General features: G+C 47.1%; 2 protein-coding genes across 2 annotated transcripts; both read right to left on the bottom strand.

Annotated features, from left to right (window-relative positions):
- Window positions 1-9,264: 9,264 nt before the first annotated feature.
- LOC115081175 lies at window positions 9,265-22,982 on the bottom strand. The gene is made up of 5 exons (XM_029585692.1): window positions 22,837-22,982; window positions 17,059-17,259; window positions 16,352-16,513; window positions 11,314-11,441; window positions 9,265-11,215 (listed from the first exon to the last, which is right to left on the bottom strand). Exons 3-5 carry the CDS (start codon window positions 16,457-16,459, stop codon window positions 10,807-10,809), a joined length of 645 nt encoding a protein of 214 aa, XP_029441552.1. The 5' UTR covers window positions 16,460-16,513; window positions 17,059-17,259; window positions 22,837-22,982; the 3' UTR covers window positions 9,265-10,806.
- Window positions 22,983-23,628: 646 nt separating this feature from the next.
- On the bottom strand, window positions 23,629-51,172 carry NTF4 (neurotrophin 4). Its single transcript, XM_029585727.1, has 2 exons — window positions 50,762-51,172; window positions 23,629-25,623 (listed from the first exon to the last, which is right to left on the bottom strand). The coding sequence occupies exon 2, from the start codon at window positions 25,600-25,602 to the stop codon at window positions 24,907-24,909; it is 696 nt and encodes a 231-aa protein (XP_029441587.1). The 5' UTR covers window positions 25,603-25,623; window positions 50,762-51,172; the 3' UTR covers window positions 23,629-24,906.
- Between the last annotated feature and the right edge of the window lie 16,600 nt (window positions 51,173-67,772).

Here is a 67,772-nt window from a genome sequence, read left to right on the forward strand (position 1 = left end):
TGTATCTCCACCTCTTAAGTTCTCCTCATCAGCTTCCACTTCTAGCTGATGCATAAGCTCCTCCAGCTTCTTGGCTTTGCCCAGTTCATACTGTTGGATGATTGTGCACAGATGTTCAGTCAGCTGTTCATTCATCTCTGTCTTTCTGAACAGATCCATCCCAGCAAGGAAAGGGGAGCAATTGGGTTTTACCAAGGTGACAAGGCATGGCCGTGGGAGAAGTAGGATCTGAACCCAGGCTTCCCCTGGTTCTCAGCCCATTGCTCTAACCACTAGATCACTTTTGAAAACCCTGGTTTCCTAGGTGTAGCCAGATGGACTCAGGACCAATGGTATTGTGCTCTCCTGATAGCAGATGGGAGTGGCTTATTTATATCTGGGCTAAGTATATTCCTTGTCTGATTTTTGTAATATTTTGTGCCTTTGAGGGGGGCTTTATTTTACTTGTGAACAGAATTCCTAAAGTGTTTATTGAGGCTGAAAAAAAAAATAATAAAAAGGTTCCATAAGTTTTACCAGTGGGTCTAGAGGAAGGGGCTCTTTGTAGAAGTCATTGGTTTAGAGATCAGCATTTGGGAGCGGACATTAGCAATTGTTTGCAGTTCCTGTGAGAGGCAACTAAAAGGTATCTGAAAAAAACCAAACAATTTCCTGCAAGTAATCAACTATTTAGTTCCCTCCTCCTCTACCCACCCACCCCTGAGTTTACTTTTCTTATATAGTCTTCCCTGGCCTCCTAGATAATTAGCTTCACTTACTTCATCTCCCATTACATAGTAGTTCATTACAGCTTGGATAATAGTAGCAAACTGTCATATTGCTTGTAAAAATTGGTTTTCATATTCTACTTATTAATCTTTACTGGCTAACACCAGTACTTTTAGTTTTATTTCAAATACCTATTAAAAATCTTTGCTAGAGCCTACATTTTACCTTACCTTACCTATATGATGTTAAGGCATTAGTGATAATTTAGCAAAATGTCTTTTATTCAGTGCAACAATTGTGGTGCTTATGTCCCAAGGCCTATCATTTGGAGAAGCAAAGGTTGTCCCTTTTGCCGTCAGCTGTCTGCATTTAAAATGGAGCAGATTCATCTAAGGGAGGAATTGTCCAGGTTTCAATTAACCTCTCCTTCCTTGAACCATCCCGTATCTCCCACCCATCTCCCACAGAGGTTTCAAAAACCCAGGAAAAAATGGTTTACAGTGGGCTTTTCAATATATTTATAAAAGATCTGGAAAGGAATACGACGAGTGAGGTTATCAAATTTGCGGATGATACTAAATTATTCAGAGTAGTTAAATCACAAGCGGATTCTGATACATTACAGGAGGACCTTGCGAGACTGGAAGATTGGGCATCCAAATGGCAGATGAAGTTTAATGTCGACAAGTGCAAGGGGTTGCATATAGGGAAAAATAACCCTTGCTGTAGTCACACGATGTTAGGTTCCATATTAGGAGCTACCACCCAGGAAAAAGATCTAGGCATCATAGTGGATAATACTTTTGAAATTGTCGGTTCAGTGTGCTACAGCAGTCAAAAAAGCAAACAATGTTAGGAATTATTAGGAAGGGAATGTTTAATAAAATGGAAAATGTCATAAATGCCTCTGTATCGTTCCATGGTAAGACCGCACCTTGAATACTGTGTACAATTCTGGCCGTCGCATCTCAAAAACGATATAGTTGCGATAGAGAAGGTACAGAGAAGGGCGACCAAAATGATAAAGGGGATGGAGCAGCTCCCCTATGAGGAAAGGCTGAAGAGGTTAGGGCTGTTCAGCTTGGAGAAGAGACAGCTGAGGGGGGATATGATAGAGGTCTTTAAAATCATGAGAGGTCTTGAACGAGTAGATATGAATCGTTTATTTACACTTTCGGATAAGAGAAGGACTAGGGGGCACTCCATGAAGTTAGCAAGTAGCACAATTAAGACTAATCAGAGAAAATTCTTTTTCACTCAACGCACAATTAAGCTCTGGAATTTGTTGCCAAAGGATGTGGTTAGTGCAGTTAGTGTAGCTGGGTTTAAAAAAGGTTTGGATAAGTTCTTGGAGGAGAAGTCCATTAACTGCTATTAATCAAGTTGACTTGGGGAATAGCCTCTGCTATTACTGACATTAGTAGCATGGGATCTTCTTGGTGTTTGGGTTCTTGCCAGGTTCTTATGGCCTGGATTGGCTACTGTTGGAAACAGGATGCTGGGCTTGATGGACCCTTGGTCTGACCCAGCATGGCAATTTCTTATGTTCTTAGGAACCAATTTGGGAACACATTTTGATGGAGACACAACACTTAACTGCCTTCCAGGATCCTCAGCTAGTAGAAAAGCAAACCAGATAATCCAAGTCATTGAAGGAGAAAGTAGGAACTGTGAGATCAGTGTTATCATCTATCTGGAGATCAATGCCCTCAATAGAAATGGTATCCATGAAGTATGAGAAGATTTCCAAAATCTAGGAAGGATGATAAGACACACTGCAAAGACCATTGCCTTTTCAGAAGTATTACCTGTTCATGGAAAGGGAAATGAGAAGCTGTGCCATATAGATAATTGCAATTCCTGGCTCAGATCCTGATGTACAGAAAGTGTTTTGGATACATTGAAGGCTGGGGTCGTATATGGAGCAGTAAAAGGCTATCTGGTAAGGGTGGCCTACATTTGTCTGTAGCAGGAAGGAGGATGCTAAGTGAGAAATTCAGATCATATATTATCAGACATTTAAACTAACGAATGGAGGTGGCAGGAGATGGCCAATTAAATTGACATGTCACCCCCAAGCAATACAGGAAATGGGAGGAGAAAATAACAAAATCAATCAGCAGAAAAGGTGTCAAGGAAGTGCAATAAATCAAGGGAGAAAAATTGGAAAGCTATGACTACAAATGCTCGTAGTTTGGGCAATACAATCCCAGGCCTGCAGGCCCTAATGGTGGAAGCGGACTTGGACATTGTTGCAATTACAGAGACTTGGTTCACAGATTCTCCAGACTGGGATACGGCCATACCGGGCTCTAACTTGTTAAGGAAGGACAGAGAGGACAGAAGAGGGGGAGGAGTAGCTCTTTATGTCAGAAGCAATATCCAAGCAGCTGAACTGCAAGGGAAGTGGGATAGGGAAGAAGCATTATGGGCCATCCTAAAACAAGATGATGGGGCATCCATTTTTACCGGAGTGGTTTACAGGCCTCAGACTCAAACAGAAGAACTGGACAGAGATCTGGTCGAAAACATCCAGAGGGTGGGAAGGAAGGGAGAAGTGGTGATTGTTGGAGATTTTAATCTGCCGGACATATACTGGAGAATCCCTTCTGCGCAATCTAACAGAAGTAGAGAGATAGTGGATGCCCTGCCAGGGACTCTGTTCAAACAAATGGTAACGGAACCCAGGAGGGAGGGAGCTGTACTCAACCTAGTGCTCACTAACGGGGGGAATGTCTCTAGTGTCCGGGTGGGTGCCCACCTCAGCACCAGGGATCATCAGACGGTATGGTTTGATATCGCTAATAGGATACGGAGAAGTCACACGAAGACCCGAGTTTTGAATTTCAAAAATACGGACTTTGTAGAAATGGGGGCATATCCGGAGGTAGGACTAGAAGACTGGGAGAAAATGAGAGGTGGAACAACTGTGGGCCAAACTAAAAGGAGCAATTACAAAGGCAACAAATCCTGTGTTAGAAAAGTAAACAAAAGCAAGAGAAATAAGAAACCGATCTGGTTCTCAAAGGAGGTGGCTGATAAAATAAAGGCCAAAGGAACAGCGTTCAAGAAATATAAAGGATCCCAAAGGGAGGAGCACAAAGAAGAATATCTGGTGAAACTGAGGGAGACTAAGAAAGAAATCAGGAAAGTAAAAAGTCAGGTGGAAGGAAGGATTGCTAAAGAGGTAAAGAGAGGTGACAAACATTTTTCAGATACATCAGAGAAAGGAGAAAGCTCCGAAGTGGTTTAGTGAAACTGAAAGGTGACGAGGATCAATGTGTGGAGAGAGACGAAGAAATGGCCGAAATATTAAACAAATACTTCAGCTCGGGGTTCACTAAAGACGTCCCTGGAGAAGGACCGTCGCTGGTTAACAAGACCGTAGATGGGGATGAGGTAGACAAAACTCTGTTTACAGAAGAGAATGTATGGGAAGAGCTAGGAAAACTGAAAGTGGACAAGGCCATGGGGGCAGATGAGGTTCATCCCAGGATACTGAGGGAGCTCAGTTGTGCTGGCGGCGCCGCTGTGTGACCTGTTCAATAGATCCCTGGAAACGGGAGTGGTGCCGAGTGACTGGAGAAGAGCGGTGGTGGTCCCGCTTCACAAGAGTGGGAGCCGAGAAGAGGCGGGAAACTACAGGCCGGTTAGCCTCACCTCGGTGGTGGGAAAAGTATTGGAGTCGCTGCTGAAGGAAAGAATAGTGAACTATCTGCAATCCAGTGGGTTGCTAGACACGAGGCAGCATGGATTCATCAGGGGAAGGTCCTGTCAGACAAATCTGATTTTTTTTTTGATTGGGTGACTAGAGAATTGGATCAGGGAAGAGCGCTCGATGTGATTTACTTGGATTTTAGTAAAGCTTTTGATACGGTTCCACATAGGAGACTTGTGAACAAAATGAGAAGCTTGGTAGTGGGTGCCAAGGTAGTTGTGTGGCTTGCAAACTGGTTGACTGACAAGAGACAGCGAGTAATGGTAAATGGAACCTACTCTGAAGAAAGAACGGTGTTAAGTGGAGTGCCACAGGGACCGGTTCTGTTCAATATCTTTGTGAGCGACTGACAGAAGGTAAAGTTTGTCTATTTGCGGATGATACTAAGATCTGCAACAGAGTGGACACGCCTGAAGGAGTAGAGAGAATGAAAAGTGATTTAAGAAAACTTGAACAGTGGTCAAAGATTTGGCAGCTGGGATTCAATGCCAAGAAGGGCAGAGTCGTGCATTGGGGTGCTGTAATCCAAAAGGGCTGCATGTGATGGGGGGTGAAGGGCTGATGTGCACAGACCAAGAGAGGGACCTTGGGGAGATCTGAAGATGGCGAAGCAACGTGACAAGGTGATAGCTAAAGCCAGAAAGGAAAAGGAGGTGGTGATAATCCCCTTGTACAGGTCCTGGGTGAGGCCTCACCTGGAGTACTGTGTTCAGTACTGGAGCCCGTATCTCAAAAAGGATAGAAACAGGATGGAGGCGATCCAGAGAAGAGCGACCAAAAGGGTGTGGGGTCAGTATGAGAAGACTTATGAGGAGAGGTGAAGGATCTCAATATGTAGACCCTGGAGAAGAGGAGGTGCAGGGGAGATGTGATACAGACCTTCAGAAACCTGAAAGGTTTGAATGATGCACAATCGTCAAACCTTTTCTATTGGAAAGAAATCACTAGAACTAGGGGTCATGAAATGAAACTCCAGGGAGGACGACTCAGAACCAACGTCAGGAAATATTTCTTCACGGAGAGGGTGGCGGATGCCTGGAATGCCCTTCCGGAGGAGGTGGTGAAGACAAAAGCAGTGAAGGAATTCAAAGGGGCATGGGATGAACACTGTGGATCCATAAAGGCGAGAGGATGGAAATGAGGAAAAGAGTGCATGGGGGTAACGGGGAGTAACTTGCTGGTGTGGCAGTTGCTACCTTAACAAATAAGCCTTTGTACTGTTAATGCAACTCCATCAGTGCTCTCTGCTTCAATGGCAGTGAGAAAAGGCGAATTGGATTCAGACAGCAACCAACATGCGTGAGCATGTTATAAAATCGGGTGGCCGCATGCACAAGTGCACCGGACTTTACAATCCACGCACGCAAGGGGGAGTGAATTTTTGCCAATTACGCACGGCAACGAAATCAGGCCTTCCCCCATTCCCTCCCAGTCCGCTCCAATTAACAAGCGGACTGGGAGGGAACTTCCCTACCTAAACTTCCTTCCTCTTCCCCTCTCCTCCCCACCCTCTAAACTCTTCTTGTCTATCCTATTTTGCAACTTACTTCACTGCCGGAGCTGAATTAAGTTGGCCGCACCGGCCGGCTGACAGCGCCCAAATCATTGGGACAGCGTACAATGGCGCTGTCCCGGCCTGCCTCCCCCTGGAGAGGCCCGGCACTTGTGCGTGTACCGGGGTTTATGCGCGTGGCTGGGCGCAGGGCACGCAAGGCCCAGCCATGAGCGTAAACCCCCCCAGTTTTGTGTGTGTTGCAGGCCTTTTAAAATCCGCCCATAAGCCTTGATGCTTTTGGTGCAACTCCAAAATTGCTCTCTGCTTCCACGGCAAGAGTTAAAGGAAATTTAGAGAGCAATAGCATCCGAGGACCCCGTCTTTTACAGTCTGGTAAACTGAGAAGCCTGGGGGTAACCTGCACCGTGCAGCACATGCTGGCAGAAGCTTGCTGGGCAGACGGGATGGATCATTTGGTCCTTTTTTTTCTGCCGTCATTTCTATGTTTCAGAACGTAACGCAGAAGCCTGTCTTATCATCCGCCCTTCAAGGGGAGGGGGACTACAGGTCCCGGTATGCGTTAGGCGAGTCCAGTGTCGTATCACATCTAACACATTACTAGATGGACACAGTGCGTCCCTTCTTAGTACAGCTTACGGTCTAATTAAGACAAACCTACAGGGCAAAAGATTTTGGGGATTTCCTTTATATAGAAAGTGGTTTACAATTAAGTGGAAATGGTTTTTATGGGTCGGTGTAGTTGTTGGGGCTGGGGCTGGGGTGGTGGTGGTGGTAAGTTTTGGGAATCTTTGCCAGGGGGGACAAAGAAATCTTCCCCTTGGCCGATTGCTCTTATCGTAAGCACGAGGGCTGCCTGCATGAGATATACAGCGGTGAAAGGAAAACCACATTTGTAGTTCCCTCTTGCTGATTGCACTGCTTAAATGAGTCTGTGTTATCGGGCAGTTTTACACAGTTTATTTACCGCTTCATAAGAAAGTTTAAATCTAAAGTGAATAATGCTGTGAGTGATTTAAAATCAGCCGCAAACAAGGTGGGCTTTTAGGCAGGACTTGAAGGCAAGAGAAGGGCGCAGGAGGCCTCCGCTCAGGACGTCTGTTGGGCGGAGGAGAAAGGCACAGATGGGAGGGGAGGTGCACAGGGAGGGGTGTAGTGAGGAGCTGCAGAGTGAAGGCCCCTTGTAGGTGAGCAAGAGGAGCTTCAGTTCTGCATGGGAACAGATAGGGAGCCGATGCAGTGACTCTTATACCGGCATAGCGACTTGGGTGGAAGCTAAGGCATGCGGCTGAACTTAGGCTAGATTGTAGGGGAGACTCGAAGCGGGAGGTGATGAGAGAGTGGATACAATTGGTGTGCTCAGATAGGAAGGCTTGGATTTTGGTGGGGTTATAATAAGTAACAGAGAAAGAAAGGACAGATTTTAGCACTGTTTTAGATACGTAGAGAAGATGGTGACAGGCTGAAGGGACTTGCAAGCATGACGGGGTTCTCCACAGAAATAGAGAAAGCAGGAAGAGGGGGAGGTGGGCTTGAGGAGGCAGATAAGGAGCTCTCTCTCTTGGCCGCGCTGAGTTTAAAGTGGCAGCGAGACATCCAGGCAGCAGGTATTAAACAAGCAGGCCGAGATCTGAGACTGGATTCCTGATGAAATTTCCAGTGTAGAGAGGTAGATCTGGGATTCAGGATAAATACGTATTGAGAGACCGTCAGCGCACCAAGGGAACTGGTGTACAGAGAGGAGAGAAGAGGGCCCAGGACAGAACCCCGAGGCTCACCAGTTAATCGAGGGATGGCAGTAGAGGAGGATGCACCAGAGGAAACACTAAAAGTGTGACGGGAGAGGGAAGAAGAGAACCAAGACGGGACAGAGTCCAGAAATCCACGTGAGGAGAGAGGATCAAGGAGCAGGTGATGATCAACAGTGTCACAAGCCGCAGATAGGTCAAGGAAGATAAGGACTGAGTAAAGGCCTTTGGTTTTAGCCATAAACAGGTAATTTACGACTTTGGCCAGGTCTGTTTCTGTGAAACATAGAGGGCGAATACCAGTCTGGAGTGACAAGAAAGGATGTCAAGACAGCGGCGGTGAACAGCCCGTTCAGGTTGGTTGGATGATAGTTAACAGGGCAGACAGGGTCCAATGAGGGGTTTTGAGAAGCGATGTGGTCACAGCATATTTGAAGGGAGGAGGAACCGTAGTGGTGGAAGGTGATAAGACTGTGAATGAGACCGATGGAAGGGATGACTGCAGCCAGAGACATTCTGTCGAGCAGGCACAGGAACGTAGGAAGTGAATTCTGATGGCGAGCCAAGGCTGGGGTTTGGTGCGCCTTACAGGATGGGTAAGGGGAGGGCAAGTGTCTGAAACCGAGGAGAGTATAGTGCTATATGGGTGCAGCAGGCTGCCTCCTCCAGGCAGGAGTGCCATCCCTCTCCCTGGCAGAGGCCTGTGCTCTGCTTCCTGGAAACATGCAGGGGGCCCCACCCGTTACTCTCTTTGGACCTATGCAGGCTGTGAAGTGGGCCCAAGAAATCATACAGTTTAATCCTTTTTCTCGGCTGCTCTTCTCTTTAGTAGGCCCCAATCCAGCCGAAAACTTCAACCAGTGTTCAAGAAATAGACTTTCAGGGCGGAAGAGTTTTAAAGGACTGTGAAAATGCAAGGGTGAGTTGCCTCGGTCAGGTCTTCGGCACTCGTGGCAGGGACTTGCCTGCCAGGGACCTGATCAGGATGAATTTTAGGAAGGGGGGGGGGCGTGAGGGGCTACAGGTGAAGACTGGCCACAGGCCTGGCATGGAATACCTCATTGGCAGAAGTGCCCCAATTCCAGGCAGATGCAAGAAAAAGAAAGAAAAGCAGGCCCCCCCCCCCCCCCCCGAGACCCACGCACAATTTGGAAGCCCCTTTTACCTTTCCTCTCGTCCTCTTCGGTTTGCAGAGGCTGTTTTTGCGCATTTGAACTACATTTACTGTGCGGTTAAACCTTTCTTGTGGCTGCGTTGCATCACCTTTCCAGGCGTTAGGACGTCCGAACTCAAAAGCATGGAAAGAATTCATATCGGCTCATTTTGGGTTACTTGTAAAATAGTAGTTCCTGGGGGGGTCCCTTCTACCTTCCAAAACACAAATGATCCCAGCAGAATTGGACAGGGTGGCTGCGGCGGAAGCAAACATTCGTTCTCCCCTCCTTTGTGTGCTAGCCCGGGTAGTTGCAGAGAGCGCGCGCTCTTTTACGGCCTCTGTGTTTCGTCGGCAATCGTGGAAGGGAAACGACACCACCCCCACCCCTCCCCCTTTGACCATGGGTTAGGGGAAAGTCCGCGCACTGAAAGAGCCCCTGCACGCCGCGCCTGCCTCTTCTGCTGGGAAAAATGCGCCCGCTTTGCTTTGGGAAGAGGCCCGGACATGTGACCTGCACAGCGTCCCCCTCCCCAGAAATGTCTCTTTTTATTAAAGCAGCTCAAAGTAAGACTGAGTTGAGGGCACTTTACCTGGGGGAAATGGTTTTGAATGTTGACCTCTGGGTGTTTTTTCATTTGTGGTTGATTGGGGGAAAGCCCTAGCCAAACGAGCTTCTTTCTTTTCAGGGGTCTCTGGGGAGAGAGGGTGATTTGGGCAGGGAGGAGATGGTGGCAGGTGTGGGATAGCAGCACTAGACCCATCCTCCTCCCTCAATAAATACACGAGAGGCTTTCACCTTAGTCCTGCTGTAATGCAGTACAATTTTACATTTACCAGGGAAAGAAATTTAGAACGGGTGAAGGGGGCGCATGGAAAGCTGGCCATTCCGTAGCCTGTGCTGGAAGGTAATGATCTGTAGAAAGGTTTCATTTTACAGGCAAAAGAATGTATTTATTTCTGAACATGATCTTTTCTTTCCAAACAACTGATCAAAGAGGGGAAAAAGAACCCCAAAATGTCCTGCTTCCTCACTGGCTCGCTCTGTCAGCCACGGAAAGACTGCGCCAGCTGTTACCGTGTACAGAATTCCTTTTATTTCCTTCACATTGCGAGGTTTATTGACAGGGCGACCTGCAGGCAGCACAGCCGGGCTTTCAGCGATGCTTGGAACTTACACCGGGCTCGATGGCCTCCGGCATGAAATGGGAAAAGGGGCTTTAATATTTCTGCCCAGTCCTGGGTGGAGGTGCCAGACCTGTGGCGGGTGGAGAGGGGGGCGCTGAGGGCAAACGGGCTGTGCTTACCCACTCATTTTTGAGACTTTCAGCAGCGTCACTTTCTGTTACAAATGGTTTTCCTATCTCGGCCTCACACGAGGGAAGGAGGAGACCCCTAGCTGCAGAAAAAGCCCCCTCCGTGACAGGTATTCACAGCATTTCTCTGGATTATCTCTCTCTCTCTCTCTCTGAAGCAAGGGAGCAGATTCAACAAGGCCAAGGGTTGCTCAAAAGTGATACTTTAACTTTCAAAGGCTGTTGGGAGGTCTCTGCATGCTGGGACCTCTCCTGGATCAACCTTGGCAAAGCGAGTCCCTAGTGCATTCTGGGACTCGCGGTCCTGGTGTTGATGGTGCTATGAGGGCAGCAGAGGGGGCTAAAGAAAACCAGAAACAGATTAGTTTGTGGACCTGAGTCGGGAGGCAGCAGTACTAACACAGGTAAGGATAATCCCAGTGAAACAGCTGTTAAGATATCCCTTGAGCAATTACTGCTGCAGAAATGCATGCTCTTAATTAAGAGGACAGGATCTCTGCCCCTTTCTGCAGTGACTCATTACATGTTTCATAGGTAAGTCTAAAGTACTGGCACGATCCCCTATTTATTAAATAATTTCTGTAGCTCTGTGCCTTGCTCAGGCGTGGGGAAGGGACATTCTCCATCAGTACAGTGTCCATGTATCAGCATTAAATAGTGACCGGGCGATCACTTCCGTATGTCTGATACTCCGTCTCGTACATTTTAGGGACGGACATGATTTCAGGCAGGGGGCCACTGAGTGGCAGTGTCCAGGGGCAGTCAAGCGGGCAGTTGATGTCGTGCGACCTTTTGACATCCGAGGGCTGCTTGTAGGTCTCCTGCGCCAGTGTCTTCAGTCCGTGGTTGGGGACAAAGGCCGCCAGAGGGGGTGCACGTCGCACTTTAGTGGCAGTGGGAAACTGCATGGTGTCACGCATGGGTGGGGGCCGGCGAAGGATCGGCAGAGACTCTTTGGGGAGTGGGTTCTCCTTCAGCCCGTGGCCCCAGGCTTTTGAGTATTCTTCACCCTGCCAATAAGTCAGGATGTCCTTTCTGGGATAGCCCTCCAGCTCCTCCCTGAGAATCACCAAAAAGAAAGAGAGCAAAGTATGGCATTAGAGAATGGAGACCCCCAGGCATAGAGTCGCTGGAGTGCAGGCTCCCCCCCTACTTACTTTGTAAAAGCTCGAAAGTCACTGGCGGTGGTCGAGGCATAGATGTTGTTCCGACTAAGGACTCCCTGGTCACAGATGTAGTACAGAGCTTCATTCAAAGCCTTGTTCTCTGTGCTGGGAACCATATCCTGACAGTCAAAAAAAGTAAAAGAAAAAAAGTCAGTCCTTCAGCAGAAAAAGACATATTCTTGGGTTATACACACAGCCAGAGTCTCTTCACCCCAAGGCAGCTCCCCCCCCAGTAAGAGGCTTAATCCTTCTCCTCTGTTGTTACTTCATCATGTCCCTATTGAGGTTTGGGTGGCAGAGCTTTTTTTCTGTTAATAAGCAGGGCTGAACAAGACATGATCTGTCAGTGATGTCATTAGGCGGCACTGGACGGAACTGTCTCTCCAAGCTAGTATGAGCTCTACTGAGCATGTGCGGGAGTTCTCGCTAGAATCTCCTCAGTTGGTTTTGTCTGTGCTCTTGCACAGATGGCTAAAACAGTCTCTCCGGCTGTCTTCTCAGTTACAAAAAAAAAAACCAGCGGGTTTAAGTCCTGCCCTTGTGGATACCTCATGTCTTAAATAGATGGCCATGAACTCTGCTATCGCTGCCTAGGTCCAAACCATGACCAACCAAATTGTGCAGCTTGTGGCCGAATGACTCCTCAATCCCAAAGAGCAAGAGCGATGAATATAGTTTCCTTGAAGCCCTCTGATAAAAGTAGGTCTGCGTCGGGGAGTTGCCACTCCTCATCCAGAAGCATCGACTCAGGGCCAGGATTTTCAGGTAGAGAAGATCATAGTGAGTTGAATCGCAAACCGTGGTCATCAGACTTCAAAAAGTGTCATTTAAACATCGAGAACCCTTGATTTACTTGGTGCAAAAAAGCAGTGCCTTCAAAAAAGCAAAAGCAATCGATGCAACATTGAAAAATGACACAGAAGCATCAATGTCATCGAAGTGCACCAACAAACTGGCACCGAAAACTCACACATCCTCTGATGCATCCAAAAAGCACAGACTGGAAACAAAATCCCATGATGCATCTATACACCACTCGAAGCAAGAACTATTGAAATGTCTGACGCTCCGTGCATCGAACTTGACACGTGTCAATGCAAACATCACAGATACACCTGACAGTTTGCATTGACATCTTTGATGCACAAACCATTGGCGCATCCAGGCAAGCCTGCACTGGTGCAAATGATGCGTCCTTCCTCAACAAACTCGATGCTTGAGCCATCCCACACGATCATTAGCCGATGCATCAAAAGTAAAGCCATCCAGAACAGATCCATCGACTCATCCATCGATGCAAGTTATCACGGAATCCTTCATTCCCATGTAGGACCCTATCATAGAGGATGATCAACACCTATCTCCTAAGTCTGCACACTCCATTTCTTCTAAGAAACCAAGACAAAAGGAACACCATCTTCCACTCCTGAAAATTCATCCAAGGGAAACATACGCCCAGAAGATATTGAAAGCAGCACTACCAACACAGCTTTATACCGCTTATAGTGCTTCATTGACAGAGGCCCAGCTGAGACTGCCACCACCCATTACTGCTGCTCTCCTGGTTTCACAGCTGTTATCACAAGGACTTTAACTACAATCCCGAGAACTTCACTGCTGTATTATGCAGCTTCCTTCTAACTCACCTCCAATAACAGAGAAACCTATTCTAGTTTCAGAGGAGATGGACAACCTCTTGCACCAGCTCAACGATCACAACATGCCATAAAACAGATCACAGATCTTGTTAAGAATTTCTTTGATTCCTTCATCCCGGAACCAGAAGAAGCCATTTTCCTGCCTGCATATCTGATTCTTCCCACTTCACTAGAGAGTCATGCCGGGCACTCCTCCATTCACAGCCTCCTCCTCAAAGTACCATAAGAGATCAACTTCTAGTGACATTCCACCTGCCCACCCGAGACCTCCTATAGACTTGAGTCTACTTTAATCTCACCAGTCTTCTTGGTTTAGCCAACACTCCTCAGGGGAGTCCCTCGGTAACTCCACAGGCATTCTAGCAGACCCACCTCTGAGATCACCGGACCATACTTCTCCGCCTGAAGACTTAACATACTCCAAGTTTGTGGAAGAGGTGGGTTCAGTTCTCAACACTGTGATTAAGAAAGAACAAGACACTAGAGAAGAAATCATATGCATTGTAAAAATTTTAGAAATCCTGGCAGGAACATCAGCAGTGCCAACTTACCAAGTACTGGATGCAGTGCTGATGAAGATGTGGGAGTTTCCACAGTAGCCCAGTAAACTGGACTTAAAGTTCAGAATTAAGAAGTCAATAGGCTACAGTATAGTTCAGCTACCTCACAATTCAGTCGTGGTAGAAACTGCTATGAAGAAAGCAAAGAACACGAAACTTCACTCAAATACACCACCAGGAAAAGACCAATGAATCTTGGATGATTTCGGGAAAAAGGTCTTTCAAGGTACCATGCTGACTACAAGGATCTCACAGCACCAATTCTATATCATCCAATTCATTTACGAATGTATACAGAAATTAAAACAGTTCATAAAATCAGATCCAGACGAACAATACTCTCCACCCCCACTACGAACTAGAGGAGGCAGTCCACCATCTGCTCAGAACGGTATACGAGTCTTTTGACACAACGGCAAGGACTTCAGCCACCTTCATTGGGGCTAGACGTATGGCCTGGCTTAGGACGAGCTTAATATGAGAAGATGTGCATGAAAAACTGGCCAACCTTCCCTGTTTGGGAGATAACTCATTTGGTGAGAAGTTGAGAGAAATAGTTGCCCAGATAAAAGAGCAAAATGTTATGTTGCAGTCCTTACCCACCTCAGTAGACCCTCACCTTCCACCCAGAAAGTCTTACTTATCCTACAAGATGCTTTATTATCCAAGGAGATCTTACAGGCTTTACCAACAATACTGACTCCTTTCATTTCAACCGCAGAGACAACAACAGAATCTCAGCTGAATTTTCAGTCCACACAAATGGTCATTGCATCAGGACATGGCCAACCACCTTTTCCAGACATGGGGCTGGCCATGGATCTATCTATCTATTTGCAACCGAGCAAAATCAAAAACTAAACCATTTCTGCTCGTCCATCCCAGTCTTCTATGGGAAGTCCAGGATGCATTTCTGGTTCCCTGGAACACAGGCCTCGTGTGTGCTTTTCCTCTGATACCACTTATATCATGACCAAAACAAAAACTGATGAGGGCACAAGCCATGATGATTCTTGTCGCAGCAGTGTGACCGAGAAACCACTGTATGCACATTTTGTTCAACTATCCTCGACGACCCCCATTCCCTAGGGGACAACCCCTTCTTTCTTTCCCAAAATGGAGGTGCATTCTTGCACCCCATGTTACCTTCCCTACACCTGACAGCATGGATGTTGAACGCACAATTTGAAACAGATGGTCCCTTTCAGAACCTAAGAGGTCCTTCTCTCTGTGTGCAAGACATAGTTACTCCTTCAAATGGAAATGTTATTCCTCTTGGGGTCATTTTCATCACATAGACCCATTCAGTTGTGGCCCTAAACTTTTGTTGTCCTATCTCTTTTCCCTAGCACAACTTGGTCTTGCAGAAGCATCAATCCAAGTACATCTCAGTGCTATTGCAGCTTACTACACATCAGACAATAATAAACCAATCTCTCTGCATCCTCTTATATCCAGATTCATGAATGGTTTATTTAATATGCATTCTCCTGTGAAGAAACCACTGGTACCTTGGGATATTAACATAATCCTGAAATACCTAACATGGAAAAATCTATTCTTGGTAGCTATTACTTCCACTTGCAGAGTCGATGAACTGCAAGCCCTATTTCCCCTACTTGCAATGTTTTTTATAAAAGTAGTGTTTAGAATGCATTTGAAATTCCTACCAAAGGTCATTTCGGTGTTCCATTTAAACCAGTCAGTCATACTCCCTACTCTTTTTACCCAAAACCCCATGCATGTGAGAGAGAAAAGATACTTCACACGTTGCAAGAGAGTTGGCGTATTACAAATGCCGCGCTCGCCCTACCAGGAGAGTGTCCCAGCGCGCCATTTCATACAGTCACAACAAGCTTAAGAGTGAGCGTAACAAAGAGCACTCTTTCTGACTGGATTACAGACTGCATTCAGCATTGCTGCTATGCTACTGCAAAACTTGGATCTCACTAACCCAGTTAAGGCGCACTAGATTCGAGCAGCTACCTCTTCCATTGCATACCTCAGAGATGTGCCAGTCAAGAATATCTGTAAAGCATCTACCTGGGCATTGATGAACACTTTCACCTCACATTACTGTCTGTACCCTCTAGCCTCTGCAGACAGCACAGTGGGGAAAAAGGTACTGCACCATCTTCTACAATGACTTCCAACTACTTAACATTTCTCTAGTGCTACACGACCTACACAGTGCTGTGCAAACAGAAAAGACAGTCCCTTCTCAATAGAGCTTACAATCTAATAAACATACAGGAGAAGAGACTTCGGGGCATCTTATTCACAAATAGTCTGTTATCCATGCTGGAGTCTGGGTTGCTTAACAAAACTGCTCCACTGCCACCCTCAGCTTGGGTCTCCCCGCAGATTGTCTAATTCAGCTCTGCTTATCAACAGAAAAGAGCACGTTTGCTTAAGGTAAACTGTGTTTTCCATAGATAGCAGGATGAATTAGACATGAGCTGCCCGCCCACCTCCCTAGACAACAGATTATTCTACTCTATCATCTTTGAGACAGACTGAAGAGATTTTAGAAGCAATGCCCGTGCAGGAACTCCCGCACATGCTCAGTAGAGCTCAAAGCTCTGCTAGCTTTGAGACAGTTCCATCCAGTGCCACCTGATGACCTCACCCACAGCTCATGTCTAATTCATCCTGCTATCTATGGAAAACACTGTTTACAGTAAGCAAACTTGCTCAACCTCCCATACTGTTACAGGTTCTCAATCTCCTAGCAGGAGCGCAGGCGGAGGGAGCCCCTTAACCTGCCTGGTAGGAGCAAGACCCTTCATGGCGGTTTTGAGAAAGACTCACTTGTGATGGTCCCTTGGCATGATGGTTCTCTAGAACAAAAGGTCGGGGTCCAGCATGGAAGGCAGGCAGTGAGGGCAGAGCAGATCGGCCGGTGAACTGGGCTTTCATCTCGCTGCACTGGTTCTCAGGGCTCAGCGGGGTCCTCCAGGGTCTAACATTTAACTGGAGGAGACAACGCATCAGTGATTAATTATCACCCTCGATAGGTGTGTGAAAATCTGACCTGGAGCAACAAATTCTCAGCAACAGCCATGGATGATCAGCATGTACCCAGAAGAAGCCAGGGAGTTTTAGATTTACACCCTCCCTTTCCCTCCTGTGCTGGAAAGCAAACGTGGAGCTTTCTAGTGCAAGCAAGAAAAGGGGAAATCGACTTTGGAGGCGAGGGTGCAGGCCGAGAAATATCCAATGATGGGTGCTACTAAAAATCCAGACCCTCCCCTCCTTGGATAGTGATTCAGAAGCTGCAGGTCTCTAATCTTAAGGTGCCATCTGCGTGCACAGCACAAGATGCTGCTCCTGCCAGAGCCACTTTACCCAGAGCTCAGGGAAGTTAAGTAACTTGCTCAGGTGATGGAGAAACGGGGACCCGGCTGGGGTCTATGAATCCACCACCGTGTACTGCAAGCATGGCTAGACCCGCACATGACAGGATATCTGCGTGTGCCATCCAGGCCCAGGGTGAGAAGCGCACCCGCTGGACTTACCTTTTCCCACAGGTCTTTGTTATAATGGACCTTCCAGTGTGACGGGGCGATGGGGTAGCTGGGCTGTGAGAGGACTCCTCCTGGATACTTAGTGTTGTGGGCTGCACCCGTTGAGGTCTCATAGGGACTGATTACCTCATCGAAAACTTGTACCTCTTCTGATCTCTGCAGCCCTGGAGCCAGCGGCTCAGAGAGGGTGGACTGGGGGTGGCAGGAAAGGTAGAGAGAGATGAAGAGGAGACAGCAGCTTTCTCAGCCTAAATCCAGGTCCGCTCACGGTTCAGGTGCAGGCCTGGGCTTTCTAAAGCCTATCAGCACCCCATGGGGATGCATGGTCCTGCTTCTCCCCCAAACATCAGGACCATAGTGCCCAGACTGCTAGAAAAAAAAAAAAGGGCAGATCATTCTGCAGGCATGATGTGGAATTAGCTGGACACGAACCAACCTGCGGCAATGCAGATTATGAGATTGGAGCGAGCCAATCAAACAAGATCTCCAGTACGGTGTCCTGCCAGTTACCAGCCTCTTCCCCAGCCCTGTGCACCCAGTATATCCCAGCAATCCCAGACTGAAAAAAAAAAGTGCCTTCCTCCACAGAGAGACCCTCTATCCCGACCTTTCCCAGCCTCTGAGGGGCCCGCCCTCCTGCACCCAGACCCTCTATCCCGACCTTTCCCAGCCTCTGAGCGAGGGGCCCGCCCTCCTGCACCCAGACCCTCTATCCTGACCTCCTGCACCCAGACCCTCTATCCCGCCCTCCTGCACCCAGACCCTCTATCCCGACCTTTCCCAGCCTCTGAGCGAGGGGCCCGCCCTCCTGCACCCAGACCTTCTATCCTGACCTCCTGCACCCAGACCCTCTATACCGACCTTTCCCAGCCTCTGAGCGAGGGGCCCGCCCTCCTGCACCCAGACCCTCTATCCTGACCTCCTGCACCCAGACCCTCTATCCCGACCTTTCCCAGCCTCTGAGCGAGGGGCCCGCCCTCCTGCACCCAGACCCTCTATCCTGACCTCCTGCACCCAGACCCTCTATCCTGACCTCCTGCACCCAGACCCTCTATCCCGACCTTTCCCAGCCTCTGAGCGAGGGGCCCGCCCTCCTGCACCCAGACCCTCTATCCTGACCTCCTGCACCCAGACCCTCTATCCCGACCTTTCCCAGCCTCTGAGCGAGGGGCCCGCCCCTCCTGCACCCAGACCCTCTATCCTGACCTCCTGCACCCAGACCCTCTATCCCGACCTTTCCCAGCCTCTGAGCGAGGGGCCCGCCCTCCTGCACCCAGACCCTCTATCCCGCCCTCCTGCACCCAGACCCTCTATCCTGACCTCCTGCACCCAGACCCTCTATCCCGACCTTTCCCAGCCTCTGAGCGAGGGGCCCCACCCTCCTGCACCCAGACCCTCTATCCTGACCTCCTGCACCCAGACCCTCTATCCCGACCTTTCCCAGCCTCTGAGCGAGGGGCCCGCCCTCCTGCACCCAGACCCTCTATCCCGCCCTCCTGCACCCAGACCCTCTATCCTGACCTCCTGCACCCAGACCCTCTATCCCGCCCTCCTGCACCCAGACCCTCTATCCTGACCTCCTGCACCCAGACCCTCTATCCTGACCTTTCCCAGCCTCTGAGCGAGGGGCCCGCCCTCCTGCACCCAGACCCTCTATCCCACCCTCCTGCACCCAGACCCTCTATCCCGACCTTTCCCAGCCTCTGAGCGAGGGGCCCGCCCTCCTGCACCCAGACCCTCTATCCCGCCCTCCTGCACCCAGACCCTCTATCCCGACCTCCTGCACCCAGACCCTCTATCCTGACCTCCTGCACCCAGACCCTCTATCCCGACCTCCTGCACCCAGACCCTCTATCCCGACCTTTCCCAGCCTCTGAGCGAGGGGCCCGCCCTCCTGCACCCAGACCCTCTATCCCGCCCTCCTGCACCCAGACCCTCTATCCTGACCTCCTGCACCCAGACCCTCTATCCCGACTTTTCCCAGCCTCTGAGCGAGGGGCCCGCCCTCCTGCACCCAGACCCTCTATCCTGACCTCCTGCACCCAGACCCTCTATCCCGACCTTTCCCAGCCTCTGAGCGAGGGGCCCGCCCTCCTGCGCTCACTTCCTCCAGCCTGACCTTTATCACTCACCTTGATATGTGGGGGAGGGAAGGTAACTGGTGGTCTGTAGTTCAGTCCAGTGCCAGAGCTGGTAAAATACCAGTCCTGCCTCCTCCCTGGCCTCACCATCTTAATGACAGAAAGCAAGTAAGTGGAAGAGGGTGAGGAGCCCGGCTGGTGCCTGCAGCAGAATGCTGAGAATCTGTGGAGGGAGGGGCTGAGAATGTTTACATGTTGCCATGGAGATAGAACATGTGCCCTGGGGAAGGCGGGGCCCACAGCCTTGAGCTTGGTCACAGCAGAGGACATCAGCGGCTGTGTCCATGGCCTCTGCATGCATGGAGGACTTGGGGGTTTGATTAATGGACCCGCCCGGGACAGCACTCTCAGCCCCTAGGGAACGAGAGGTGCCAGTCTTCACGTGGATGCATAGAAATACAGATGGACCAACAAGCTGTGGGAGGGACATTTTCTGGGACTTGCTCGTTAATATGTGATCTGCTTGTCTGAGGGCAAATCAGAACTCCATGTCTCTGCCCGCACTGGGGTAAAATCAGGACTGCATCAGCCTGGCCTGAAATAAAATGGAACCAGTTGGTAACTGCAGTCTTAGAGGACTGGAGAGGGAAGAGCAGGGGCAATAACCAGATACAGGAACTGCTAAAGGTGGAGAACGGGACAGGGAGGGGAAAAGCAGGGGCAATAACCAGATACAGGAACTGCTGAAGGTGGAGAATGGGACAGGGAGGGGAAAAGCAGGGGCAATAACCAGATACAGGAACTGCTAAAGGTGGAGAACGGGACAGGGAGGGGAAAAGCAGGGGCAATAACCAGATACAGGAACTGCTGAAGGTGGAGAATGGGACAGGGAGGGGAAAGGCAGGGGCAATAACCAGATCCAGTCTTTGCGGAGAAGAGAATGCAATGAAATGTCTGGCGCTCCTTTCTCCTGTCGGGTAACTGTCTCCAGGGTAGGAGAGAAAAGCAGTTCCCAGCATTTATCTTCTATTAAACTCTCTGCCTGGCTTGCAAGTAACTCAATTTACAAGGAGTCGCTAAAATAAGTGAGAATAAATCATTTCTGAAAAAAGAAGTTTATCCTCCAGAGGTCATCCATTTCCTCTGCCCCTTTCCTTTGAGTAGGAGTAATCCTACAGTGATTGTCCAGTGCAGTAGTTTCCTGTGCTGTCCCTGTAGTGCTGCAGTCCCAGGAATTCCCGCTCTTCACAGTTAGGTGTGTAGGTAAGGCCATGAGGGGGCAGCAGGGCTCCAGCACTGGCAAAGCAGGGGAGACAGCGGCTGCCTGAATCCATGAATGGTTACACTCACAAGAGTGTCGGGGAAAGCAGGACCCAGGCTGGGTGAGATATCCGGGAACACAGGGGCAAGAATGGGTGAAGTGTCTGAGAAGATGGGGGCCCGGGCTGGAGCAGATGGAGCGGAATGAATGGGCAAGATGGCAGGGAATACAGGGGCCCAGGAATGGGTGAGGTGACAGGGAATACGGGGGCCAGGAATGGGTGAGGTGACAGGGAATACGGGGGCCAGGATGGGCAAGATGGCAGAGAATACAGGGGTCCAGGAATGGGCAAGGTGACAGGGAATACCGGGGCCAGGATGGGCAAGGAAGCAAGGAATATATAGGGATCCAGAATGGGTGAGGTGGCAAGGAATATGGGGGCCAGGAATGGGTGAGGTGACAGGGAATACCGGGGCCAGGATGGGCAAGATGGCATGGAATAAGAGGCCCAGGAATGGGTGAGGTGACAGGGAATACCGGGGCCAGGATGGGCAAGATGGCAGGGAATACAGGGGGCCCAGGAATGGGCAAGATGGCAGGGAATACAGGGGCCCAGGAATGGGTGAGGCGACAGGGAATACGGGGGCCAGGATGGGCAAGATGGCAGGGAATACAGGGGGCCCAGGAATGGGCAAGATGACAGGGAATACAGGGACCCAGGAATGGGCGAGGTGACAGGGAATACAGGGACCCAGGAATGGGCGAGGCGACAGGGAATACGGGGGCCAGGATGGGCGAGATGGCAGGGAATACAGGGTCCCAGGAATGGGCAAGGTGACAGGGAATACGGGGGCCAGGATGGGCAAGGAAGCAAGGAATATATAGGGATCCAGAATGGGTGAGGTGGCAGGGAATTCAGGGGCCCAGGAATAGGTGAGGTGGCAGGGAACACAGGGCCTAGGATGGGCGAGGTCTTGCGGAGCACAGCACCCCCAGGAAGAGTGAGGTGCCCCAAAGCACAGAATCCAAGCTTCTGGATGATTGCTAACAGCGACTAAGCAAGGAGCTGCTCTCTGTTGAAAGGAACCTGAGTACTTGGCAGAAATTCCCCATCTCCACGTCTGGAAGTATTTCATGTTTTTGGAATTCAAGTAATGAGACCCCACATGTTGAAGAAAACCCCATAGACCACGTTCTGTGAGTTCAGGTTAGCGGAAGCCCCTGCTGTCTGGTGTAGGGGCCAGCACAGCTCAATGCTGGTCATCCTTTGCCGACAACACACAGTCAGAGCCAGAGCTTCCCTAACCTGTCCTGGTGACCCCCTACGGCCGGTTGAGTTTTCAGGACATCCACAGTGACTATGCACGAGATCAATTGGCATATTCCTTGTGAATATCCTTAAAACACAAAAGTGAGTATTGGGGTCACCGGGGCAGGTTGAGGGAAGCCCTACGCCAGGTACTGAAGGAGGGAATGGCAGAGACCGCCTCCTCGCCCCCGTTAACCTGAACCGGATGAGCCAGTCCTAGCTTTGGCCCACGGCGTGCAGGACGCTTTAAGTCTGCTTTTTCCTTTGCGTCTCCTAAGCAAATCAGAGCTTCATGCGTGCACGACCACCTCAGCCTGTTTCAGTTGACCTGGGTGAAGCGTCCACCCTCGTGGCTAAACCCCAGCAGGATTTCCCCCCCCCCCCCCCCAGGACAAGCTTCGCTCCATTCCTCCAAGAGAGAGAACCTGTCGTGCCCTACCGTTGATCACTTGGCCCGATTCCTTTTCCTTCTCATGATTCATATTTCATGCCCTGTTTATAGGCCTTCTTGTCTGGGTTCTGGATGAGATTTTGTGTGTTTACTTTGCAGCGAGCGGGAGGCCTAGCTGTACCAGGCTGTCTGGGTCTAGTTAACAGGAAAGCTAGCCAGCCCCTTTCTTACCTTCTGCTCAAGTCCATGCTCACACCCCACCCCCCACCCATAGTGTTTTCTGGTTTGTGGGGGGATAAGATCCCGTGTGGCAAGGCAGATGTGTCATCTGTTCAGTGTTAGGTACTGCTGGAGTGGATAAAGCCCTCTGTCGGTCTCCTGGTAGGGAGGGAGGGGAAAAAGTCTTGATGGGCAAAAAGAGGGGGCAGAGACAAAAAGACAGCATAGAGGAGGAGTGCTAGAAAGGGAGGCAGGGAAAGATGGTCTCCGTGGCCCAACTGGTGCACTATTTCCCCTGGCAGACCCCTGCAACACGGTGCATGGCGCATGGGGGTTTGATCTGTCCTTCCGCTGTGGGACCCTGACCCAGTCCCTTAACCTCCCTGTGCCCAGGAGTGGATTTGGAAGCTCTTTGGGGCAGTTTATCTGATGTTGTCTTATGAAAGAAAATTGAAATTCTGCTAGCAGGCCAGAGGAGGTTGTTTTGACGCCACTAGCCTTTTCTTACCTTTGTGCTGGACTTTAGTGACCGTAAATGGTGCAGAGGGTCCCTGAGAGCGAGTGCGATGCTGTGAGCTAAGGTGAGACTCTCACCCACTGCCGAGAGCTTCCTCAGGGAGGCAAACAATGCTTTTCCCTGCAGCTCCTCAGGACCCAGGCGTAATTCCTTTCAGGTGCTAGTTACGCTCCACAGGCCCAACCTTAACTCACAGCAGGTGCGGGGAGCGAGGCCTGTGTAACTTCATGGAAAGTACAAGGAGAAACAGGGAGGGGAAAGCGGGAACATGGAACGGGAGCAGCCTTGCCAGCATGGACCGTAATCACTTCACAGCTGCCCCAGTGCGTTCTGCCACCCAGGAGCCTCTTTGCGGGTCAAGTTAATGGGAAAGTTAGCCAAAGCTGTACAGGAACTTTCTGGACTCCCCAGCTCTGGCCTTCGGAAAGCCACAGCAGCATGGAATGATTTTTGTCTGAAAGAGGACTCCTGCGCAAGCCTGGATGGGACCGTGGATCGGCAGCTCCAGTCCTGAGCTCCGCTTTCCTGGAGATCCACCAGCAGTGGTCAGGATGGGCTTTTGCATGCCTTAGATTGGATGCTTAAAGGAACTATTGCTTATCCTGCAGCTGATCATGGATCCCAGGCAAGCGGTTCTGTGGTGGCTCCTGGGCTGGTGGGGGATAAGGTGGCTACGTCACCCTAGGTCAACTCAGACAGGCTAATCCAGCCCTGGTTCTGCCCTATTGCATGAATGGATTTGTAGTTCTACATTTCCCATTGAATTCCCTAAGAAATGCAGAATACTCGGTTTGTTTGTGCAAACAGATCCTGGGGCAACCACCTTTAGTGGCCCCTCAACACATTCACCAAGGCCTGAAAAATAGGCCCCTAAGAAAAATCACAACTTCAGCTCTCTGCATGCACTGGGTTAGAACCAGGCCCAGACTGGGGTGATGTGGCCACCCTGGTGATCAAGGCAGGGCCACGCATGGCCCCACGAGGAGTCCCGTGGGGCACCACCGCAGGAGGAGCAAGGTATTGGGGGTAGGGAAAGGTGGTGGAACCCTCCCTCCTGGCGCGTGACGGCTCCAGGTGGGAAAACCTCTTGAGTACATCAGGCGCCGAGATAGCTCACTTCGCACGCGACCACCTTTATAGAGGGGGGGTGTCATCGGCTCTAGGGCCCAGGCTTCTGAAGGCGAGGGCACACCTTCCCAGGCCTGTAAACCAGGGCCACCACCGCCAAGGGAGGGAGAGGACCCACCCTTTTCAACGCCACCCAGCCCGCAGGGCTGACAAAATCCCAAAGAAGAATCTCGTTTTGGCCACGTGAGTTTCAGAAAGCTGAGGGGGGGGGGGGGGGAAGGGCGGGAGACGAGTGCCCAGGAGAAGGGCCGGGGGGGAGGTGATGACATCAGCGCTGCCGTTTCCGGCCTTCGCGCCCGCACAGCCTGCAGGCACCGTTGGGGACGACCCCTCTCTTATACCTCAGGGAAAAACACATGAGAGCCAGTGTGGGCGGTGGGGAGGGAAGCCGCGCTGGGAAAGGAATTTTTGAATTAAAAAAAAAAAGCAATAATAATTAATAGAGCCAGAGGGGATTAATTTTTTCTTCTTTGTTCCCTTTTCAAAAGTTATTCATTACAACATAACAGCAATAAAAAAAAACATTATATATATATATATTTACACACACACACATATATACATATATATATATATATATTTCTCAAACAGCCATGGCTCTGGGAAATCGGCGTCCCAAATAAGTTAAGAAGGGCAGGAGGGGCTGACGCAGGGGCTGCAGAACATTAAAACTGCCGGAGGAAGGGAGAATAAATAGGGAAACAGATATGGAACCGGTTCAGCAACGCATGGGGGATGGACTTCAGAGGCTGTCTGTAAAAACAATGACAAAAAAAAAAGCAGTTTTCCAATAAGTTACATTCTCTTTCTCCATATATATATATCTCTATATATATTTAGATACTCTGTACAAATAGAATAGGGGTTGTGGCAGTTGCTTAGCAGCGGAGGGGTCGTGTCACCAGTGCCTGGCTTTGCCCCCCCCCCCCCTCGCTATGTCCGTCCGGTGCGGCTCAGGAGGGTGCACACGCAGGCCGTATCGATGCGGATCCAGCGCCAGCCCACCAGCTTTTCGCTGTCCATGGTCAGAGCCCGCACGTAAGACTGCTTGGCCTTGCACTCGGAGGTCCAGTGCCGCCGGTCCACCCCGCGGCAGCCGCCCGTCGTGCCCCCCGCTGGATTACACTTGGTCTCGAAGAAGTATTGCTTGAGGGGCCCCGTCAGCGTTTGCACCTCGGAGAGCACAGTCACAGTCTTGCCCCGGATGTCCACGGCCGTGCGCTTGTCCGTGACCCAGGAATTCATGCTGTCGCAGACAGAGAGCTCCCCGCGCCGGGAAGGGTTGCCCCGGTCTGGGGTGTCTGCCCGCTTTGCCCTCGAAGTCCTGTTTGCCCGCTCCGGCCTCCCAGCTTGGTCTTCCATGAGGAAGAGGAGAGGGGGACCGGATGGCTCCTGGCTGGAGAGGGCCACCCTGGGCGAGTACAGGTCCCAGTCCTTAGCAGTCAGGTCTGGGTAGGGTGATCTCAGGTCTGGAAGCAGTGAGTCTGGCTCAAAGTGTTCGTTAGGGCCAATGGTGGCATTGGCATAATGATGAAAGTCATGGTCCTCGCTAGTGTCCTTGGTCTTAAAAGGCACAGCACTGATTGCACAGAGGTACGATATCACCATGGCATGGAGGCCGGCGATCATTACTTAATCCAGTGTGCACACCTGCAGGGAAGGAAGAGGGAGAAGGCATTGTTGGAGAATCCTTTCTATAAAATCCGTTCTCGGCTGCTACAAAGTACGATGCACACTGCCAGACACAACACACCTTCAGCCATTCGCCACACGAGGTGGTTAAAAGAAAAATCTAAACTGTAGCCTTCCCCCAAGTGTCTGGCAATAAGTCAGGAAGGTGATAAAGTGCTCCCTCTGCAGTCGCAGCAGTGGAAAAATTGCTGCCTGCCCTTCAAATGCATGGGGGCTTGGCCCTGTCACCCCCAATAGCCTTTTCCTGATCAGTTTACTTCTGAATGAATCTAGTCTGCTGGCAAAATATTCCATCATTTTACCTCTTGGTAAAGCAGCCCATTCTGGTCCCCTGTGATCTTAAGAGGATGCCCCTTGTTTTGTTCTAGCTGCGTCAGTGAACTATATCATCTCTGAGTGTCCCTAGATATACTGTACCTGGGTCGTGTAAACATCTTTATTCTAATACAAATTTATTTATTTATTTATTTAACAGCTTTTAATATACCGGTGTTCGTGCGGGCACATCACGCCGGTTTACAATAAACTTGAGAAAGGAGGAAAATTACAATAAACAGGGCGCAGGGGAGGGAGAAATAATCTGTTTGGATAATATTTTGCATCCACACACAAAGTGTAGAGAAAAAGACATCGCACCTACGAGCATCACACACACGAACCAGATGAACTACACCTACAAATATCTCTCATTTACACACAGTGTAGAAATAGACGAATTTGCCTACAAATATTGCACCCAAACACACACACACAGTGTAGAAGTAGACGGAGACGCCTACAAATATGAGAACATAAGGCTTGCCATACTGGGTCAGATCAAGTCCAGTATCCTTTTTCCAACAGTGGCCAATCCAAGTCACAAATATCCAAACATTAAACAGATGCTATGATACTAATGCCAGCACATCCAGAGCTTAATTGTTCTTTGAGTGAAAAATAATTTGCTCCAATTTGTTTTAAGTGTGCTACTTGCTAATTTCATGGAGTGCCCCCTAGTCCTTCTATTATTTGAAAGTGTAAATAACCATTTCACATTTACCCATTCAAGATTTATTTATTTATTTATTTATTTAACGTTTCTTTTATACCGATGACCGTTCGCACATCGCATCGGTTTACAGTGAACACAAAACCATTGGGCGGGGCCCTTACATAAAACAGATAATATACTGAACTAGGAAACATATAATTGAAACATATAATTGAAATTGAAATTATAATTGAAATTTTGTAGATCTCTATCCTGTCCCTCCTCAGCCTTCTCTTCTCTAACTGAACAGCCCTAACCTCTTTAGCCTTTCCTCATAGGGGAGTTGTTCCATCCCCTTTATCAATTTCGTTGCCTCTCTCTGTATTCTCTTCAATGCATCTATATCTTGTTTGAGATGTGGCGACGAGAATTGCACACAGTATTCAAGGTGTGGTCTCACCATGGAGTGATACAGATGCATTATGACATTTTCCGTTTTATTCACCATTCCCTTTCTAATAATTCCCAACATTCTGTTTGCTTTTTTGACCACCTAGGCAAACTAAGTTGACAATTTCAATGCAATATCAACGGTGATGCCAGATCTTTTTCCTGTGTTGTAGAACCTAACATCGTGTAACTACAGCAAGGGTTATTTTTCTCTATATGCATCACCTTGCACTTATCCACATTAAATTTCATCTGCCATTTGGATGCCCAATCTTCCAGTCGCGCAAAGTCCTCCTGCACTTTATCACAATCCGCTTGTAATTTAACTACTCTGAATAATTTTGTGTCATCTGCAAATCTGATCACCTCACTCATAGTACCCCTTTCCAGATCATTTATAAATATATTAAAAAGCATCGGTCCACTCCACTGTTTACCTTTTTCCACCGTGAAAATGGACCATTTAATCCTACTCTCTATTTCCTGTCTTTAATCATTTGTAATCCACGAAAGGACATCACCTCCTATCTCATGACTTTTTAGTTTTCTTAGAAGCCTCTCATGATGGACTTTGTCAAATACCTTCTGAAAATCCAAATACACTACATTTACTGGTTCACCTTTTCCACATGTTTATTCACCCCCTTCAAAAAAATGTAGGAGATTTGTGAGGCAAGACTTCCTTTGGGTAACTCCATGCTGGTTGTGTCCCATTTAAATCCTATCTATATGTTCTGTGATTTTATACTTTATAAAAGTTTCCATAATTTTTCCCGGCACTGAAGTCAGGCTCACCTGTCTATCGTTTCCCGGATCGCCCCTGGAGCCCTTTTTAAATATTGGGGTTACATTGGCCACCCTCCAGTCTTGAGGAAGAACAGATGGTTTTAACGATAGGTCACACCTTACTTGTGATAGGTCTGAAATTTTGTTTGAGGTTTTTTTCAGAACCCTGGGGTGTATATCATCCAGTCCAGGTGATTTGCTTCTCTTCAGTCTGTCAAAGTGGCATATTACATCTTCCAAGTTCACTGTGATTTGGGTCAGCTCATCTGAATAGCCACACTTGAAAACAATCTCCCTAATATCCTCACACAAAAATATCACACACACACACACACACAGTGTAGAAATAGATGGCGACAACTACAAATCTCTCTCACACGGTGTAGAAACAGAGACAGCGTACACCTACAATTATTACATACACACATGCTCGATGGTGTAGAAACAGAAGAACACGCCTACTAACGTGAATCACATGCACGCTTCCTGTAGCGGCACAAGATGTTCCCACGCTCTATTATTCCCCAGGGTGTGTGTAGTAAATATCATTGCCCTCACTCATGTGCAAGTTATATAATTGCTATCAGAATCGTGTTCTAATAATGGCTGGCAGAGTCCTACTTTATTAACTGCCATGCCATGAAGGGCATTTCACACTACATTTCCCAGATTGCCAAGGTGTAAAACAGGGGGCTCGTCCTCTGATTATCTAGGTGCGGTGGGAGAATTAACGAGCAAGTTATTCTCTTCTAGGCTCCCCGGGGTTTAACTTGCTGCTACAAAAACTGTAACCCCCCCCCCCCCACACACACAGCTGGAACCAGCCACCTCCATTGTAGACATTCCTGGTTAAAATAAGATGCACATGTTCCTCTGCTCCGCTCCAAACATTTCCAGAAAAACAAAACTCTGAGACCTCCTCCTGTGTTAATCAGAGGCCAGTGCGCCCTTCCACGACCTTCTGCACACCCACATTTACCAGGCAGGAATCCCCCCAGCTTGCTTCTTAGAGAATGAAGATGTGGGGAGCAGCACAGGCCTGGGCGGGCCCAACAGGATCCTGCGGCAGGCTGGCAGGAACGTCGCAGCATCGGACCAGACTGGGCACGCTCCTAGGGGAGAGACACAGGGAGCAACCAACGCCAAGACTGCTTTCTGAGACACCCAACTGCCAGCCCTTGTAATATAGTAATCTGCTAAACAGAAGGCAGAGAAAGACCAAATGCTCCATGAGCTTGCCCCATTTCTTCACTTCCAGCCTCTGGGATCCTCTCTGTTCGGCCCCTGCCCATTTGAATTCCATGAACCTTATCATCTTCACCACCTCTTCCAGGAGGGTATTCTATGTATCCCGCCATCATTTCTGGGAAGAAATATTTTTTGACATTGTTCTTGAGGCTTCCCGCTTGGAGTTTGATATCAAGACCTCTAGCTCTAAAGTTTCCTGCCCATTATTAATACATTTCAGGTATTTAAAAGTTTGTATCCTAGCCCCCACATCTCTCCTCTCGAGTATACAGATTTAGATTCTCAAGATTTGTCTCTTAGGTATAAGGCCCAAGAGCACTCCAGTCCCCAGTGACCTGAGGCACAAGATTCTCGCCATCACCCAGGCTAGGAATTTAATAGAAATCAGCTCTCTCATTCCACAAAGTGCAGTCACTAGCCAAGTCCTGAACATCGAGAAGGTTTCCTCCGGTGAGAAATCACTGCCTAATATTGTCTCTGTTACTCCCAGCTCACAGCACGTTTGCTCTGCATTGTGCCACTGCACTGGGAAGACTGTAAGCTCAGAATTTCTTTCCTGAGATAAAACGCAACCTGATGGAAATTACCTAGCCAGCTAGTAATGGAATAGTGTTTCTGTCCTTACAGACAAGATCCCTTTTTATTGGCCTACCTCCGTACCTCGGTGACGAGCTTTCAAAGGTGCTGCTTCCTTCATCAGATCAGTGGGTGCTCTTGAAAGCTCACCACAGGGTATTGAATTGGTCTAGTAAAAAAGGTCTCTCCTACAGCTGGTCAGTTGACCCTTATTTCTATGCATTAAATGGACTAACCTGGCACTTACAATACTTTGCTTCTGTGCAGGACATTTCTGTAACACGACTTACACAATTACTGTATTATGATGGTTGCAGCAGGACAACATTCGCTCCTTGGTTTCAACACTAATTAAACCCAACTTATATTTGACTGAGAAAGTTGATCATCTGTTATCATCATTGCAGTTGTCTGCATAGTAAAATGGGAAGAGCCAAAGTGTATTGTTTCCTTCTTCTTTGCCTCCCCTCTCCTCCCATACCCTGGGGGCAGATTTGGAGAGTCTGGGGGCTGACTCACTACTCGTAGAAAACAGACAGGAAGATAACTGAATGAAGACCAGAGCAGAGGAAGGCCATGAAACAACCTCCTTGCATAAAACCCAAGACCTTTACTGCAACCTTCCCGCCCACTCCTCCAGCTTTCAAAACACAACCCTCCCTTCCAGTGCCAAATATCAACTCCCAATACCCCAGTGCTCCCATCCCCAACGCCAGGTGCTTTTTCGCTCTTCCACCAGAGGGGGCAGTTTATGTATAGGCTAACATTTTATAAATGATCTGAAAAAGAGAACAAACCGGTGATCAGATTGGCAGCTAACACAAAGTTAGTCCAAGTTATTGAAGCACATGTGGACCTTGGGAGATTGAGCATCCAACTGGCAGAGGAAATTTAATGTGGACAAGTGCAAAGTGATGCAGACATGGAAACACAAGTCAAACTGTAGTTAAAACAACGTTAAGTTTTATATTAGAAATCACCACCCAGGAAAAAGATCTGCGTCATCTTGGACAATCTATTGAAATCCTTGGTTCAGTGTGCAGCGGCAGTCAAGAACGCTAGGAAATATTAGGAAAGGAATGGAAAATATCACAATACCTCTGTATCACTCCATGGCGTGACTACACCTTGAGTACCGTGTGTAATTTTCATTGCCGCATCTGAAAAATGATATAGCAGAACTGGAAAAGGTACAAAGAAAGGCGACCAAAATGATAAAGGAGATGGAACAGCTCCCTATAAGGAAAGGCGAAAGAGGTTAGGGTTCATCAGCCTGGAGAAGAAGACAAGACTGAGAGGGGACATGATAGAAGTTTATGAAATCATGAGTGGAGTGGAGCAGAAAGTGTAAATGTGAATCAGCCATTTTACTCTTTCAAAAAATAAAAATAGATTAGGGAAGACTCCCATGAACTTACTAAGTAGTAAATTTAAAACAAATTGGAGACAATATTTTTTCACTCAATGCACAATTCAGCTCTGAAATTCATTGCCAGAGGATATGGTAAAGGCAGTTAGCGTAGTTGGGTTTAAAAAAAAGGTTTGGACAAATTCCTGGAGGAACAGTCCATAAACTGTTATTACCCAGGTAGACTTGGAGAAAGCCACTGCTTACTCCTAGGCGTAAGCAGTATGGAACCTTATCTACTATTTGGGATCCTGCCAGGCACTTGTGACCTGGAAACAGGATGCGGAGCTTGATGGATTCTTGGTCTGGTCTGATCCAGTTTTATGGTTCTTATGTCCTTATGTCAAAACCTGGGGCTGGAACTGGCAAAGGGTGAATGGTTGCTCCTCAGCTAGAGACGGAGACAGCTTACTTTTTCCTGTCCTCATTCCTGTGCCAGTCGATAAAGGGCTCAATGCTAAAAACAAAAAAAAAACAAAAAAACAAAAAACCAGACATAATGGTGAAGGAGAAAAAGCACAAGAACAGAATTGCTAACAGAAGTGTTTGCACCAATCGACTGTTCAGTACAATGAATAGGGAGAGAGAAGATCCTCAAGTAGCAAGAGATGCAATCGGCGACCAAGAAAATGTGGCAGAAAGATACAGAAATAGCGTGTTTCTGTTTCACGCTGGATGGAAAGTAAGGAAGCCAGGAAGTAAATCGTGGCTTTTTGGCTAATGCCAAACCTAAGCTCCAAGCCATGATCTGAGGCTAGTCACCGTTTGGCCGAGACTGAGAACGTGTACAATATTGGCGGGGGTGGTGGTGATGATAAATGTTCTGCCCCATGACCTGCTATTGGGAAAATGAAACAGTTTGGACTGTTAGTGACCTGTTGCTGTGCAAAGGAGATATTAAGGGATGAATTTTCAAAAGTCTTACCTAGGCGTTGTGCATGCACACGCGCGTAAGTAGCCTCTCTGCGCAGTAAGCCCATTTTAGAGAAGGGTGGCCGTACGGGGGTACGGCGAGAGAAAGAAGGGTGAGGGCGGTCTGGGGGCAAGGTTTAGAAGTATATGCTCATTTATGCCCTCAAAATATGCACGCATGGTTTTACATTAGGCCATCAAGTCATGGAATTAAGCCTGTCTTCTCTTTTGGCTGCAGGGCCTTGGCGAACCGATTGCTTGGAAGCATGGGCACAACTATTTTCCCCCCAAGTGAGAGATGTCTCCGCATCAGCAAACTTTATAAAAATGCCTGCCTGTGCACATAAACCACAAGCTACACACGTTGACCGTCACATCTTCTGCGACTCTTGTGCGGTTCCTTCAAGAGCAAAGCTAAAAAGGTCCCTCCCTTTCTCATCACTCTTTAAAAAAAAAAAAAAAAAAAAAAAAGTACAAAGAAAGCAAAAGCGCTCTTAGCAGTGAGTAACACTTTGTCATCCAAGAAAAGACTCTCTCACAGATCTTATCTGGACAGTCTTTAAAAAGGGAAGATTTCCTAATTAGGAAAATAAGCTGTGGGAAACCAGTCCCTCACCCCCACCCCCCCTTCCAGAGGCTCTCACAAAAGGTGGCACACACTGGCACCCTGGATCCGATTGGTCCATGCGGCCCACGATGGCCACTGAAAGGACTTCACCGGTAGCTCACGAATGGGGTTGGGTCCCCCAGGGCGAGGAGGGCAAAACTTGATGAATAGTAACAGAGGTTACCATTTTCCATGTGGTCTTATCATACCCCAGTCAAAGCACGAAACCACGTCTTCCTGTTACAGACGGGGCCAGGAATGGTGGCCCTCAAGTTCCCTTCCAGTCCTATTGACCATGGCTCAGTATAGCGACAGCTGCTGCCATCCCTTCCCTGGTCTGGGGATGCAATGTGTGGTCACAAGTGGGGGTTTTTGACATTTCTGACTGTGTAGGATTAAAGGAAGCAGACGGAGGCCAACAGACAAACAAGAAAGAGAAAGAGTCTCGGCCCCCCCCCCCCCCCATAAACAAATCCCGTCAAGTCCACATTGGCTTACACACTGCACTGGCTTCTTTCCCCTCTGTGAGAACACAAAGCCAACATCATGTAATATTCCTGGGAAAATAAAATAGTACAGCAGTGCCCCGTGGCAGACAATGGGATGTACATAGAAATAATTGACAGCAAATGGCTCTCCTCACTGGAACCATAACAAAGCAAGCCCCAGGATCATTCCCAACAGCGAAAAGTCTGCGGATGACATCTGCACACCATTATGAAAAATCGGAAAGGTAGGGGAGCCAAGATCCTGAGCGAGGTGAGACACAGTGCAGTCTGGGCTGTCTTCCTGACCTTCCCGTTCAGCTTCTAGCCGCTCACCTCAGTCAGGAACCAGTCCTGCTTTCCAGCACTAACAGAGGCCCAATTCCTTTCATCTCCGAGTGCTTTTCCTTCAAGAGGACACTAAAACATAAAATGCCATGCTGGGTCAGAGCAAGGGCCATCGAGCCCAGCATCCTCTCTCTGAAGGCGGTCAGTCTGGGTCACCAAACAGATCTATTTCTTTGTTACACTCCCAGGGATCGTGATGGCTTTCCCAGCTCTACCTGACTAATAATGGTTTTTTATGGACTTTTTCAAAGAACAGAGAGAGAGGTAGGTGACCACAAACAAAAAGAGCAGAATACAAGAGTGGCTTGCGTAGAGTAGTAAAGTAATGGTATAATAAAAGAATACATTTAAAAACTTACAAAATGCACAGCCAAATATTTATTGTGCAAAACACACAGAAGAAACAACATCAAATAAATATACAACGAACAATTAAAAACAAAAATCCGACATGGTCATGTTTCGGAATATTGCTGGTACAAACCATCAAAAAATCATAAGTTAGAACAGCCCATAATGCTTCTTCCCTATCCCACTTCCCTTGCAGTTCAGCTGCTTGGATATTGCTTCTGACATAAAGAGCTACTCCTCCCCCTCTTCTGTCCTCGCTGTCCTTCCTTACCAAGTTAGAGCCCGGTATGGCCGTATCCCAGTCTGGAGAATCTGTGAACCAAGTCTCTGTAATTGCAACAATGTCCAAGTCCGCCTCCACCATTAGGGCCTGCAGGCCTGGGATTTTATTGCCCAGATTACGAGCTTTTGTGGTCCTAGCTTTCTAACTTTTCTCCCTTGGTTTGCTGCTCTTCCTAGTCACCTTTTTTGCCTTTTTTTTTTTTTTGAGCCGATGGGTTCTTTATTTTCTCCTCCCACTTCCTGTATCACTTGGGGGTGACCTGCCAATTTTATTGACCACCTCCTGCCACCCCTGTATTGACGTTTAAATGCCCAATAATGTATGATCTGAATTTCGCGCTTAGCATCCTCTTTCCTGCCAAGGACAAATGTAGACCACCCTTATAATATAATCTTCTATTGCTCCATACCACCACCCCCCCCCCCCCCAACCTTCGATACATCCAAAACCACTTTCTTTACAGCATTTTGTTTGCGCCAGGCATGGGAGTTAATTATGTGACCGAGCCTTTCCTTCCCCTCTTCACGAACAGGTAATACTTCAGAAAATGCAATGGTCTTTGCCATGTGTCAGATCTTCTTCCCTAGATTTTGGAAATCTTTCTGTGCTTCAAGGCTACCATTTCTAGTAAGCTCATTGGTTCCCAGTTGGATGATAACATTGATGTTGGAGTTTCTACTTTTCTTCCATAAATTGCATGGACTATCTGGTTGGTATTGCTACTGACCAGAGAATCCTAGAAGGCATTGAGCTGTTGAGTCCCCATCCCAAATTGGTTCCTCTGATGACGGAGGTCTCCTAGCAGAAGCAGCTTCCTTTATGATCTTTGATAGTGTTTAAGGATTCCTTTATGATCTTTGATAGTGTTTAAGGATTCCATACAGCAAATTGTGGTGGAGAAGAGCGGTGTACTAAAAGATGATCAAGCATGTAGTAAGATGGCGCTAGAGGTTCCGTGGATGCTCTTAAAATGTGTCATGAAACGGGCATATTACACCAACTGAGCACGCCTCCTAACACCACAGACTCAGTCTCTGTCTTCTGCCGTCACTTGGGTATTGCCATTTTCTTCTAAAACTGGCCAAGTTTGTGCAGTGATAAGGCAGTTTTGGCATGTGTTTTCCCCCACCTCCCACCCCGTTTTGAGTTCTCGCGAGGCTGAAACCTAAGGGATATACTTGCCATCCAAGCTACCTCCTATACAGGGAGACACTGCTACGGCTGTTGGTCATGCTCCCTGTGGTTCATGTGCGGCTTGCCCCTTTTCTGAACGGCTTCGTAGGTTCTCTAACCCTGCCATTGCTCAATCTTTTCTGCTTAGTCACACCTCTACATGCGGTACTGCCAGGGTTATCTACGTTGTTTTGTGCCCCTGTCCTCTGTTATACGTGGGCAAAACAATCTGTGCTCTTAAAACCCGTATTTTTGAACATTTGAGTTGCATACTTAACTCTCGAGAAGAAGCACAGTTGGTCCAGCACTGGCCCGACCTTCACCATCAGTCAGAAGACCCGAGGTGTTTTGTGTTCTAGGTCCCTACCCCGCGGTCACCTGGGGACAATCTTGGTGAATGGCTGAGCAAAAGGGAAGAGTGGTGGATCTTCACTCTGCATACAGTCCATCCTCTCAGTCTGAATAAGGATATCCAATGGTCTGTCTTTCTTCTAACCTCTGTCTCCCTCAATTGTTACTCTTCCTTTCGTTTCTAGCTGTTTTCCTCCTCTTCCTTTTTTCTTGGTCTCTTCTCTCTTCCGCTCCCCCTTCTTTTTCCCCCTCTCCCCTTCCCCCTGTTCACGTCTTTATCCTATATTAATTGTCAGTGCAGAGTATTTTCAAAGCTTATTTTGTCATTTTTTTCAATTTTTCATGTATTAATGTATTCATTTATCTATGTTTTCATTTTTTCTTTTTATTCTCTGATTGACTCCACATCTTACTCTTTGTAGCTCTCCCTCTTCTTCCTCTCCCCTCCCCTTCTTTAGGATTTCATTGTTCTTCTGCTAAGGATTTCTGGCTACACTGGGTGACTACATCCCTTGATTTTCTATTGCTGGATCTTCTTCGTTATCCAGTGCAGAAAAGGCGTTATGTAAGGGTAACAGTGGGGAGAGAGAGTGTCTGTTCAGCACAGGCCTTATTCTGCCAGAGCCCACTGTAATCCATTTATTCCTGGGTTTCTGAATCCTGGATATCCGACCTCTGTGGGAATGGGGTGGGTAATCAAGATGCTGCACATTTGGGGACATTGGGTGTCAGTCACATGTCTTGTTCTACCAGCGCCCACTGTAAACCAGTTATTGTTGGGTTTCTGAATCCTTTGTAGGAGCTAGGGGAGATATGTTCTTATCTTGCAACATCCAGAATAAGAAATTGCCATGCTGGGTCAGACCAAGGGTCCATCAAGCCCAGCATCCTGTTTCCAACAGTGGCCAATCCAGGCCACAAGAACCTGGCAATTACCCAAACACCAAGAAGATCCCATGCTACTGATGCAATTAATAGCAGTGCCTATTCCCTAAGTAAACTTGATTAATAGCCGTTAATGGACTTCTCCTCTAAGAACTTATCCAAACCTTTTTTGAACCCAGCTACACTAACTGCACTAACCACATCCTCTGGCAACAAATTCCAGAGTTTAATTGTGCGTTGAGTGAAAAAGAATTTTCTCCGATTAGTCTTAAATGTGCTACCTGCTAACTTCATGGAATGCCCCCTAGTCCTTCTCTTATCCGAAAGTGTAAATAACCGATTCACATCTACTCGTTCAAGACCTCTCATGATCTTAAAGACCTCTATCATATCCCCCCTCAGCCATCTCTTCTCCAAGCTGAACAGCCCTAACCTCTTCAGCCTTTCCTCATAGGGGAGCTGTTCCATCCCCTTTATCATTTTGGTTGCCCTTCTCTGTACCTTCTCCATCGCAACTATATCTTTTTTGAGATGCGGCGACCAGAATTGTACATAGTATTCAAGGTGCGTTCTCACCATGGAGCGATATAGAGGCATTATGACATTTTCCATTTTATTAACCATTCCCTTCCTAATAACTCCTAACATTGTTTGCTTTTTTGACTGCTGCAGCACACTGAGCCAACGATTTTAAAGTATTATCCACTATGATGCCTAGATCTTTTTCCTAATATGGAACCTAACATCGTGTAACTACAGCAAGGGTTATTTTTCCCTATATGCAACACCTTGCACTTGTGCACATTAAATTTCATCTGCCATTTGGATGCCCAATCTTCCAGTCTTGCAAGGTCCTCCTGCAATTTATCACAATCTGCTTGTGATTTAGCTACTCTAATTTTGAATCATCCGCAAATTTGATAACCTCACTCGTCGTATTCCAGTGAAAAGCACTGGTCCAAGTACAGATCCCTGAGGCACTCCACTGTTTACCCTTTTCCACTGAGAAAATTGACCATTTAATCCTACTCTCTGGTTTCTGTTTTTTTAACCAGTTTGTAATCCACAAAAGGACATCACCTCCTATCCCATGACTTTTTAGTTTTCTTAGAAGCTTCTCATGCAGGGTTTTGTCAAACGCCTTCTGAAAATCCAAATACACTACATCTACCGGTTCACCTTTATCCACATGTTTATTAACCCCTTCAAAAAAATTAAGCAGATTTGTTAGGCAAGACTTCCCTTGGGTAAATCCATGCTGACTGTGTTCCATTAAACCATGTCTTTCTATATGCTCTACGATTTTGATCTTGAGACTAGTTTCCACTATTTTTCCTGGCACTGAAGTCGGCTCACTGGTCTATAGTTACCCAGATCGCCCCTGGAGCCTTTTTAAATATTGGGGTTACATTGGCCACCCTCCAGTCTTCAGGTACAATGGATGATTTTAATGATAGGTTACAAATTTTAACTAATAGAGACAGAACTGCATTATCTACATTGTATCACAGTTCTGAGGGATTTCATATATTGCTTCATAGACGTTTTCCAGTGCACGTTAAAGTGTATTTCAGCCTTATCTCCTGATGCATCTAGTCTGAAGTCAGCATCTTTTAGGTTTCTTATTTCCTCAAGGCACAAGGAGAGGGGGGGAAAAAAAAAAAAAAAAGACCCTTTTAACAGCAACAGCTCCCAAATCCACTCATGAAAACAGGCAAGACAAAGAACACTTGGTGCAGCTGGAGTCTGCTAATGACCTCAAGGTAAATTAATCCTAAAGATCCCTTCATACACAACTCCACTTGATCCCTGAGGAAGCCATTTTGTTTAAGTAGTAGTAGGGGCCAAAATGTATTGGGGGAGGGGGGGGGGTTTACATCAACATTCAGCATTACAATGTAAATACATAACCTACTTCCAAATATAACAGTTCATATTTATAAAGCCTGGGATAAGTGCAGAGGCTGCCTCTACAACAGGAAGGGTAGATGGGCCTTGCAGGCTTCATCTGGTCTTGTATTCTGTGGCCAATCAAACAATTCGCCACACTGCAGCCTCATGACTCCCATCCCTGCACTTCCATGGAAAGATGAGAGCATTTCCTTCATTTCTTGGGGGCAGGGATGTGCAACCCATTCAAGGTTGAAACTGAACCAAGTCCATTTCAGTCTGGTTTGAGGTTAATGGAAAATGTGGATTTCCCTAAGATCCACTGGGAAGTTTTCTGCTACTACTACTTAACATTTCTATAGCGCTAGTGGATATAAGCAAGTTGCAATAGGCTAATTAACCCAAATGAATCTTTCCCTAAATAATAAAAAAAAAAAAAAAAACTGAAATCCTATACATCTCACCTAAATTAAGCAAGACAAAAAAAAAGAGCTTGAAATTCACGAAGCGGCCAAAAACTACCCCATCTCCCTAGAAGTACGAGATCTAGGGATTTTTATAGATTGCGAATTCGCCATGAAATCCTGTGTTAAAAAAAATCATAAGCAATGGTTACTTCAAATTAAACACTCAAAAGATTAAAACCCCTCCTATTCCCAAAAGACTTTAGAACTGTCTTACAGGCACTTGCCTTATCAAGATTAGACTGCTGTAACTCACTATTCTTAGGCCTTCCCGCAAATATCACAAGACCACTGCAACTTCTGCAGAACTCTGCAGCTCGACTCTTGACAGGTACCAGAAGATCCGAACATAGCACCCCAATATTAAAAGACCTTCCCTGGCTGCCGGTCAAATACAGGGCCCAGCATAAAATCGTATCACTAATTCACAAAACCCTCTACAATGAAAACATTGAATGGCTAACCTCTTCACTTCACTTCCCCACCCCCTCAAGAATCACCAGATCAACCGGAACAGGGATGCTGCCAATTCCTTCCCCCAACATTGCCTACCTAAATAATGTAAGAGAAAGAACTCTCTCTATTGCTGGACCCCCTTCTATGGAACTCTATCCCGCAGGAATTACAACTAGAAGAGGACATCAAATTATTTAAAAAGGGGATTAAAACCTGGCTTTTTAAACAAGCCTACCAAGAGCTGTTAGCATAATTATCTCACTCTTCTGATTTTATACCAAGGTCATGTATATTTTTATTATACTATCTCTACCCTAACTATACTACCTCTAAGTGTTTAATTTTGATTTATTTAGCCTACTATTTAGTTTACTATGTTAATTATTTATATTATAAAACAATGTATTTACTTCTTTGGAAAGGCAAATAATTTTAAATGATTAATTGCTAACTACTGTAAAGCGATTTGATATGCTTGCATGAAAAGTCTGTATATAAAAATCATTAAATAAATAAAATAAGCGGGAGGACATGGGAGAGTGGATAAGGGTTCTGGTAGTCTGTTTGGAAAGAAAGGGATGGACTTTGGCAATATTATCAAGAAAGAAACAGCACATTTTAGCAGAGTTTTGGATATGTGAAGAGAAGGAGAGAGATGGGTCAAAGATGACTCCTAGGTTACAGGCTGAGGGGACCAGGAGGATGACAGTGTTATCCACAGAAATAAAAGAAAGAAAGAAGAAGGGAGGTGGGCTTGGGGGGAAAGATAAGGGAGATTAGGCTTAGCCACGTTGAGTTTAAGGTGCTGGTGGGACATCCAGGCAGCAAAGTCAGACAAGTAGGCTGATATCTGGGACTGGATTTCTGGTGTACATAGGTAGATCTGGAAGTCATCGGCATAAATTGGTTTGAGAAATGTATTACTTTACGTCCAAGTTATTTTGACTTATCTGTATTGTTGTAGATCTTTATTTTATTATGTATGCTGTAGCTCTTATTTTATTATGTATGTTTTTTTATGGAAACCGCTTTGATATTCTCCTATGAAGAAGCGGTATACAAAAAATTGTAAATAAATAAATATTGAAAGCCATGAGAGGAAATCAGAGCACCAAGGGAATTAGTATACAAGGAGAAGAGGGCCCAGGACAGAACCCCGAGGCTCACCAGTTAATAGAGGGATGGCAGTAGAGGAGGATGCACCAGAGGAAACACTAAAAGTGTGACGGGAGAGGTAAGAAGAGAACCAAGACGGGACAGAGTCCAGAAATCCACGTGCGGAGAGAGGATCAAGGAGCAGGTGGTGATCAACAGTGTCACAAGCCACAGATAGGTCAAGGAAGTTAAGGACTGAGTAGCCATAAAGAGGTCATTTGAGACTTTGGCAAGGACTGTTTCTCTGAAACATAGAGGGCGAAAACCAGACTGGAGTGGATCAAGAATGGCGTGACAAGAAATAGAACGTCAAAACCGCGGCGGTGAACAGCACGTTCAGGTTGTTTAGATGCAAAAAGTAGGAGGGAGATGGGACTACAGTTGGCAGGGCAGGTAGGGTTTTTTTTAAAGGAGTGGTATGATCACAGCCCGTTTGAAGGAAGCAGGAACAATAGCAGTGGAAAGTGATAGACTGAGTATGTGACAGATGGAAGGGATGACTGTAGTGGAGATAGTGCAGAGGAGCTAAGTGGGAATGGGTCAGAAGAACAAATAGTGAGAGTTTGGAGGAAGAGAGAAGAAAGGCATTTTCCTCCACTGTGACTTCAGGAAGAGGAGAGCGTAGCAGAGGCTAGGGGGAAGAGTAGAGGTGACCAGGTTGAGAACCTAAGACTAGCTTTGTGAATCTTGTCATGGAAGTAGTTAGCCATAGTCTGGGCAGACAATGAAAAGGAGGAGGGAGGCGAGGGACGTTTGAGGAGGGAATTGTGTGGCAAGGGTTGGATGCAAGAGAGAGTTTGTTGGCTGGATATAGTAATTGTTTGGCAAGTGCAATAGCAGACTAGCAAGTGGTCAGCATAAATTTGAAATGAATGAAAAATGCATGGGCACTGGATTTTATCCAGAGACCTTCAGCAGAGCGGGCACAGGAACATAGATAGCAAATCTAGGGGTGAGCCAAGGCTAGGGTTTGGTTTGCCTTATAGGATGGGTAAGGGGAAGGAAAAGAGTGTTAAATACTGAAGAGAGTATAGTATTGTAAGGAGAAACTACTTTTGTCAACTGACTCAAACAATATAGTGGAGGATAGGAGAGATGAAACAGTAGTGAAGAAGATACAAAGGCCAACAGCTTAGAGATTCCTGAAGGTGTTGGAGGTGACTGGACGAGTCTGTGGGGTGGTTTAGTGTGAAAGTTATCAGATGCTGGTCTGAGATAGGACTGATGTCTTCAATATATTGGCTGGGGGTTTATTCCATAGATCAACCAGGAGGATTTCTTTGTAGAGCAGCTTTATCCATTTATCTGCTGTGGGTTTTCTCACTAGATCGGCTGGTGGGGGAAATGTTTCTCCATGGCTTGGCCAAGGGTGTTTCCATAGATCAGCCAAGGGCTTTCTCCCTAGACTGGTTGTGGAGAGGTGGGGGTGGGCTTTTTAAAGATTGGCTGAAGGGAAGCGTGTTTTCTCCCAAGATTAGCTGGGAGGTGTCTTTTGAAGGTTGGCTGGGAAAGGATTTCTTTTGTAGATCGAATGGAGGAAGAGGGCAGTTTCCCTAGAGATTCTCCAGGGATTTTGCTGTAACTGTAGCTTTTACTTGGAGAGGTTTGTGAAAGTTGGGAAGATAGCCACTGTGTACAAAGGCTGAAGTAGAATGCTCTAACATGCAACAGATTTTTTTTTTCAAGTTCCCTGGACATCATAGTCAAGAAGGGAAACTCAAGTTGGATCCTCTATACCCATCCGGGAACCAATGGATGTGTATACTGAGATCATGCATTGGCATTCGTCAGCTGCCATTTGGGAGTAGCAGGGGAAAGAGACCTAGCTTGAGCAAGATATTTCTCTAAGCTAGAGTGGTAAGACTTCTCCATTCCCACCAATGGCTTTAAGCCCTACGGCATTTTCTTGGAAGCCACGGATGTGATTATGAATGTGAATTCGCTGGTGGCTCTGGGTGATGCCAGGACTATCAGACTGGGGAAGGCCCCAGAAAAGACTGAGGTTGTGGACTTGAAAGGAATGGGGCCATGCGTGTGCCCATCTACATTGGCAGTGGGACTATGGATGGAAGAAAAAACAGACTGCCAGCTGAGGAGAGTATACATTGAGCCTACACAGCTGACCACCAACATGGAACATCAGTCAAAGGTCTGTACATTGCCTTCAGTTTTGAGGGAGCCTAACTACTTACAGCTGTCCTATCTCCACAGTAAATTCAGCTCAGCTGATGTTTGAATGGGGTCATCCGCACTGAGGATATATTGGTAGCTTTGCCTTGGCTGATGTTTGGAAGAGGGGTGTCCACACTGAGGGTACTGTATATTAGTCGAGTTCCCTTGGCTGATGTTTGGAAAGGGATCACCCATACTGAGGGTATATCATTAGAGTCACCTTGGCATGCATGTGGAAGGGGAATCACTTGTAATGAGGGTATATTGATAGTTACCTCAGCTTATGGATGGAACGGGGTCACCGACACTGAGGGTCTATCAGTAGCCTCACCTCGACTTATGTGTGAAAGGGGGGGTCACACTGAGGGTCTATTGGTAGATTCAGTTACTCAGTTAGAGACCGTTACCAAGTTGAGAGTCTGAGAAGACACTGGGTGAGTGGAAGGCCTGCCAGCCAAAGTGTGAGGTAAAGTTTCAGCTCTGCATATGTCTGGAATGGCTCATATTAAAGTACAGTCTGAGATTAAATAACAAGCAAAAGGCCCTGGAAAATGCTGTTAGCATGAAAAATGTCCACCTGTTAAATTTTCCAAAGGATTCTGCTGCTACCTGTAGAGCTCTTCAAGAAGTATTTGAGAGAAGCAGTGAAAATGTCAAACAAGATGGATGACTTAGTCTTCAAAATATTTTCTATCCGCAATGTGCAGAGAGAATTGGAGGAAGAATTCCTTGGTGCTGTCTCATCACCACTGGCCACTTGGATCCATTTTAGGCTTCCTGGAGGGATTCCAGGAAGGGATGCCGACATGAGCACCTCGGCTGGCATCCCTTCGCTCTGAAATGGACGCAAAGACTTGGTGTTTGAACGTTACTTTAGGTTTTAAGATTTGTATTTTTGTGGTCAAAAGGGTGAGGCCGGTTCTGGACGCGACTTGCTTGATCCCAACTGTGAATGAAATTATTTCTCCAGTTGAGATATTGGGTCATTGCTTGGCTGCCAAGGGAATAAGTTCATCTCCTTTAGAAACCTCACTCTTTGATAAAACAATGGCCTTATAAATTCGAGAAGTGCCAGATGATCATTTGCTGAGAAGAGGATGTGGAGGATTAGGCAAGATTAAGAGCGCGATACGTATTTTTATACATATCTTTTTTTTTTTTGATTAATAATTTTGATTTCCTTTTCTTCCCCCCCCTCTCTGTAAATGTCACAAATGATACCAAATGGGAGTTTTCCCTTTGTGTTTTGATTTTATATTCATTTGGCCGTGATTTGAGTTTGCTGTTAAAACTGAAATCTTGTAAATTCTGCAAAAGTCTGCTTTAAAAAAAAAAAGGTTTGTGATGGCTTTTTCATACAGCTCATGTGTTGAGATCTCGCGAAGGTGGGTCTGGTTTCCAGTAATACCTTTACATCTCAGTTCCTCTGATGCCCCCCTTTGTGGTATTAGCTCGTCTTGCTTGGCTCCCAGACTTCTTCTTTCATGGACCTTGCCAGTTTTCTAGACACAATTCTTTGATTTTTTTTTTTTTTTTTAAAGCGACAGTAATGGAAAGTCCATCCGAGTCTTTTCAGCAGAGCCTCCTGCATTCTGAAGGAATGCAGCCCTCACGGAGCAAGCAAAGTGTGAGAAAAGGATCCACTCCCATGGCACTAGATGCCGAGACTGGGCAGGCCAATGAAGGTTTTCTGCGAAGTGATAGGCCCCTTAAGTCTCGGAACAGTAGGGGTTTGCCAGCTAGGGTTGCCAACTGGCTCCAAATTTCCAGGACCGGTTGATCCAGTCCTGGTTTTACCCCCTGGCATCTCCTAACAGAAGCACGACTATAAGTACCTACCATGCAGGGGAGTAAAACCAGGACTGGATCAACTTGTCCTGAAAATTTGCAGCCAGGTGCCACCCCTATCACCAGACTAGATAAAATAGGGGGCTTGACTGCTTCCTGACACTATTGTGTCCTCTCTCCATTCTTAACTCTCTCTTTTTTTATCCCAAGTAGTTATTTTTGTTGGGCCTTTTTTTTTTTTTTTTTTTAAATAAAAGGCGTGTACTGTATTTTATGCGGTCGCACCCGGACAGCTCTGGAGGGTGGAGCAAGATGGCAGATGGGTGGTGTTAAACACAGCTGTGCTCTCCGACAGAAAACAGGTTTGTACCAGTGTTTGCTTTTCTGGGTTTATGGTAACATGTAGAGAAGGGAGAGCCGATCAATATTAGTATATCTGGCTTTTTAGAAGAAAGACTGCAGAAAATAAAAAAAAAAAATAAAAAAAAATCACAGGAGGAGGAGGATTGTGGACTGGTAACAGGTTAAAAGACAGGAAGCAGAGTTGGATTAAATAGTCCATTTTCCCAATGGGGAAAGGTGAAGAGGGGAGTAGCCCATGGACCTGTGCTGTTTAACCTGTACATTTATAGAAATGATCTGCAAAAGAGATGCTCAAATCTGCAGATGACAAAATTATGCAGCGTTGCTAAAACATGAGCCAATAGCGGACCTAGAAAAAGGTACAGAGAAGGGTGACCAAAATAAAAAAAAAAAAAAAAAAGATAAATGGGAGGAGAAGCTAAACCTGGAAGGGCTCTTCAGCTTGGAGAAGAGGGAATATGCTAGAGGTTTATAAAATCAGGAGTGGAGTGGAACAGGTAAAGAGAGGGGGATCCATATTCACTCACAGTCTGGATAACTATCCAGCTAATGTCAGGACAGCTCTTTGATGTGACCAGACGTAGAGCTAATTTATCTATCAGCTAATACAACTCCTCCCCGACATGCCCCCAAGTTATCCAGCAAAACTTAAGCCAGACAGGTGTCCACGTATTCAGTGAGATGGGTAACTACTGAGTTTCCCACCTAACTGCCTTGGAATATGAATGCCAGAATAGGACGAAAAACTAGGGCCCCTCCGTGAAATTAGCAGGAAGCCGATTTAAAACAAACTGGACAGAGCATTTTTTCACCCATTGCAAAATCCAGCTGTGGAAGCTGTTGCCAGTGACCAGCATAGCAGGGCTTAAAAGGGGTTGGGAAGGGCTCCCAGAGTAGTGAGGTAGGATTGGGAAAGCCATCGCCCATCCCTGAAAGTGAGCAACAAGAAACGTATCTACTCTTTGGGATCGGTCGATTACCTCTTGGTTAGATCCAAGGGCCAATCTGGGTTACTAACAGGGCACATAGTAACTTATGTCATCGCCTGTCTCTCTTATGCACCATATATTGCATTTGATCAGAGCACATCCTCAGCAGACCCTGTGACCAACTCGCATCTGAGCTTTTGGACTGCTTTTACTGCTGCTCCACAAACCCCCAGCTCTACAACTTTAATTGCAAGGTTAGCAGTATTCATATTCAGAGCAGAAAGAAAAAGAGGCTTTGCACATTGCTTGCTGTTCACCAGTGGCTTAGTATTCCCTCTCAAATGAAGCGCAGAGGGGTCCTGAAGCAGGCACAGCCACTGGAATACCCGAGGCCAGGCTCCTACTGTCCGTGCGTCCCCCAGCCCTGCCTCAAATTCCAGCTAGGACTAGGGGACACGCCATGAAACAACAACAGGCCGATTTAAAAGCAAAGCAGAGGAAATATATGTTTCCACCCAGCGCACTATAAAGCTATGCCAGAGGATGTGGTGAAGGCACGTAACACAGTGGGGGTTCAAACGAGGATTGGACAGGTTCCTGAAGGAAAAAAGTTCATAACAGTCATTAGCCAGGAGGACTTGGGAAAGCCAGCACTGATCCCTGGGAGTGAGATACAAGAAATGGATCCACTAAATGGAATTTTTCTGGATACTTGTCACCCATCGGCGACAGGGTGCCAGGCTTGGTGGATCTTGGCCTGACCCAGCCTGGCACATGCTAGTTCTTATGTTTCAACTACAGAAAGATGGATTAGAACGGAGGCCCAGGGGTTTGAAGTGAGCGTGACAGAGCTGGGGATGTTTTCCTCATTTCCAGGCTCCAGGAAGGGTCTGGGCCCAGCATTCAGCTCCCCTTGTCTTCCCGCCCAGGCCAGGTTCTCTGCGCAGCAGCCAGGGCTTCTCCTCCCAGCACGGTCTTCCCCTGCCGTTTGCCCAGATCCGTGCCAGTCATCTCAGGGCTTGTTCAGGATCCTGCCACAGCTGAAGGCGAGAGGGGGCCCCCTGAGCTGCAGCCAGGTATGCAGAGCTTAAAACACCAGGCAGGCTCCAACCTGCTGAGAGATCAACTTTTCACTACAGGGTAAGAGTGGCAGGCCCTGGAGAGAGAGAGAAAAAAAAAAAAAAAGTGTGCCCAGACCCCCAGCTCTAGAGGGGCAGTGCAAAGAGCAGCCAGCTGCGTCCTTGGAGGCAGGAAGCTCTCGGTCAGCCCGTAGTGGGGTCAGGTAGGATCAGCCGCAATGGACACAGACGCATCGATAAAAAAAAAAAAAAAAGGAGGCAAAAGCGCAGGCGAGAAGGAATGAGCGAGGAAACCAAAAATCAACAAAAATCAAACAGAATAGAAGAGGAATGATAAGACACAGAAGGTGGAGGTGGAAAGAGTAAAAAGATGAGGAGAAAGAGTAAAGCGACCGGGAGGATGGGATGGAGAGCAGAGAGGGTACAGAAGAGCTCAGGAATCTGATGGCCAAAGCAGAAGTGTGGTGAGGAGGGGGGGGCTTACGATGGAAAAACAGGCCCCAGGACCCCCAGTGTGAACACTTTATCCCGCTGCAACGTGCAGTGCTTCCACAGCCTGCAGACATTCCCCGGCTCCAGCTGCAGGCCAGATGTGCAGCTAGAGCATGGGGCAGCCCTTCCTGACCTCACTTCTCTCTTCTGCACACCCTTCCCCCTCAGCCAAGGAAGCCTAGGCAAGTCAGGGGGAGCGAGAGGCCATGAGGTTCTAGAGCACACGACTACTCTTGGAACCAGGAACAAAAAACACTTTCACTTACCAAGCGGCTTTGCCAAAATGTCAGTGACGTTCTGCAGCTATGATGCAGCAAGGCAGCCAACTCTGAGGCAGATGCTGTACACTTATATACCAAGTGAGATTTCCACAGAGAAGAAAACCGAGTCGATTGAGGGGGGCAAAGTGGCAGGCCCAAGATTGCACAATGGTAGTGACAGAGCCGGGGATTAGAGCCGAGGCACAGGGAGATAAAGTGACTCCCCCCAGGGTCACACACAGAGAGTCAGGGACAGAGCAGGGGATTAGAGCTGAGGCACAGGGGGATAAAGTGACTCCCCCCAGGGTCACACACACACACACACACACACACACACACACAGAGTCAGTGACAGAGCCGGGGATTAGAGCTGAGGCACAAGGAGCTAAAGTGACACCCCCCCCCCCCCAAGAGTCACAATAAAAGAATATGAGGCAGGAGAAGACAGAAATTTTCCTAACTTTTGATGTCTAGATCTGCATGAAGAGATTGTTTTTATACTTCTTAAATAATGGCAGAAAGTAAATTGAATTCAATAACAGCTTACAGGGTGTAACTCAGCACTTGGTATTACACCTAAAGTCGACCCTCCCCTCCCCCCCCCCCAAAAAAAAGAAGCAATGCCAGGGCAGGGACCCTCAGCCTGCACCCTCCCAGGAGAGACGCAGGCTGGGAATGGCAGCGAGGGGATCCGAGAGCCTGCCACCGTGCTGTCTGTGGAAACGCTTCACTCCTTAGCAAGCCTTAGTAGGTCTGTGTCACCCAACAACTGCTCCAGCTTTCAGTACAATGCCAGCTAAGGAGAGCGGCACAAGAGAGGAGCGGAATCTGGGGCTGATCGTATCGGATAATCTTAAGGTGATAAACAGGTGCATAAAGCGATGGCAAAAGCCAGAAAGATGCCTGGCTGCATGGGGAGAGGACTGGTCAGCAGACAAAGGGAGGTGACACTGCCCCTGTACAGGTCCCTGGTGAGACCTCACTGTGTACAGTCCTGGAGACCGCACCTTCAGAAGGATAGGAACAGGATGGGGTCGGTGCAGAGGGGGCTACTAAAATGGTCAGTGGTCTTCTTTCTAAAGCATAAGGGGATAGACTTAAAGATCTAAACCTGTACACCCTGGAGGAGAGGGGAGATAGGGGAGATATGAGAGAGAGATTTAATAAATGCACAGAAGGGGAGCCTCTTTGAAAGGAAGGAGGTTCTAGAACGAGGGGGGTCTTGGGATGATGATGAAGAAAGGGAGTCAGTTCAGAACTAATATAAGGAAATATTTCTTTGCAGAGAGAGTGGTGGATGCATGGAATAGCTGCCCCACGGGTGGTGCTGGAGACAGCAAGGGACGAGCCCAGGGCCTCTCCGAAGGAGAGGAAGGGAATAGAAAGGTAAACAGGAGGTGGAAATGGGCAGATTGGATGGGCCGCATGGTCTGAAGCTGCCGGCGTGTTCTAGGTTTCTGTGGATTGGGGGGGGGGGGCATTCACATGGCCCTCTCGTGTCTGTTTTCTATTCACAAGGTGTAAGTCAGAGGGAGGGCCAAGCTGATGGGGCAATCCCACTCGGCAAAGCTTTCCTTTTGTTAGACCCTCTCTCAATTGCCCCCAGTTCTGTAAAACAGGACTTCAGCTTCAAGGAGTCGGCAGATCCCTCCTTCCCCAGGATAGGAAAGACAGAAGGCAGCAAGATATTCACATTGTAAAATATACTTTAAAAGTATTCCACAGCCTTAGCCTCCCCTCCTAATCAACGAAAGTTAGAAGTGGACATCTGACTATCCCTCACCACACATGCAAAATCCATACACCATCCCTCTCCTCCCGCCCATACAAGATACTTCAGTGAGGAAGACAAGGGGGGCTCTGCCCCAGACACCACTGCTGGGGCAAAGAGGGCCATGTCCTTACCCATACCTGACTCCTGGCTCTTTCCTCTCCAACCTGTCACCAGGGCACCTTCCTCCCTCTGGTCACTGTGGCCCCTGGCACAGACGTCTCAGGCACGCATCCAAAGCACTCCTGCTCTTTTTTTCTTTTGGGGGGGGGGGGGGAGGGAATAGGTGGGGGTTGTTTTAAACTTTTCTAAGCATGTTGAGAGGGCCCCAAGCAGGTACCTCCAGCCCCCAGCTCGGACTGGATGCAGAGAGCCACTTTCGGGGGCTGGGGGGGGGGGGGGAAAGCTTGTTCCCTTCCAGCTCTCGCTCTCTATTCTGCTATCATCAAAGAAAAATAAAGGGTGTTTCAACTTTCACATAAAAACTTAATAACTCTTTAAACAGGAGGGCAGATCAGATTTCCTGCAGTCATTCACAGCGGAGGGGAGGGGAGGGGGAAGGAGGCTGCAGTGCAAAAAAAAAAAACTATGCTAGGACTGAGGAGAAAAATGCATACTTTTCCCCTCCTTTGATGTTCATTTTATTTGGAGACAGGGAGAGGGCAGCAATATTGTTTGTAAAAGGGATCAGATTCATCATTAGGTCTTTAATGTAATGTAACCTATAGCTAAAAGACCTCTAGAGTTACGCTCACATCACTGCTGCTCTCTTATTATCTACCTGACTCCCCCCCCCCCCCTTTTTACCTTAACCCACCAAACCTAAAAGGCCAATCCGTCAGTAGCAGATTATAAGCAGGAAGGTTTCTTAAAGCAGGCAGGAGAGCCTGACAGGCAAGAGCTGAGCAGCCTTGCAGTTAATCTAAGCCATAGGTTTGCACTTGGCTTGTCAAGTAGGTTATTATCACGGTGGGAAGGCTCTTAACTTCTGGCCAGGAGGGCTCTCCACACTGTCAGAGCTACATCTCTTCTCTCTCTCACTATCCTTTTGCCTCACTGCTACACTTTCCTCCCTCTGTAGATCCCCCCCCCTTTGGGGAAATCATTCACTGCCCCAGTCCCCCTTCCCTTACCAGGCATGGATCGCCTCCAGCTCCCAGCAGGACAGGGGGGGACACACACACCGAGGAGTTTATTCCAAGAGCTGGCTTCATGATCGCCTTTAAAAGATCAGCCCATGGTAAGATTACAGGGTGAACCAATTTCAATCTCGCTAATGTGTGTGTCCCCCCCCCCCCGGGCTACAAAGCCAAGCCATGCTTTATTTATAAAAGCCCAAGCTCGCCTTTCACGGTCTGCCGTGCCCACCAGGTGGGAGAAAGGAGAACCAGAAAAAGGAAGCCCAGCAAAGGGGTTCGAGCTCATCGTCGACGGGAGCACCTACCGTCCGCACATAGGCTGCTGCTGCTCTTCCAGGCTCCCGGGGCGACATGTGCTCGCTGCAAAAGAAACAAAAAAAAGTTCCCAGAGCCGAGAGACCAGAGCAGCCGGCGGCCGAGCCTGCGATCCCCCAGGTGGAAGCTGCCGGGGGGGGGGGGGGGGGATCTCAGGACACCTTGGAGCCGACGTTCGGGCAGAGACGCTGCTGGCTCCGGAGCAGGAAGAGAAGGCTCATTCTGGGCAGGCGGCAGAGGAGGAGCGGGACCCGTCGCTGCAGCTCGGCAGGCTTCAGGGACGGGAGAGAAAGGGGGTAGGCAGGCGAGGCGAGCTGCCGCTCCTGTCCCTCCCCTCCGGGCCGAGCATGGCTTGCCCTGCGCCTTCCGATCGCCTTCCTGTCCAGCGCAGGTAGAATTCCTTAAAGAAGTTTATACAGAAAAAAAAAAAGCCTATACATTTCCTGATGACGTGTCCCGCGGGGCCACACCCTCTTCTTAATTTCAAGCCAGTTATTAAGAGCCTAGGAATAATTAATTCAGGGGGATATAACGAGAGTAGAGCCTTTTTTTTTTTTTTTTTGCTAGTTGTTTGTGATTATTCTTCCAGCTCCCCTGCCTTGCAGGGCAGGATTTGTTGCAAAGTGTTTGAAGGAGAGGTGGGTCTTGTTTGCTTTGGATGTACTTCGACAAGGGACTTCCACGCTCTGCCTGTAGCTCTTATCCCACCTTTGCCCCCTTCTGTGCACTTCCCACACCCTGGGAGGCACAGGCGTGATGCATGGGTGAGGAGGGGGTACCCGCCCGAGGCAGGATCTGCCAGCTGCAGCGCTGTGGCCTTTTCCTCTGTGAGAACAGAGCAGAGCCCCTCGGGGGGGGGGTCAACTACAAGGACCCATTTTAGTACTTGAAAATTCACAGGACAACCAAGACCCCCCCCCCCCCCCCCCGCACTGGAAATGGGACAGTAGGGCGTTGGAAGCAGAAGTGGCAGCAGTCGGTGCATCCTCCCAGGCCCGGGGCCGGCGCATCCTAATAGGCGAAATAGGTGGCCGCCTAGGGCACCGGCTATTAGGGGGTGGCAAAGAGCAGCCATGTGGGGGTGCGAGCAGAGCCCATCCCACTCACAGCCGAGAGAAGCAGAGCCTCGGCGGGCCACAAGTGGCATCTGTGTGTGTGTGAGAGAGAGAGAGAGAGACCGAGAGGGATTTTGTGTGTGTATGAGAGTGCAATGGTGTTAGTGAGAGAGGGAGGGAGGGAGGGAACCTTGTAAGGATGCCTGTGTGAATGAGACAAGGAACCTAAGTGTGTGTGTGTGTGTATGAGAGTGCAATGGTGTTAGTGAGAGAGAGGGAGGGAACCTTGTAAGGATGCCTGTGTGAATGAGACAAGGAACCTAAGTGTGTGTGTGTGTGTATGAGAGTGCAATGGTGTTAGTGAGAGAGAGGGAGGGAGCCTTGTAAGGATGCCTGTGTGAATGAAACAAGGAACCTAAGTGTGTGTGTGTGTGTGTGTATGGGAGTGCAATGGTGTAGTGAGAGAGGGAGGGAGCCTTGTAAGGATGCCTGTGTGAATGAGACAAGGAACCTAAGTGTGTGTGTGTAAGAGAGGGGGCCTGCCTTAGTGAATGAGGTTGGGACCTGGACCCGGGGGGGGGGGGGGAGGAGCATGGCAGAAGGTTTGCCCAGGGTGCCTAATACCCTACCACTGGCCCTGCACAGACCACTGCTGCCACTTGGGGTCTCCCCCTTATGCTCATAAGGGACCTCCACTCTGCCACTTGCAGGTCAGAGTGGAGGTCCCTTATGAGCATAAGGGGGAGACCCCAAGTGAGATCCATTGCCTGTGGCCATTTTCGTCCACTCAATAAAAGAGAATTGTTTACCTTACTTTCATCTTTGTGGTCAGGGGTTAAGGGTGGGGTGGGGTGTACGGAAGCTACGGCTTGCCCAAGTTAGGGGGAGACCCCAAGTGAGATCCTCATTCTCCTTGGTTTAGAGGGACTCCAAATGAGGTTACAAGAAAAGGGCGATTTTTTACCCACAGGGACATCCCCTCTTGACTTGCAACCGTGAGGATGCACTGACTGCTGCCTCTTCTGCTTCTAACCCCTAGCTTCCCCATTTCCAGTAAGTGGGGAAGAGGTAATTGGTAAGGGAGGGGCGGGAGAGTTTAACTTTAGAATTCCCATCACTCCCTCAGAGATCCCCTGTATTTCTCCCATGCTTTTCTTTTTTTTTTTTTAATTCAGATCCTGTTTTTGTCTCTACCACTTCACTAGTAAGCCATTCAATGCATCCTCCACCCTCTCTGTAAATAAATATTTCCTAAGATTACTCCTGAGTCTGCCCCCTTTCACCCTCACTCATACTCCCTCGTTCTAGAGCCTCCTTTCCGTTGATAGAGGCTCAGCTCCTGTGCATGGAAACCTTTGAGATATCTGAATGTCTCTATCATATCTCCCCTATCCTCCAGGGTGTACAGGTTTAGATCTTTAAGGCTATCCCCTTATGCTTAAGCACGAAGACCACTGACCATGTTAGTAGCCCCCTTTGGACCCATTCCATCCTGTTTCTATCCTTCTGAAGGTGCGGTCTCCAGAATTGTACTCATTATTCCAAATGAGGGTGCACCAGGGACCTAGACCGGGGCAATATCACCTCCTACAATTTGTTTTAAATCTGATTGGTGGTTTCCTGCAGTGTCTCCTCCTCCTGGTGTCCTCTTTTTTTTTACCCGTTTCACTCAAGTCATGACTTTATAAACTCACTCCTATCCTCTTTCAGTCAGCTACTTTCCTAGCTAAAGAGCCCTAATCTATTTTGCCTTTCTCCAGAACGGAGCTTTTCCGTAACCTTTAGCATTTTTGTTACCCTTCTCTGTACCTTTTCTAGTTTTATTGTGTCTTTTTGTGAGATGGGGCAGCTAGAATTGCACACAATACTCAAGGTGCGGTCACACTATGGCTCTGTAACAAAGGCACTAGCAGAACACCTGAGACCAGTCTTACAAACATAAGAGGACTTGAAAAACCCCCCATCCTCTATAATGCAAAATTTGCATGCCAAATGTGGTTAATAGTAATATATAGATTTTAATAATTACTGACCCTGTCAATCCTGAGCTCAAGACAGATACAGTGAGTAGGTCCCTGTCGCAGAGGGCTTACAAGCTAAGATTGAACCCGAAGCAACAGAGAATGAAGTGACTTGCCAGGACCGCGAGGCAGGTCTTCTTCTCAGTTCAGTCTCATCGTCCCCTGGAGCATTTTTCAGAACTTTCCAGCCAAGCCTTGAAGACTGCGCTAAGCATGCATGGCCATTGCTGCATTCGGCCAGCCTCAGGTGGTTGCATGTCTAACCGCAGCTGTGAGCACCGCTCCCTCCAGAGGTTTTTCTTCCAGCTTTCCTGCTTTTAGGCAGTGGTGTCCCTTAGTGCTTCTTCTTTTCTTTTCGGTTTTTAGTTAGAAAACTTTACAATGCCCCTGTCAATAGGCCCTTTTTGTTGCCCTCTGACAGGCCTGATGACCACGGACCCACTTTTTTCTCCTCCCGTTGTTTTCCTAGTTAAAATTGTCTTCTCCTTTAGATTTTAAGTTGTCTGTTTATCTGACAATGAGCTATAGAAGAGAGGCCCATTACCAACCTGGGGAAGCATTACAATGTATCCCATGCAGCCTCTGCTCTAGGACATTGCCATCAAGATTTGAAAGGTGAAATTACTGTCTCATCTGAGCCAGTACCACAGAAACACAGGGGCCATGGAGCAGATGTGCAGAGTAAGGTAGTGACTTCTTTGAAGCGGATGTACCTTCTTTAATGGGCCTGTGGTGCTGTTTCTCTTAGGCTCTATGCTTATAGGTTAGGGAGGAGGAATAGCCTAGTGGTTAGAGCAGTGGCCTATAAACCAGGAGACCAGCGTTCAAGTCCTGCTGTTGCTCCTTGTGACCTTGGGCAGGTCACTTTACCCTCCATTGCCACAGGTACAAAACTTAGATTGTGAGCCCTCTGGGGATAGAGAAATAACCTACAGTACCTGAATGTAAACCGGTGTGATATCTGGATTGAGATTGAATGTTGGTACATAAAAATAATAAATAAATAAATAAATGCTTGAGTGCTCAGGGTGAGCTGGGAAAATGAGACCTTTTTCCCTTCTGTAGGCCTGAACTAAGGTGTTGGGATCAAAGGAGTGGATAACTTACACGGCATAGCCGAGGCTCCAGTGCTCACGGTTGTGAAGAAAACAGGCGGATATCTCCCCATTCAGCCTCAACTCTATCTCGTGAAAGAATTAAAGATGTGTCCTGTAGGCATCTCATTACCCTTTCTAAAAGACTAGGTGTATCCTACACCATAATCCTAGAACGTAACTCACGTATGTGGTAGGGGCACGTCCTCTCCAGTAGCACAGATTGCAGTGACGGCTAACTCCAGTCCTCAATTAGCCACAAATAGGCCCGGTTTTCAAGATAGCCACAATGAATATGCATGAGATAGATTTACATACAAGGGAGGCAGTGCAGGGAAATCCATCTCATACACATTCATTGTGAATATTTTGAAAACCAGGCCTGTTTGTGGTGCATGTGGACCATGGTATCTCCCCCCGGCCTATTGTCTTTTGCCTTCACATCAGCGCTACCCGTATTTACAAAATGTCCAGCTGCTACAGCATTTTTATGCAGACGGGGTGCATATGATGCTGTGCCTGGAGCACAGGCTGATCAAGGGTATCGCTCGGGCAGAGGTGAATGCATTCACCTGCTACAGCCTCCAGCTGCCACCCTCATTAGGGCTCTGCATCAAAAACCCCATATCCAGCACATCAACTGGAAGTTAGAGGGGTTCTGCTGGACATGACTCAGGCTAGGGCTCTCTGAATCATGGAACGGAGGTATTGGACTTCATGGCTTCAACAGGCCCAGGTCATTCCCATGACAGGTTTCCATAGGAGACACCCTATGGACACAAGTCCCAGTCCAACTCCACCGCTTGCGCTACAGGAATGCATCAATGCACCAAAGGCGGTGAGAGACACTCTTTTGGCGGGTCTCTTTCCAGTCTGGCCCTGCCCATGCTCTTCCAAATTCATCAACATTCAGTTGCTTTGATTCCAGATGCACCCATGCTGGGGGCTCTCACCTGAATGGGTTACACACGCAGGATAGCTGGTGGATACAGGGAAAACATATTTTTCACATAAACCTTCTAGAGCTAAGGGCAAGCTGCTCCCCTTTAAAGGGTTGTCAGAAATCTGGTGAGCAGACTCTCTTGGTGTACCGTAAGCCACAGTCTACCTGAACACGCAAGCAGGAACAAGATATCTGCTCTTGTTTCAGGCCAGGATGGACTAAGGGGCCACTTATCTGGAAGACAGGCGGGAGCACCCCTTAGTCTCTCAGAAAAGGCAGAATGTAACAAGCAGGATCTTTGCTCACTGGGGAACACAGACAAGGAGAAGAAGAAGAAGGGAGCCGAGCCCTTTGCTCCAGCTCAGAAAGCAGGCTCGTACGAGATACCTTTTCCTCTATGTGTATACGTAGCCTCTGCTAACCACTCGTGGCAAACACCTTAATAAAACTCAAAAGAGAGGAGGGGAACTAAGAGCCTCATAGCTTCCTCTTGGCCAAGGCAGATTCAGTTTCCGTTTTCCAGGATCAACTCTGTGGATCCCTAGAGAACAGACATGAAGAAGAGGGTGGATGGGGGTAATCTGCACGGACGGCAGGTACCACCCTTAACATAAGGCATGGGGGATTACTACCCTCAATCAACAGCCTTGATGCTTTTGCCGCAAGAGTGTGTGTGTGTGTGTGTGTGTGTGTGTGTAAAGGACCTAGATACAGACAACAATCAACACAGGCCCTGACTTTTACGGTATGGGGAACTGATGTGCAGACATAAGGGAAACAGGACATGACAGCTTCTATGGCCAAGTCCCAAAGCAAAGAACGTCAAGCAGCACTGTCTGAATTATCAAGAAGGCTCCTCACTCAGTAAAAAGGTTGCTAGCAGTAATTTATGGGTTTGACAGTTGCTTGGTTGCTGGCGCTAACCTTTAAAAAGGAGCTAGAGCAGCTTTTAAACTAGAACGAACGGCAAAGCTGACAGGTGCTCAGCAGCACATGGTTCAGAGGAAGGTATCGTCGCAGGATACTAATGAAGCAGGAGAGTTAGGGCATCCCGACAGAGAGGCTCCAATAAAATGGAATGTAGCCCATGTGCCTATAGGTAAAGAATCACCTGAGCGAAAAGATTCCAAATTATCCCTGTCCACTGAAATGCAGAAAGTTAATACAAACAAAACACACACTTTGAAATGTCTGTATGCCAATGCCAGAAGTCTAAGAAGTAAGCTGGGAGAGTTAGTATATAGCAGTGAATGATGAGACAGATATAATTGGCATCTCAGGGACCTGGTGGAAGGAGGACAACCAATGGGACAGAGCTATAACGGGGTACAAATTATATCGCAATGACAGAGAGGAACACCCGGGAGGCAGTGTGACGCTTTATGTCCGTGATGGCATAGAATCCAACAGGATAAATATCCTGCAAGAGACTAAATGCACAATCAAATCTTTATGGGTAGAAATCCCATGCATATTGGGGAACAGTATAATGATAGGAGTATACTACTGTCCACCTGGCCAAGATGATGAGACAGATGATGAAATACTAAGAGAAGGGAAGCTAACCAAATTGGTAGTGCAGTAATAATGAGAGATTTCAATTACCCCAATACTGACTGGGTAAATGTAACAGCAGGACATGCTAGAGAGATAAAGTTATTGGATGGAATAAATGACAGCTTTATGGATCAACTGGTTCAGGAATTGACAAGAAAGGAAGTTATTTTAGATCTAATTCTTAGTGGAGCGCAAGATTGGAGAGAGAGGTAACAGTGGTGGGGCCGCTGGGCAATAGTGATCATAATGTGATCAAATTTGAATTAATGACTGGAGGGGGAACATTAAGTAAATCCACGGCTCTAGCACTAAACCTTCAAAAGGGAAACTTTAATAAAATGAGAAAAATAGAAAAAAACTGAAAGGTGCAGCTGCAACGGTTAAGAGTGTGCAACAGGCGTGGACATTGTTTAAAAAAAAAACAAAAACATCTTAGAAGTGCAGTCCAGATGTATTCCACGCATTAAGAAAGGTGGAAGGTGGAAGGAAGGCGATGTGAAAGAGGCTATTTTAGCCAAAAGATCTTCATTCAAAAATCTGAAGAAGGATCCATCTGAACAAAATAGGAAAAAGAATAAACACTGGCAAGTTAAATGTAAGACATTGATAAGACAGGCTTAGAGAATTTGAAATTAAGTTAGCTGTAGAGGCAAAAACTCATAATAAAAATTTTTTAAAATATATCTGAAGCAGAAAGCCTGCAAGGCAGTCAGTTGGCTGCTGTTAGATGATCGAGGGGGTTAAAGGGGCACTTAGAGAAAATAAGGCCATTGCGGAAAGATTAAGAAAGATTAAACAATTTTTTTGCTTTGATGTTTTCTGAAGAGGATGATGGAAAGATACCCGTTCCAGAGACTGTTTTCAAGGGTGACAATTCAGATGAACTGACCCAAATTACAGTGAACCTGGAAGATGTAGTAGGCCAGATTGACAAACTGAAGAGTAGCAAATCACCTGGACCGGATGGTATATATCCCAGGATTCTGAAATAGATATGATATTTCAATTTTTTAGTTATTAAAACTAATTTGTAACCTATCATTAAAATCATCCATTGTACCTGAAGACTGGAAGGTGGCCACTGTAACCCCAATATATAAAAAGGGCTCCACAGGTGATCCAAGGAATTATAGACCGCTGAGCTTGACTTCAGTGCCAGGGAAAATTGTGGAGACTAACTATTATAATTAATAAAATCACAGAACATATAGACAGACATGATTAAATGGGACACAGCCTTATAAATCTGCTACATTTTTTTTTGAAGGGGTGAATAAACATGTGGATAAAGATGAACCAGTAGATGTGGTTTATTTGGATTTTCAGAAGGCATTTGACAAAGTCCCTCATGAGAGGCTTCTAAGAAAACTAAAAAGTCTTTGGATAGGAAGAGATGTCCTTTTGTGGATTGCAAACCGATTAAAAGAGAGGAAACAGAGTAGGATTAATTGGTCAGTTTTCACAGTGGAAAAAGGTAAACAGTGGAGTGCCTCAGGGATCTGTACTTGGACCAGTGCTTTTTTATATATTTATAAATGATCCAGAAAGAGGTACAATGAGTGAGGTTATCAGATTTGCGGATGATACAAAATTATTCAGAGTAGTTAAATCTCAAGCAGATTGTGATAAATTGCAGGAGGACCTTGCGAGGCTGGAAAATTGGGCATCCAAATGGCAGATGAAATTTAATGTGGATAAGTGCAATGTGATGCATATAGGGAAAAAAATAACCCATGCTGTAGTCACTTGATATTAGGCTCCATATTAGGAGTTACCACCCAGGAAAGAGATCTATGCGTCATAGCGGATAACACATTGAAATCGTCGGCTCATAAGAGCAGACGTTCTCAGCAGGGAGAATGGACGTTGTCAGACGAGGCATTTCAACGGATTCGGGATCGCTGGGGTCTCCCGTTCCTAGAACTGTTGGTGATTTTACACAATGTGAAAGTCCACGTTTCTTCAGCCGCAGGAGGAAGTCATTGGGGATCGATACCCTACTTCAGGAGTGGCTGGAAGACAAGTTGCTGTATGCCTTTCCTCTATGGCCCATGTGGGGCAGAGTGATTCGAAGGATCAAACGCCATAGAGGGGTGGCACTCTTGGTTGCTCCAGATTCGCCCAGGAGCCCATAGTAGACAGATCTACAGAGGTTCCTGGTGGATTTGCCTCTTCAACTTCTAGCACACAGGAACCTTTCTTAAGGTATGGCCCTTGAAAGGGCTCGCTTGCTGAAACGTGGATACTCTGCGGCAGTGATTTCCACCTCACTAGGAGCGAGAAAGCTCTTAGTGAGGTGGAAATCACTGCCGCAGAGTATCCACCTCCTGCTTGTTGCCGGCATTAGTAGCATGGGATCTACTTAATGTTTGGGTACTTGCCAGGTACTTGTATCCTGCATTGACCACTGTTAGAGACAGGACCCTGGGCTTGATGGACCCTTGGTCTGACCCTATATGGCATGTTATGTTGGTTTTTATTGATTGTAAATATTGCTACCTTTATAAGGTTTGGGGGAACTGCATGGAGCAGCAGTTACTACCCTTGAGAGAAATATGGTGGTATCCTGCACAGATTGGCAGATACCACCATAAGAAGCTTGCTGGGCAGACTGGTTGGGTGATTTGGTCCTTTTTGGCTGAAATTACTATGTTAGGATTTACCCATCACGAAACCACTCCAGTTGAAATTGGTGCTTACCATCATGTAGAAGGAAAACCAATTTCTCTATAATTTGTGCTTATAATATTTGTTTGTTATTTATTTAATGTATTCTCTGTTTAATATATTCTTTGTTATTTGTTTGTTATTTATTTAACCCCCAGTTTACTTGACCCAAGTTTATTCTCCTGTTCGATGTAATTGCATTGCATTTGGTCATGCCTGTTTAATGTTATAAAGTAAACCGAATTGATATGTAACTTTGCTACATGAATTTCGGTATATAAAAATGTTAAATAAATAAATAAATAAATAAATAAATAAGATGCATTTATTTTATTTAATTTGATATTCCACCTTTTTCCAACACAGCATAAAGCCATTAACAATAAAAATATCACATACAAAAAACTAAAAATATGTATTCCTCCCCCACTATGTATTACTAGTGTCACTGTCCCACCCCAGCCCTTCAAAAATTCTTCTAAGATTTATGGCAGAGCTTGCTTCATTTGAATCATCCGTGCATTTCCAGCGCGAGTTGCTTCAAATTATCAGGGTCCAGAAATGCCACTCAAAGTTACATCATAAAGGCAGATTGGATACAATGTAAGAGACCAGCCGCCTGGCTGTTCCAGGACTTTACGATCTAATAATGCAGTCAGGGGCCAGTGTGCAGGTTTTGTAGCCGTCACTTCAGCTCACAGAGGCTGAGAATTCCAGGTCCTACTAAACTTAGCCTTATAGTAGGGAGTGCTGCACACCCATGCTAGGTTCCTGCCTAAGGTGGCAGCAGACTTCCACCTTTCAGCATTTTTCCCTAGGCGCCATGCCAATTGACATGAACGAGCCCTGTACTCTTCGGGCTGGAAGAGAGCCATTGTTTTCAGACTGAAGGGGACTAAAGGCCATAGAGTGAGTCCACTCAACATTCTTTTTTTTTTTTACCCCAACGAATCTGTGATTGCTATTTTAATGAGAACCCTCAGTAACTGGATATCCTTCGCCATAGGACTGAAGTGAACTGCTGGCCACTTGCCTATAATAAGTATTCTCCAAAGACAGCTGTTCACCAGTCACAATCATCCTCCCTTCTGGAGCTGAACTCATTAGCTTAATTACAGAACTGAGGAATGTCATGTGGCCACAAGTAGATCTAGCTGCATGTGTCCAGAAGGGTCTTCAAGGCTTTTGGAAAATGCATTCTGTGCCAACATTGACGCCATCCACAGGGGTGACTGGAGAACTATGTTCAGGGAACATCTCTTAAGGTAAGCAACCTTGGTGAGTGGACTCTCAGGTCTAGGTCAAAAAGATCCTTCCTTCCCGAGGACCACAAATTATATCGACTGCACCAACGAATTGGAACGTGACTTACTGCCCTCATCATGTCACTTTCCTTGACTCTTAAGGTCAACTAGAGAGCTGTCAGATCTGAAGGCGTTCTTGTCCCCCAGGTCCTCCACATCCTATCTTCTTGCAGCCCCTGATATAAATTCCTAGGGAACAAGCACCGCTCGAGGACATGGAGTCTCATTTTGCCATAATCAAAAAGGCCTGATGTAGAAACGGGAGCCCAGGCAGAAAGGACCCCCCCCCCCCCCCTCAGAAATGAGGTAGCTGCCCCTTTAATGCTGCAGCAAACATAGGCACAGAGAGACTAGGAAGAGCTTCCTGCACCGTGGGAAGCAAAGGAGGCAGCCCGGGGCCATATCTTTATGCTGCGGTTCTGAAAAGGCTGCCACTCCTGCCACAGCAGCAAGCAGCCCCACCAATGCGGTTCCCCCTGGAGCTGCTAATTCGCTGAGTGGCTCCCTCTCCCTGTCCTGTCTGCACATGCAGCAGAGAGAACCTCCTGTTCCCCCCATCTGTCAGCACACAGCTTCCTGCCTCGCTCAAGGGGAGCAGACATTGCTCTCCCTGCCTGACGTTTATTTAGTTTAGATATCATCGTTCCAAGTGAAGAGCACAATGGTTTACAAAAGTAACATTTGTCCTTTAGGTCATGGTGTAACAACAGATTGGTCGAACACATTTTAGAAAGATACTTTTTGGTATTACATATCCTTTGGTAAGATCCATATTTTGGTATGGCAGATGCATTTGAACTCAATAGGATCATACGAATCAAGGGTGATGTTCTTATACGTCTCAACTGAGGAGGGGGACAATAGGTTAGTAGGATAGGGAATCTGCTTAGTAATTTATATGGTTGTAGGGGAGTTGTCATGAGCTACATTGTTCTCTTGTTACTTGGTATTGCTTTTTTGTTCAGGTTATTGTTAAACTCTATCTAAATGCAGAGTTAAGTTAAGCTATAAGTTCTTGTTGATACAGCAAACTGATAATATTTAAGTTAGATTATAAGCGTTTTAAAAAGCCAAGTTTTTAGCTCACGTTTGAATCTTTCCTTCTGGGATCAGCCGTATTGTCTCTGGTAGTGAGTTCCAGTTTAGGGTCTGCTATGGAGAACACGTGATCTCTTATCTGCGACCGGGGACCTTAGGGTTCATTGTGGCGCGTATGGTTGAAGGTGTCACGCCTATTAGTCCTAGGTTATCATTATATATGATCTTAGAGATTAAAGTTAAAACTTTGTAAAACATTCAGTACTGTATCGGTAGCCAATGCAGTGCTATAAGTGAGGGTGTGATGTGATCAAATTTCCTGCTTCCAATTAAGTCTTGCCGCAGCTTTTTGTAGTAGTTGTAGTGTTTTTTGTTTTTTTTTACTAGACTGGTTGGGAGTCCTAGAAGTAGGGAGTTGCAGTAGTCCAAATTTGAGAAAATTGGTGATTGTAGAACTGTATGGAAGTCTTCTGTGGTTAGTAATGGTTTCAGTCTATGTAGGATTCACAATTTTGCATATCCTGTTGTGATTAATTTGTTTGTTACTTTTCATAGTAGCATTTCCGTCAATCTGGATTCCTAAGTCCCAGACTTGATCTGAGGGTGTGATATCAAAATTACCTAGGTTTAGTGATGGAGGCTTAACAATGGAGGAGTTTCTCCTTAACCAGATGAGTTCACTTTTTTTGTATTTAGTGATAGTTTTAGAGAGTTATAGCTGTATTGCCTGCATGCATTTTGAGCGTCAATGCTGTCTTTTCAAAAGAGGAGTCGAATGGAATGTAGAACTGAATGTTGTCCGCATATAGGAAGAAGGTGATTTACACAGAGGAAGCATGTAAATGTTGAATAGGGTAGCCGAGAGTGCTGAGCCCTGGGGGACACCTGTATTGATGGGGAAGGTGTCAGATATATTGTTTCCCAGTTTTACTTGGAATGTCCTGATAGATAGGAATGAAGAAAACCATTTGTGGACTCTGCCGTCTATTCCAATTTTTCTCAGCTGGTGGCGTAGCAGGGAACGATCCAGTGTTGAAGGCTGCTGTTAGATCTATTAGCACCAGAATATAGAATACATTATTGTTAAACCCACGTAGTATAGGGTCCATTAACGATATGAGTAAAGTCTCGGTTGAACGATTTTTTTTCTGAAACCAAATTGGTTAGGAGGCAGGATAGCATGGTCTTCTAAGGTGGTTTTCCAGCTGTTGTAGCACTGCTTTTTCAAGTATTTTTGAGAAGAAAGGTAGGTTGGATATTGGATGATAGTTGTCCCAATCATCAGTTCTACCAGTTTTGTTTTTAAGGATTGGTTTTATCACTGCTTGTTTTGCTTCATTTGGGATCAGTTCTTCTGAGAGCGAAAGATTGATAATTGTTGCTATTGTTGGGGTGATTACTTCGCTTACCACTTTCAAAGAACTTTCTGGGATTGGGTCATGGGGATGTGTTGCAGCCTTAATTTTAGAAATTATTTGACTGATTTCAAGTGTACTTACTCCTTCAAATGTAGTCGTTAACTTGTTCATGCATATTATCCATTTCTTTTGTTTGTGAGCTGTTGGTGATTTGTATTTTTAATCTATTGATTTTATATAATAGTGAGGTTGCATAATCATTACAGACAGTCTTTGAGAAGTTGAGGTTGTTTGAGATGGAGGAAGATGGGTCTTTGATTACGTTTTTTTTTTACAACTTCGAATAGTAGTTTAGAGTTGAATAAGACTCCGTGTATCTGTTTTGCCTAGTATTCTTTTTTGCTTTATTTATTAATGTATGGTATTTTGCTAGGAGGGATCTGTATTTTCCTAGAGAGTCTGTGGTTGAGCATTTCCGCCATTGTTTCTCATGAGCCCAAATATCACAATTGTGCTGAATAACAAGAGCATCACACTCATTCCAGGGATGATGACTCAGAACCAGTCAGGAAATATTTCTTCACAGCGAGCATGGTGGATGCCTAGAAGGCCCTTTCGGAGGACGTGGTGAAGACAGTGAAAGAATTCAAAGGGGCATGGGATAAACACTGTGGATCTCTAAAGGCCAGAAATGAAGAAAAGGGTAGATGGTGGGAAACCAGCTTTGTGCAGCAGTCACTACCCTTAACAGAAGGCAGGAGGATTACTACCCTTAATCAATAAGCCTTGATATTGTTGATGCAACTCCATCCTTGCTCTCTGCTTCAACAGCAGGGGGGAAAGAGGAAATTGGATTCAGACAACAACAAATGAAGGCACCAACTTTTATGGTCATAAAAACACAGGACTGCTTTTACAGCTCAGTCCATAAGCGAAGCAGCACTATCTACATTTCCATAAAGGCTCTTCACCCAGGAAAAACGTTGCTAGCAGTAAATATTTATGGGTTATCATAAGGAGAAACATAGGGGGGTAATCTACACAGAGGGGCAGTTACTACCAGAAGAAGCTTGCTAGGCAAACTGGACAGACGAGTTGGTCCTTTTTTGCCATCATGACTGTTTCTAGGTTACCTCCATGACCACCGTGCTTTCTGTTCACTTTTCTTCTTGTTCTTTATGCACTAAACAAAACAGACCCAGGCAGGGAGGCAATAAAGGAGAGGAAGGCAAAACCCCATTTCCTTATCTTGTTTCCCCCAGGAGTGCTTAATAAAGAGGTGAAGAAGAAACCCCGCAGGAGGAAGAAAGGGGAGACTCATGTAGACTGAAGCCCTGAGCCAGATTGTGGAAGGCCCCCCTGCTCTACAAGAGAGGTCGTGCAAAGTTTTCATCTCAGAAGCTGCCCCCTCTGCATTGTTTTGCCAGTCTTTGGCACCCAGGCCTCAGCTCACAGCAGGCAATGCTCACCTGCCTTCTGCTGGAGACAGATCAGCACAGGAGCCTATAAAGCGTGATTTCCGCAATCCTGTTAATCTCTGTCTCCAGCTCCTGGTTGGGAAGCATAACCTATGAGTCTGGAGTGGTTTGGCTGAATGTAGACGAATGGAGAAATTACTTACCTGAGAATTTCGTTTTCCTTAGTGTAGACAGATGGACTCAGGACCAATGGGTTATGGACCTCTACCTGCAGATGGAGGAGTCAGGTTTCAAAGCTGACATCACCCTAGATATAACCCCTGCAGTGACCTCAGCCCTTCAGTATTCTCTTCAAAAGCCACTGTGGACATACTATTGAAAAAGTTTGATTTAAGATATGATTAAAAATAGATAACCATAACTGCACTCAACCAAACACACACTGAACCCCAGTAAGATTATAGATGCCCTGATCTAGCTTACCCGTAATCTCTTGGAATCAATATCCACTCCACGAGCGAATCCCTTGGCACTGTTCTTGGGCAGCCGAGAGTGGGATGCTGAGCCCATCTGTCTACACTAAGGAAAACGAAATCATCAGGTAAGTAATTTCTCCATTTCCTAGCGTGTAGCAGATGGACTCAGGACCAATGGGATGTACAAAAGCTGCTCCCCATCGGGGTGGAAAGCTGCCCATGGTCCGGTTAACACCGCCCTTGCAAAGGCTGCGTCCTCTCGGGCCTGAACGTCCAGGTGATAGAACCTGGAGAAGGTGTACAAGGAGGACCTCGTCACCGCCCGGCCGATGTCAATGGGAGACAGCAGTTTAGCTTTAACCTGAAAAGGTAATGGCTTTCCTGCCTCCACATTGCCTCCCGTGACCACCTCCTCAATCCAGCGAGCTATGGTAGCCCATGAAGCTGGTTCTCCCTGCTTCCTTCCACCGAGAAGGACAAACAGGCGGTCTGTCTTTCGGACCAGTTCTGAAACTTCCAGATACCGCACCAAAAGCCTACTGACATTCAAACGACGGAGGAGGCAGCATTCTTTCGCATCCTTGTGCTTATCTAGGGATGGCAACGAAATGGACTGATTCAAATGAAACTCCGAGACTACCTTGGAACAAAGCTGTAACACTCCTGGAATCATCCAGAGGAACGGTTCCCGACACGACAATGCCTGAAGTTCAGAGATGAGACGCGCTGAGCATATAGCCACCAGGAACACAGTTTTCAAGGTTAATAAATGCAAGGAAAGACTGCACAGCGGCTGAAAGGAGGGCCCTGCTAAAAATTCCAATACTAGATTAAGATTCCAGAAGGGAACCGGCCACCTTAAGGGTGGCCAGAGGTGCTTCATCCCTTTCATAAAACTGGCATGTCCGGATCAGCCGATAGGGAGGTTCCGTTCACCTCGTCTCTGAAACAGGATAGAGCTGCTACCTGCACCTTCAAGGAGTTAAGGGCCAAACCTTTATTCAAGTTGTCCTGCAAAAATTCCAGAATTAGTGGGATTTTGACCGCCTGAAGGGGGGGGGGGGGACACTGCATTCCTTGCCCCAGGTCTCAAATACTCTCCAGACTCGCACATATGCTAGGGATGTAGAGAACTTCCAAGCGCAGAGTAAAGTGGCAATTACCACCGCAGAATATCCTCGCCCTATCAGGTGAGCCCTCTCCAGGGCCAGACTGTAAGTCAGAATTGAGTCGGATCTTCATGAAGGACCGGTCCCTGCTGTAGCAGGTCCCTGTGCGATGGGAGGCACAGAGGAGTCTCTACCAGGAGTCTCCATCTGTCCGCATACCATGGACGAGTGGGCCAATAAGGACTAATCCCCTGTGGTGCTCGATTCCGTGAATAATTCTGCCCAGCAGGGGCCATAGAGGGAAGCCGTATAGCAACTCTTCCGACCAGGTCTGAACGACAGCGTCGATCCCCAAGGACCACGGATCTCTTCTACGACTGAATAATCGTGGAACTTTCATATTGTGAGATGCAGCCAGCAGGTCGATGGATGGGAGGCCCCAGCGATCTACTATCATTTGAAAGGATTTGGCCAACACCCATTCTCTTGGATCCAGACTCTCCCTGCTTATAAACTGTGCTCTGACCGTTGTCTTTTCCTGCGATGTGTGAGGCCGAGATCATCTGTCAATATATTTCCGCCCATTCCATAAGGAGGTCTCTCTCCTGGGACATCTGCTGGCTCTTGGTTCCTCCCTGGCGGTTGATGTAGGCTACCGTTGTTGCGTTGTCTGACATTATGCGGATCGCTTGACCCTGGAGTCTGTGGCTCAATTGCAAGCACGCCAGCCTCACTGCCTGGGCTTCCAGGTGATTGATGTTCCAGAGTGCATCTTCCTCCATCCAACGGTTGTGAGTTCCTGACAGTGAGCTCCCCAGCCCCGGAGACTTGCGTCTGTTGTAAGACCCAGCCAACTCGGGGAGGACAGGGACACCCCCCTGCTCAAATGAGCATCCTGCAACCACCACTTGAGGTGAGATCAGACTCCCATCGGTAAGTAGAGCCAAATCAAATAGTCTTG

The sequence above is a fragment of the Rhinatrema bivittatum genome, chromosome 19, assembly GCF_901001135.1.
Source record: "Rhinatrema bivittatum chromosome 19, aRhiBiv1.1, whole genome shotgun sequence".
Classification (NCBI taxonomy): Eukaryota; Metazoa; Chordata; class Amphibia; order Gymnophiona; family Rhinatrematidae; genus Rhinatrema; species Rhinatrema bivittatum.

Bases quoted from the DNA above. Each gene is read 5' to 3' on its own strand.
- LOC115081175 (XM_029585692.1), bottom strand. From the start codon at position 16,459: ATGAAAGCCCAGTTCACCGGCCGATCTGCTCTGCCCTCACTGCCTGCC. The intron at 11,442-16,351 runs GTGAGTCTTTCT...TTTGACTGTCAG, and splicing joins ATGCCAAGGGACCATCACAA to GATATGGTTCCCAGCACAGA. The intron at 11,216-11,313 runs GTAAGTAGGGGG...GGTGATTCTCAG, and splicing joins GACTTTCGAGCTTTTACAAA to GGAGGAGCTGGAGGGCTATC.
- NTF4 (XM_029585727.1), bottom strand. From the start codon at position 25,602: ATGATCGCCGGCCTCCATGCCATGGTGATATCGTACCTCTGTGCAATC.